At 36.6% G+C, this 70,734-nt stretch overlaps 8 protein-coding genes across 9 annotated transcripts in view; 3 read left to right on the top strand and 5 right to left on the bottom strand.

The window, feature by feature from the left end:
• The window catches only part of LOC130969794 (uncharacterized), a 5,786-nt gene extending 4,935 nt beyond the window's left edge, over positions 1-851 (bottom strand). For both annotated transcript variants that reach the window (XM_057895683.1, XM_057895684.1), the window contains exons 1-2: positions 504-851; positions 284-394 (exon numbers count right to left, since the gene is read on the bottom strand). In XM_057895683.1, the coding sequence (XP_057751666.1) occupies positions 284-371 (88 nt within the window). In that variant the 5' untranslated portion in view covers positions 372-394; positions 504-851. The remainder of the gene's footprint in view (positions 1-283; positions 395-503) is intronic.
• Positions 852-1,816: 965 nt separating this feature from the next.
• LOC130970728 (exonuclease 1) lies at positions 1,817-5,851 on the top strand. Its single transcript, XM_057896897.1, has 14 exons — positions 1,817-1,977; positions 2,064-2,183; positions 2,263-2,386; positions 2,464-2,601; positions 2,694-2,903; positions 3,072-3,247; positions 3,355-3,427; positions 3,660-3,783; positions 4,098-4,309; positions 4,429-4,483; positions 4,587-4,942; positions 5,033-5,084; positions 5,266-5,485; positions 5,563-5,851. The coding sequence occupies exons 1-14, from the start codon at positions 1,817-1,819 to the stop codon at positions 5,636-5,638; spliced, it is 2,097 nt and encodes a 698-aa protein (XP_057752880.1). The 3' UTR covers positions 5,639-5,851.
• Positions 5,852-6,264: 413 nt separating this feature from the next.
• LOC130970616 (alpha,alpha-trehalose-phosphate synthase [UDP-forming] 1-like) lies at positions 6,265-12,996 on the bottom strand. The gene is made up of 17 exons (XM_057896749.1): positions 12,624-12,996; positions 12,326-12,423; positions 11,751-12,139; positions 11,440-11,554; positions 11,170-11,271; positions 10,898-11,048; positions 10,178-10,266; positions 9,824-9,872; positions 9,085-9,185; positions 8,749-8,936; positions 8,283-8,400; positions 7,847-8,020; positions 7,645-7,767; positions 7,478-7,565; positions 7,187-7,317; positions 6,987-7,085; positions 6,265-6,675 (listed from the first exon to the last, which is right to left on the bottom strand). Exons 1-17 carry the CDS (start codon positions 12,994-12,996, stop codon positions 6,277-6,279), a joined length of 2,787 nt encoding a protein of 928 aa, XP_057752732.1. The 3' UTR covers positions 6,265-6,276.
• Positions 12,997-49,210: 36,214 nt separating this feature from the next.
• Positions 49,211-51,250, bottom strand: LOC130967332 (protein FAR1-RELATED SEQUENCE 5-like). Its single transcript, XM_057892144.1, has 5 exons — positions 51,099-51,250; positions 50,594-50,994; positions 50,330-50,449; positions 49,484-50,280; positions 49,211-49,378 (listed from the first exon to the last, which is right to left on the bottom strand). The coding sequence occupies exons 1-5, from the start codon at positions 51,248-51,250 to the stop codon at positions 49,211-49,213; spliced, it is 1,638 nt and encodes a 545-aa protein (XP_057748127.1).
• Positions 51,251-51,424: 174 nt separating this feature from the next.
• On the bottom strand, positions 51,425-52,897 carry LOC130967331 (protein FAR1-RELATED SEQUENCE 8-like). Its single transcript, XM_057892143.1, has 2 exons — positions 52,790-52,897; positions 51,425-51,841 (listed from the first exon to the last, which is right to left on the bottom strand). The coding sequence occupies exons 1-2, from the start codon at positions 52,895-52,897 to the stop codon at positions 51,425-51,427; spliced, it is 525 nt and encodes a 174-aa protein (XP_057748126.1).
• Positions 52,898-58,647: 5,750 nt separating this feature from the next.
• LOC130970676 (GDSL esterase/lipase At5g45670-like) lies at positions 58,648-60,701 on the top strand. The gene is made up of 5 exons (XM_057896834.1): positions 58,648-58,888; positions 59,398-59,522; positions 59,599-59,844; positions 59,932-60,187; positions 60,267-60,701. The coding sequence occupies exons 1-5, from the start codon at positions 58,648-58,650 to the stop codon at positions 60,488-60,490; spliced, it is 1,092 nt and encodes a 363-aa protein (XP_057752817.1). The 3' UTR covers positions 60,491-60,701.
• Positions 60,702-61,481: 780 nt separating this feature from the next.
• On the top strand, positions 61,482-63,419 carry LOC130967570 (GDSL esterase/lipase At1g29660-like). The gene is made up of 4 exons (XM_057892490.1): positions 61,482-61,716; positions 62,405-62,529; positions 62,615-63,119; positions 63,217-63,419. Exons 1-4 carry the CDS (start codon positions 61,482-61,484, stop codon positions 63,417-63,419), a joined length of 1,068 nt encoding a protein of 355 aa, XP_057748473.1.
• A 902-nt stretch (positions 63,420-64,321) lies between these two features.
• LOC130969685 (floral homeotic protein AGAMOUS-like) lies at positions 64,322-68,475 on the bottom strand. Its single transcript, XM_057895532.1, has 8 exons — positions 68,338-68,475; positions 67,987-68,261; positions 65,605-65,686; positions 65,474-65,535; positions 65,302-65,401; positions 65,154-65,195; positions 65,018-65,059; positions 64,322-64,616 (listed from the first exon to the last, which is right to left on the bottom strand). The coding sequence occupies exons 2-8, from the start codon at positions 68,238-68,240 to the stop codon at positions 64,395-64,397; spliced, it is 804 nt and encodes a 267-aa protein (XP_057751515.1). The 5' UTR covers positions 68,241-68,261; positions 68,338-68,475; the 3' UTR covers positions 64,322-64,394.
• Positions 68,476-70,734: the final 2,259 nt, after the last annotated feature.

The following is a 70,734-nucleotide window of genomic DNA, read 5'->3' as shown; positions in this document are numbered from 1 at the left end:
AAACCACTCCAGAAACCAATCTATAGATCTTAACCGGAACTAATTGCTTAATTCATGCCACCCTTCCTTTAGTTTGATTTTTTCTCCTTGTTAATTATTATAAGTCATATGATATAACACATTAATGTCGCTGCCACCAACAGCATTGAACATGCAGGGAAAAAAATGTGGAAATGTCAAATAATTATAACTAAATAGTTACTAGCTGAACCCGACATACTCAAATTGCAAGAACATGCATAATACGCCAAAACAAACCGAAAGAAAATATATATGAACTAACCATAGTCTTCATAATAATCATCATAGTCGTCATATTCATCGCCATAATCATCGTCGTAATCGAGTCCGTAGTTTACCTTACGAGGCATGGTTCCAGTATATAATACAATTACTGACCACAAAACCACACAGAACATCAATTAGAAAATAAACAAATTTGAGAAACCTTGAAATTCAAAGAAAAAAATCTTGCTTTCAACGTAACTAAGCTCGCTTTGTACCTGTATTAGTAGGTAAGAAAGGAGGGAGGGAGGGTCAATAAAGAGTTAAGAGTTCGAGGGAATAAAAAGAGCCATGAGAAAAGGCAAGGGTTTAGAGGTTATGACGGCAGCTAAGGCGGCATTAACGGAAGGGAGAAGAAATTATACGAAGGATAGAGGAATTGATGTTTCGGAAACCCTTAAGGGGGGAATGAAGATGAAGAAGAAGGGTTGTGGAGTGAAGGAAACAGAGAAGGGAAAGTGGTACAGAGAAAGCGATAGACAGAGGTTGGTGGTGTTCCGTGGATCGGAGCAACCACGCTATGCGGCGAGCGAGATGGAGCTGTTAATCTCTGCTTCCCATATCACTCTTTCTATTGCCTTATTTTTTATCTGCTTTTTCGCTTTTATACAACTCTTAAATTTACACTTAAAAAGTATATTTTGTTTAAGAAAAATATTATTTTTAGTTTTAACGGACTGAGAGTGCAAAAACGTTGTATACAGTTTAATTATGTGTTTTCTTATAATTATTTATGCAAAGATGTGACAAATAATTATTTTTATTAACGTAAAATTATATAATCAAAGACATATTTAAAATTACTTTATACAAAATTCTTATATAAGATAATTTAATTTTTTAAATTATTTAACATATTTTTATCTATTGTTTTTGTTAAAATATAATTTTATTTATACTTTGTTTGAATTAGAAAAATATAAAAAATATAAAAAAAATAGACGAAAATATAAATTTTTTATTGTTTGGATAAAATAAAAAAGAAAAAAATAATGTAAAATTCATTAAAATATTTTCTTCTCAAGAATGAGATGAAAATAAAAGAAAAATATATAAATAAATATAAAATTATTAATTAATTAAAAAAATAAAAAATAAAAATATTAATGTAATTTTTTATTATAATTTTTTTTCATCTAAACACATAAAATAATTTTTATTCCTATTTTTTTCTCATTTTTTATTTTTTATTATCTATCCAAACAAAGTGTTAAATATTATTTTGTCAGTGACCAATGAGCTCTTAAAGAAAAGAATCAAATTTGATTGCATTAGACGTCACCAAAAAAAAAATATTGATTGCATTAGGGAAAAAAATGTGTGAATTTTTTGTTCGAGATCTTTTTCTTTTAAAGAAAATAAGAAGGGCATGAGAGTAATTACAGATTTGAAAAAGAATGAAAGTTGGAGAAAATGGAGAGGCAAAAGCAAAGAACGTTCACGTTCCCGCCTAATTTGGTCCCTCAGTGTGGCTCTCGCTCTCTCTCGCATTTTCTGTTTGTGTCTCGGTGGAAGTGGAAGGTAGGGCAAAATGGGAATACAGGGTTTGTTGCCGCAGTTGAAATCGATAATGGCTCCGATTCACATAAAGGAGCTTGAGGGGTGCTCTGTTGCGGTGGACACGTATTCATGGCTCCACAAAGGCGCACTCTCTTGCAGCACCCACCTCTGCAAAAACATTCCCACAACCAGGTCGCTCACTCACTTACTTCACTTTCTGTACGGCTTCTGCCATTTATTTATTGATATGGTTTCACTCAGATTCTTATCTGTATCAGGCACATTGAGTATTGCATGCATAGAGTGAATTTGCTGCGCCATTTTGGTATTAACCCCATTCTTGTATTTGACGGTGGACTTCTACCCATGAAGGCCGAACAAGAGAATAAGCGTGCCAGGTACCTTTCATATCTCTACTACTTAGGAACCTCACATTTCCATTATCCTATTCCTAATTTGCCACTGCAACAAGCGCAGGGTAAGAAAGGAAAATTTCGCACGAGCTGTTGAACATGAGTCAAATGGAAATAACACTGCTGCTTTTGAGTGCTACCAGAAAGCTGTTGATATTTCACCTCTCATTGCGCGCGACCTAATTCAGGTAGTTGCCTGTTATATTGGGTTTGGTTAACATAACAGAAACAATTACATTCTTGTCCTGAATGTTTTATGCCATAGGTATTGAGGCAGGAGAATGTGCAATATATTGTAGCTCCTTATGAGGCTGATGCTCAGATGGCTTTCTTGGCCATTAGTGGACAGGTTGATGCAGTTATAACTGAAGATTCTGATCTTATACCATTTGGATGCCCAAGGGTCAGTATATTATCCTTTGATTTATTTAACATTATATGTGTTACTGATTTGTTTTTCTTCCTACTTTGATATGCTTACTTGTTTTTATTTAGATTATCTTCAAAATGGACAAGTTTGGACAAGGAGTTGAGTTTCAGTACTCCATGTTACAGAAGAATAAGGAGCTTTGTTTTGAAGGATTTGACAGGCAAATGCTTCTCGAAATGTGTATCTTGAGTGGCTGCGACTATCTTCAGTCCTTGCCAGGTATGGGCCTGAAAAGAGCTCATGCAATCATTAAAAGATTTAAAAGTTATGACAAGGTAAGTCCGGCTCATGCACTTGACAGCATAATTATTCATTGGGAAGGCAAAAAAAAAAAAGAACAAGGAAAAGGATGTTCTGGTTTCCCCATGTTTACAGTTTAGACCCTCCTAGCCAGTCAAGCCTAACTACTTAAATTCTACATGAATCTGATAACAATATTTCAGGTTCTTAAGCACTTGAGATACAGTGGTGTTTCTGTGCCTCCCTTATACGAAGAGTCGTTCAGGAAGGCTATATTGACTTTCCACTTTCAACGGGTGTATGATCCAATTAATGAAAACGTTATTCATTTATCGAATATACCTGATGATATTGGTGACGAGTTAGATTTTTTAGGCCCATATCCTTCAATTTTAAGGGGTTCTGTTACCATGTTATATCTGTATAGCACTGCTCTGTTATATTCAATTATCTGATACACTGAAATCATACCTTAACCCGGTATACATCACTGCCAAAAGATATAGCACAAGGCATAGCAAAAGGAGATCTCGATCCATTTACCAAAATGCCATTTGAGGTACTCCTTAGTTTCTTCCTTATCTGATGTTTCCTGACTTTATACTACAAGGGAGGCAAATCATTACCTTATATGTTTTCCATGAGAAAAAAATGATGTTACTTTCAGCCGATATTATCACTCAGCATATTCAGTCAATATACTGTGATGAACATTGTTATGGGCACAAGAAGTGTTAAATAGAAACAATTGTCTGGAGGTACTTTCGGCTGATATTTATTTCCTTTGCCAGGGGGCGATTCTTAATCCCGGATTAGCAACTGCTGGAACTTCACAATTTAAAACTATTCATTCTGAAAGTGTGAAGAAAAAGATTGATCTGCCTGTGCAAAAGAATCTCTTGACTAAGTATTTTTGTATCCTCCTATCTGAAGTATCTTTCTTTGTGGATTTCAATCAATTTAGCATATTTCAAACAGTTGGAAGCAAGGTGCCATTCCCTAGCTCACAGGCATACTGCCTGATGCTTTTGCTTCCAATTCAAAAAAAAAAAAAGATGAGATTACATAACATTCAATTCAAAGTAGTTGTGATGGGGTGACAAAGTTTATATAAACTACAAAAAACTGGTGGAATTTAAGCTTAAATTTTTTTTTACCCCAACATAATGCTAATGTTTTCTACCCTGTTTCTTTTACTCCTTAAGTCGTTGTTCCTTAACCTTGAAAAGGTTTTGCATCTGTTGAAGCAAAAAGGAATTTCAGAGCACCTCGGGTACAACCCACCGCTGCTAATCATGGTACATTTGATTCCTCTTTTATCAATTCTATGGATCACGAAACTTCAGAGGCTACAGCTAGCAAGACAAAGAACTCCGCTGCCACTTTAGTTGACTCCGAGAATTCGGACCCTGACAGTAGCCCTCCTCCTGCAAATGACTTTGTAAGTTGCCTGACTAACTATAAACCTGTGTTCATATGTAGACTGTAGTTATTTCTTTTAAATATATGTACTTATCACTTCCTTTCTTTCTTTCTTTCTTTCTTTCTTTCTTTCTTTAGATTGAAAACAGCTTAGCAACCAATTTTTCTGAGTATATGAAATCTCCATCTCATGGTATGTATATAGACTTGTTAATTTCCTTTAGATGCAAAAATGTTATCCGTTATGCCTCTCCATGTGTTAGTTGATACTCATTTCATTTTCTGGGTGTTTTAAGTTTCTATGGTGGGTGAAAGAAACAGAAGTCCTGAAAATACAGCACTACGACAAGTTAGGCAGCCAATTCATAAACCCTGTGTGGGGTTGCATAAGGAGCATGAGCATGCACTTGTTCAAGACACGATTGAGTCAAAAACCAAGGAGGTTACAAGAAAGGTAATTGTAAGGAGTGCTTATTTTCAGCACAACAAAGTAGAAAAGAATGATTATGATGATAAACAAGCTCACCCGTCTGAAGCTGGCACTTTAATTGGTGAGAAAAAAAATTCCATATCCGACGGTGATTCAAGTGGCAATCTTGTGAAGAATAAAGACTTGAAGAGGAAAACCTCCCCTAATGACAACATTCAAAATGTATAGTTTTCACATTTTGAACTTTATTTTGTTTCCTTTTATTAGAGTTTGCTATTAATATTAATATACTGGTTGTTTTAATTCATCCAGGAAAATTTGCAGCCGAGGTCTATTTGTCCTACATCACCCCCTCATGATAATGGTAACTTGCACCTTTATTTTGTCAACTATATATTCTTTACGCTGTGAATTGTTTCCTGAATTTCAATGGGATCCTGTCTTATGTGATTGTTACCATTGTATATTTATTATGAGGTAGTATTGATTATCACGCTATTTCAACAATTAATTTTTTGCCTCTATATATATATGTACCTTTTTAGGTTACTCTGATCACAATGTTGATACACCAGATGGAAAAAATAATAACGGTGAAGAGAAATTCGGTGTAAACATTTCCCATCTAGGCCATTATTCAGAAATAGCTGAGAAATCTGTAGAAAGATTTGCCTCCGTGATCTCATCCTTCAGATGCTCTTCTGGCTCTCGTGCCAGTGGTCTCCGTGCTCCTCTAAGAGATGTTCGGAACAGTTGCAATAACAGGTAACGTATGAATTAATTGTCCCTTTGACTTTTGTACTTTATGCTGATTTGTTTCCATATATACCTGCTGACCTCAGGCCAACAAATGTGGATTTCGGACAATATGCATACGTGTCAAAACAAAGGAAGACCAGCAGAACTAAACTTGATTGAAGATTATGTTATCCTTTCAACACCATCCTACCTTGCCCAGGCCCTGTATTGAGTTCATTTTCATCGGGAACTGTAAATTGTATTCCTGATTTAATCACCCGTTTTTTCTTATCTTTTGGATTGTTTGCATTGTATTCCTTCATTTAATAACCACATCTAAGATCAACTTTGTCTCAAGAATCAAGAGCATTATTGAAACAGAGGAAGCTTTAATTGTTTATGCGGTCATTTTCCTGAGTAATTGTATATGACGGAGTATATCACTGTGTCCATCATTTTCATTTATTCATACCAACAATGGAATACAAATGTTAACCTTTTCTGTTTCGTATTCATAGTCATACTCTTGATCTTATTAAGTTCACTACTCACGTACAATTGCCCATCTTAAATCTGACTGTCATCTACAATTTGTAGAATGCTGTACTTAGATTTAAATTTATTGGTCCCTTGCCTCCTTTTAATTGGGTAAACAGTTCAGGTTACAAGAGATGAAGAGATTGAAGACTTAACTGATACATCAGTAGGTATTAGCAGACAATTATGGTAGTATGGCAATCACCTGAAAAACATAATATCAAGACAAGAGCTTCCAAAACTTTCTGGCCTACAAATAAAAGGTGAGAGAAGGGTATCAGTTAAGTTGATCGTGTTGATGAATGATCTGCCATGTTACTTAAGAGATTGACAACATCATCTGAGGTTTTGAGTAAGTAGCGTGCACTTGATCTCTTGCGTGCAACAGCACAAGAGAAGTAATTATCGCCTTGAAGATCGAGCACTGAAGAGCCCTCATGTAGTGATGTTCTATCATGATAAGTTGGTATCCATGGATCGCCCCTTGCATGATCGATTTCTAACTTTTCTATGGTTGACATTGAACGTTGCTTCTTATAGCGAGCTGCCTTGGACCCATTTTTGCTGACTGGAAATTTTGGCAGAGGTGATGACCTTAAAGAATTGGAAGGCATAGCTCGTGCTAATGGTGATGATTCACAAGGAAGCTCAGGTTCAAAAAATTTATAGACATCTTCATCCTGAGAATAGTTATTTCCAGCAATAAATTTGTAAATCATCAATTTTCTTTCAAGGATTGTAATTCATGACTTTAATCTTCTAGATTAGCTATAACACATGTCATTTTATCCCTATCTCGATCTATCTCAAAACAATATTTCCCTAGAGATTCTCATTTCAAGAATAACAAACAGTTTCATGGAAAATGTTAGATTTCTGGTTATGGCAACCAATCTGCAGTCATGATTTTTCATCTTCTCAATTATTAACCCTAATAGATCCCAAAAACACAATGTCACAACTAATGACAGAAACATCAAATAACAAGCACCTTTGCTAGAAAGTGCCCGATGCATAAGACATAATCAATTGGAGCCTTCATTCCTTTGTCATGAACGATCTCTCCTAAGATGCGATCAATAGCTGCTCCCTATATCAAAGTTGGAAAGCGAAAAATGAGTGCCGAGAGAAATAAGGCCTCTGAACAGAGAAAGCTAGAAGGGAGTCCCACTAACCAACGGAATTTTGTACCTTTGAGACACCAATTGCCCTGACCTCAACAGATCGACCACCTTGGACAACGTCAAGAGATGCATTGGATATCGGTCCTGTCCAAAGATGCTGAAGCAGATCTCTTGCTTGAAGCCTTCCAAACTCAATATCTGACATTCATAGACAAAAGAAATTAGAAATTTAACCATTAGAGGCACTCAATCTCCACGGAAGGGGTAGAGAGATGATTCTTGTCAGCATAAATATATTGTTTGAAGAAAATCAGCAAGTTGAAATTGAAAAGGGAAGAAGGCCAGGTTACTGACATACCTGCATACTTGTAATTCCATACAACTGAAGTCTCACGAAGCTCAAAATGAGACCGCGGAGTTCTTTCGGTAAAATACTCAAAAACATGCTGCATTTTTTTTTATATAGTTATGAAAAATCAAACTTGGAATAAAAAATATAAAATTTAGTTTTGTGATCCAATATACCTTTACGCTATCAACCCAATCCATATGTAAATTTTCAGGCATGGTTGTCATCCATTCACCTGAAGTATGCCGTAGAAACATTCCATTTTCTGCTGCTAACCACATATTGTATTCCCTGAAATTCTGTAGAAAAATGTAGTTAGTCCACAAACAAATGTTGCTGCTGATAATCCTAAAACAGATGAAATATTCTGGAGAATACTTTGTCCAGGACAGTTCGATCACTCCCACTCAGAACAACAATTGTTGTCTTTGGATCATCAGACAACTTCTTTAAAGGCTTCTTTATATTTGGGTGCAATTTAAGTTCCATTTCTCTAATTTGACCACCCCTTCCAAGGGCATCCACTGGTTCTGTCAAAGTGGCATTGAAACCCTGCAGTAAAGCAAAATGGTATGCTGCTGAAAAGTATCTCACAAGGATATCAAAAATAACTTATCAAAAGCAAGTTTTCTCAACTTTACAAAAGACAAGTGGAAGCAGATGTGTTCTGATGTCTATATCTCTTAACATATGCAGTGCACTTATATTTGTGAATCAAGTTGATTTCTAATAGCAAATTCAAGCATAAAATATATTGCACAAAATAGGGTGAAAATTCTGGAAGTGATTAGTGTTGGGTGATCTAACAGCCTACCAGTATAATTAATCGGTTATTAGATTTTGAGTAACAATCAACTGCCACTCCCTTGGGAAGTAATGGTGGAACTTGTCTTGTCCTAAGCTGCGCTTCGACAATCGTATCATTCAGTTCACTGAGTAAAGAAAAAATGAGCTAGGATGAATAAAGATTCAATGCAAAAGAAGTGGTCTTGAACACTAGTTCAGGTCAAATACTTCCAACTTATTTGCTTCTTACATTTAATAATGCATGCATCTAAAAATAAGAAACTTTCAACTTTTGCTGTAATGCATTAGACCATTGTCCTCATCAAAACAGTATAGAATGTAGGTTATTAGCAACTTCAAGGTATCAAATGTTGGCATCTGTGACTTTTCCACTTCATTGTTTCTATTGCGGGTAGGAAAGCGGATTCAGAAGGAAAATGAAGAACAAAAGAGAATTGATTCAAGAAAATAAATGCATTGTTAAAGGTTAAAACCTCACAAAAGTTGCTGCCCATTCTTGTGAAGTGTGAGTTGTCACGTGCTTGAAGTTAACTAGATGCCGTTTTTCTCTTTCATCGGCTGGCATATCCAGTGCATAACCAATAGAAGCAGCAACCTCTGTGACATTCCATGGATTTACCAAGATAGCACCAGCACCAAGAGACTGTGCAGCACCTGCAAACTGATAGCCAATAAAGAATTCAAAATTATTCGAATGGTACTGAAGGATTAGTGACCTAATTATGTTATAATAAAAATCAAATAAACCCTTCTTTATGAGAATTCACATAGGATAAATGTGTCATGCTTCATTTAAAAACATAAATTACCTCACTTAAAATGAGAACCCCTTTCTTGGAAGCTTGACATGCAACGAATTCATAGCTGACAAGATTCATTCCATCCCTTAGAGATGTAACAAGTGCTACATCTATACGACATGTTAGTCAGAATGATACTGATACATATCATTGATGCTCAATCCTTATATTAAACTAATTAGGATAACTGTCACTACATAATAGTGATTGAAAAATGTCAAAACCATCTTTTAAGTAGAGAAACATGAATAAATTTCAAATATAACATATATACACTGAACCTGATTCAATATAGAACCCAAATTCTTAAATGCATAAATAAAGAAAAAGGAGAACCAAAAACCCTTGCATTTGTATGACAGGAAGTATATTATGTGATCCCTTTCTACAAATTTTTATTCTTTTTCCTCTTTATTTACCATGCAATTATTTCCTTAGTTTTAGAGGTCTTGTTCAAAATATTTCAAACAAATATGAACTTGTTGTGCTGAAGTTATCTTTTAATTCTTGATGAATTCAGTACAAAAAATATTAAATATTAATAGGTTCTATGTGTTAGCGACAAGATACAATATATTATGAGAAGAGAAAGATTTTCTCAAGATAATGAAATTTATTTTCAAATTTGGATCTTTTAGGTTTTAGCATCTAGATATCATACTGCTTGCTAAAATAAATAAATAAATAACTTAGAAAAAATAAGGACAACATGGGATAAATCTTGTATGTTATTGCAGAAAATGAATACCAGTAACAGCATAAAGTGCACATAATGCATAGAAGTCAAGTGATCGATCCTGTAACAACAGAAATAGATGGTTCAGAAATCTTCACATGATCTGCTAAATAACAGCAGCTTTATGTTCTCAAAAAAAGAAAATGCAAGACTTTGCTATAAATACTGTGTGCAAATAAAGAGAATAAAACAAGTCAAAATGCATGAGCAGTGTGTGCAAATAACAGATAGAATAATTGTTTGAAAATTGTCCAATAAATTATATTTGAATTTTAAGGAAGAGTGGTTTTCTAATGATGGAATTGTGAAAAGACTAATTGATCGCGTACTATAAAAGCTTGTAAGAAGAGATCTCATAAGACTAACCAGATGGTGTATTGGAACAGCCGTAAGGGTTCCAAATCTTCCATTGATGCGGCCAACAATCTCATGCACCTGACTTGTAAGCTTTTGATCTGTCAAAGCATTCAGTAAAAAATCTTAATTAATACAGATAAAGAAGATACTGGTATGCCAAGAAGAAGAAGATACAAGAGGAAAAAGAAAGGAAAACAGAAGGACTTTTTGTTCATTTCCAGTTTACATTTACTGTATCACATGTCTTCATAATTTTGTGAAGGAAAACTGATAACAGGAAACAAGAAAGGTAGAATGGAAAGAAGAATGATAAACAACAACCAAATAGGCCCAATATGTAAAAACAGGAAATAACATAATTTTAGACAGAAAAATTGTAACCAATTAAGATCACAAAAGTGACCAAAGAGAGCAATGCCTTTTAAAAATAATGAATTATTTGTTGTTAATGTTTATTAAAAATCATACGGTATGATAGGCAACATTGCCTCAGCCTACAGAAGTTGAATCCAATTCTTACTCTTTTTAGAAAATATGACAAAATGACCTAAAGAAACTCCAAATGTGAACAGTATCTGAACCATAAAATATAAGTGGCAACAAATAAAATAAGATGACAAGCAAATTAAAACAAAAATGCATGTATATATGTATCTGAAGAGTAAAAATATAAATTAATTGATAAATACGATTCAAGTAATAACTAACATGCCTAAAGAAGAAACATACAATCAGGAACATTTGTCCTAGTTGGTACAGCAATTTGCAACAAGACAACTTTATCACGCCAGCGTGGGTTCTCCTCAAGGAACTTTTCAAATGCCAATATCTTCTGCGGAATTCCTTTTATCATATCAAGACGATCAACGCCCAACATTACCTGATTATTAGATTATAACATAAAGTTATTCAAATTATGCACATTTATCAGCAAAGCAAACATGGAAATCAAGGAATGGTTGCAACAACTCCAAACTATTTTTGACATATAAAGCTCTCACCTTTCTGCCTGCAAATCTTTCTTTCAGTTCTTTCATGTGCTCCTGGACTTCAGGGAGTTCAAGGGCTCGAATAAACCGATCAGAATCAATCCCAATAGGAAACTGAATTTCCAAACTCCCAAAAAATAAAAAAGTTCATCATGAGAAGGAAATTAATGAGTACATATTCATTTGTATTTATTTAATGCAGGTGAACATTCTGCAGAATAGATGATATTCTAGCTATGCTGTGAGATGTATAGAAAAGATAGAAAACATAAGAATTTTTACCGCAGCCACACGAGTTAGCTTCCCTTGATCTTCTACTCCTTCAGGTGTCCCTTCAAGCCCAAGAATGCGAGTACAAGCACTTACAAAATGTCTGGCATAATCATAAGTATGGAATCTGGGATGCAGGCAGATGCAAATATTAAAATCACAATAGAAAGACATGGGTCTTGGAAGTCATAAGATACACAGCCTCAAGTAATAAATAGATAAGAAAGTTTAATTAATTTTGTTTTGACATTTTTGCTTCATTGCCTTCAGAAAACTAGTAAATAACAAAAATTTGACAACACTGAGATGCAAAAATAACTTACCCCACCAAGTCAGCAGCAAGTACAGATCTCAATAGCTCTGTTCTTGATGGCAGAGTCCTATGTATTTCCGAGGAAGGAAAGGGAGTATGAAGAAACCAGCCAACTTTCATTTTGTCATTGTATTCTTTTAAACATTTTGGAAGGAACATTAGATGGTAATCATGGCACCAAACAACATCTCCTTCCTTATAGTACCTATTTACTACATCAGCAAACATCTGGTTTGCCTTCTTATATGCATCAAATTGAGATTGGAAGCTGCGAGTGGTAGCAAGTCTGTCTTCTTGTGGAAGCCCAAGATAATGAAAAAGAGGCCATAAGATGTTGTTGCAGTAACCGTTATAGTATTGATTCACAATCTGCTCATCAAGAAAAACTGGAATGCATCTCTGCAGTTGACAATGCATAATTAGGAGGATGACACATTAAGATATCGAGTATTTTTTATCCTCGAGAATTATAAATTTAAGAAAATTCAATGTGTATGTGTGTGTGTGTGTTGTGTGTGTGTGTGTGTGTGTGTGTGTGTGTGTGTGTGTGTGAGAGAGAGAGAGAGAGAGAGAGAAATTCATTACCATTTCAGCTAAAGCTTTAGTCAATGCTTTCTGCCCAACACCATCAGATACATTCACACCAGCCCACCCAATCCATCTAGTTTCAAACTCCTTTACACCTTCAACAGAGAAAAAGACAAAAAGCTTCATATACAACCTTCACGTTGACAATAGAAAGTTAGAAAGATTCTTATCATTGTTATGACCTGTATGAGATCATCAACACAGGCAATAAAAGCTGTAGGAAGTAAATACATAATAGAAGAATTAATTAACCACAATAAAACAATTAACGCAGAGATGACAAACTTTTTCTTGCCTAAAAGTGCACTGACTAGGCCGCCAACACTGATCTCAAGGTGGAATGAGTCCTCACCCTCCCTAACAGCTGAGACAGGCAACCTATTAGCTACCACCAACAACCGTTGTTTGCGTGGCCGCTCCTCCGGCCTTTGACTTCTATCTGGAAATACTTTCGCAACAGCAAGTGCTTCAGAAATGTCTTCCTCATTGAGAGAATTAAAACTGTCGCTCTCTGTTAACGAGTCACTATAAACTTGTTCCGCTTCTTTGTTGCCATCTCTTGTCTCCTCAAAATACTTGTTTGACTTTCTTAGCTCTCTCTCCCTCAGTAGCCTCTCTAATCTCGATCTGGGTGTTATAGGAATGCAGTTATAATTGTTCCCCCGCATATGCTTGGCCTGGAGGTTCTTCAAATTAAGACATTTACTCAAGTGATTTCCACAAAGCAATACAGTCATTTTAAAGTAAAATAGTAATTTTCCCACACAATATATCAAACAATTGACAGTGCTCAATCACATACTCAAACAAATATGTTGCATTTTGATTTCAAACACGATGACATTCTAGTTATTTATCAAATGGGAAAGTATCACTCAAAGGAACTAACAAGCATGCTATTATAGTGTGATCCACGTATAATGCATTCAGTGAAACAAATAGCCTTTTCATTATGCAATGAAAGAAATGATAAAAGAAAAATTACTGTTCAATAACTGAATGTGTACAAACAACCGATCCAAACTCACATAAATATAGAAATTTCGGGTTCTGTATTTAAAAGTCATAACTCGTAACAAACCAATGAGGACCAAAAAATAATGCTGTTTCCAAACAACATCCATTGTCACAAGAATAAACTAGCAGAGGCATGAAATGAAATGAAATGAAATGACAAGGTAAAAAAATGGAAATTCATTGTGAAATTGAAGGGGACAAAAACGAAAGCTTTACCATGGCCCATGTATCGGGAAGGTGTAACCTGATGAAATGCAAAGTGGAGATCTCTTAAGATGATATCACATGAATATCCGTTCCACAAGTGATGGAAATACGTGATGACCATAATAACGGAACATGAAACTTATCCATAATAGTGTATGAATGTGATAAAAGGCATGCATGAGTCAAAGGAATTGAAACGAAAAAAGGAGAGCATCTAAATAAACTCCTGAGGCTTGCAAATGAAAACACTTGAGATGCATTGCCATTGACGATGCTCCTTTGTGGACTTTGAAATCAGACACCTCGCTTACACCTGTTTACGGCCAAAAAAGAATCACTGATATTGAAACAGAAGCAATGGGTTACAAGCGCTGCATAATAATTAATAAACAATGATATGGACCCCACCAAGATACGATATTCTTGTTTCTTCTTCCCCTTTTCTTGGCCCGACTTAAACAACTTCATTAATTAATTAATTAATTAACTATACAACTTTGAACAGCGTGGAAATATGCATCAATTTTTTAATTACCAAAAAAAATGTAGCGTTTCATAAAATATATATTATATAACAAATAACAATAATTATAATATATAAAGTCTATAAGAGTAGGAAAAGATTGAGAAGTTACCCAAGTTGGAGAGTTTTCAAAAGCATCAGCTATAAAGTGGAGGAAGTGACGAATCTTGATCACCGAACCAAAAGAAAAAAAAAAAAAAACGGATGAATCTTGATGATATCTTAAAATATGAATAATTAATTTATAGCTAATTAAAAGTCTGCGAGGAAACGCATTACTTGATTTCTGTTTTCTTGGCAACAGTTCTGGTTCAAGAAATTGAATAGTGGATTTTCCATGATCTTCATGACACCGTTCTGCTTATGGCTATGTTGCAGCTACCTTCTGAAGTCTGAAGCGTGAAGGAATCTACGAGCGCAATATGTGAATTGAAGTAATCGCATAATGGAAATGTAGAGAAAACGAAGAACCCTAATAGGTAATAGCATTGGTGTTGAGAATGCAACTACGCTATGCTCTGCTATGCTTTATGCTTATGCATGCAGAAAGCAGAACTATGGAGACCGAAATAGTAACTGAAATTCTCTCTCTAGCTCTCTCCCTTTTTTTTTTGTCTTAATAGAAAATAAACGTGTGCAAGGGGCAGAAATAAGAGGCCCATATATAGGTTCTGCATGTCGGTTATTGGGCTTAAAATGAATGCTAAATCTAAGCCCATTTAATGTTAGCCCAAGTCGGTAGGCCTAGATACCTTATAATTTTCTCTCTAAAATTTGACAAAAGTTTAAAAAATATTTTAAATTCTATTTTATTTTAATTTTTTTTCAAAAATTTTAGATTTGCATCAAATATACTCTTGACAGCTAAATTTTTAAAAAATTTAAGACCAATCTAACAATAATGCATGAAAATTATGCTTGATTTGTTTGTGTTGATGGATTGTTCTTATGAAAATATTGTTGAATCGGTCTTAAATTTTTTTTAAAAATTGGCCATCATGGGTATATTTGATGCAAATTGAAAACTTCTGGGATAAAATTGAAACAAAATAAAACTTAGGGGTATTTTTAAAATTTTTGTCAAACTTCAAGGACAAAAAATATACTTTATCAAAAAAAAAAAGATGTTGTTGAATCGGTCTTAAATTTTTTGAAAAATTGGTCGTTATGGGTATATTTGATGCAAATCGAAAACTTTTGGAATAAAATTGAAACAAAATAAAACTTATGAATATTTTTAAAACTTTTTTCAAACTTCAAAGACAAAAAATATATTTTATCCAAAAAAAACTTACTAATCACGCGTCCTATGCTAAATAACACAAAAATTAATTGGACCTAAAAACGAAAATTGACTGCAAAAATTATATAAATTATATATATATATATATAGCACAAATAATATCTTAAAGTTGAAAAGGGAAAAAAACTAGCAAGCTCTAGGAAAATACGTTCCACAACAATCAATGAAAAGTAGCAAGAAAATTTGACAGGGAGATTATTCATAATAGGTTTCATGTTGACTTGAGTTCAGAATGAAGTCGGCTAACCCATCAGCTATTTGATTGGCTTCCCTCGCTGCCGGCTGCTCAAGCCTAATATCACGTTATTCGAAGATTAGTGAGTAGAGATGCTACCGAGGAAGCTTATACACTTGGGGTTCAAAAGGCTGCATACCTTTAATTGCTGGTGTAGCACCAGTCAAGGCTCAATCTTATCGTTACCCTCATTGCCAAAAGACACAAATTGAGATGATGGTTCATGTTACGGCCTGGTCCGGGATTCCCGCGGGTCAACCCGACCCGGGCTCCATCCGGCCCGGTCACGCACCCTTCAACCGACCCGGACACGCGTCCCGTACGGCTCACACGCAGCCATAGGACAGCGTCCTTGAGGATATGGGCTTGTCCCTATGAGGGGGGCCCACTACTGACATGTATATAAGGGGAAGATTGGCTCTTCCCCTGAGGTACGTCATATCCTTTCACCTCACTATTCCGCCCGCCTGCACATCGCTGACTTGAGCGTCGGAGTGTCTTTGCAGGTGGCACCCCCCTCATCCTCTCTCCAGGACAAGTGCTCGTCTGCTCAACTAACCCGCAACCAGTGCGACCCAAGCTAAGGCATCCTCACCCCCTCACTTGCACACCCGACCTGTTCGAGACCCGACGACCGAACATTGGCGTCGTCTGTGGGGACTCCTGCCTAAATGGAAGTCGCGCTAGGTCCCAGCGACCGAGCTCGAGCAGCCGGAGCGGAGGGGGCAGCCTCCGTCGCCTCACAAAGGGGGGGGGGGCGGAGATCCCCCCAACAACACACGAGAACACGACCATTCGGGGGAACGGGCGGCGATAGCGCCATAATAATGCAGGAGCTACGCCACAGAGTCCAGAACCTAGAACGACAGCTAGCCGACCGGGAGCGGGATGGACGGTCTACCGATCCCAGTTATACCCCATCTCCCGGGAGCGAAAAGGAAGACTCTCACCGAAGCCGCCCGCGGCGTACATCCGCATCCCGGACGGAAGCGGAGAGCACGCGGGAGGAGTCACCCATAATGAGAAGACGAAATGACACGATCATCTACTCCCGCGGCAGACCAACCCGCCGAGCGGCAAGAGGTCACGGAGACGGGGAAGGAAGATCCGAGAGAACACGACAACCCGTGATAATGGGCGTCACCCCGTTCCACCGATCTATCCTCGAGGTCCGGTTGCCGAAACACTTCGACAAACCAACGGACATGAGGTACGACGGAACTCAAGACCCTCTAGAACACCTCACGGCCTTTGAGGCCAGGATGAATCTGGAGGGAGTGGGGGACGAAGTAAGATGCCGCGCCTTCCCGGTAACCCTAGCAGGGCCAGCGATCAGATGGTTTAACGGCCTCCCACAAGGTTCCATATACAGCTTATCAGACATCAGTCGTGCATTCCTGGCCCAATTTACAACACGGATCGCGAAGGCCAAGCACCCTATCAACCTTCTAGGGGTAACCCAGAGACAAGGAGAACCGACGAGGAGATACTTAGATCGGTTCAACGACGAATGCTTGGAAATCGACGGCTTAACCGACTCAGTGGCCAGTCTTTGCCTAACAAACGGCCTCCTCAACGAGAACTTTCGAAAACACCTTACCACGAAACCGGTTTGGACGATGCATGAGATCCAGACGGTAGCCAAGGAGTATATAAACGACGAGGAAGTCAGCCGAGTTATGGCTGCCAATAAGCGGCAGTCCGGTTACAGCCAAGCCCGGCAACCAGGCGACGGAGAGAGAGCAAAGGAAAAAGCCAGAGAGGAGGCATCAAACAGGGCGCCTCGACCGTTCCCTCGGGTCGGGAAATTCACTAACTACACTCCACTCACTCTCCCCATCGTAGAAGTCTATCAACAAATAGCGGAGAAGGGAATCCTACCGAAACCCCGACCACTTAAGGACCGTACGGGGGGAAATAAGAACCTCTATTGTGATTATCATAAGGGTTATGGCCATCAAACACAGGACTGTTTTGACCTGAAGGATGCACTAGAACAAGCGATAAGGGAAGGAAAGCTAGCCGCGTTCTCCCACCTTATCAGGGAGCCGAGAAGACGCTATCGCGATCAAGACGAAGAAGGCAAAACCCGTTCGGCCAAACGGCGACAAGAACCCGAAGACAGAGACCACGGCCTCACTGTGATAAACGTGGTAACAGCCAAAAACGCCGCGCCAAGATCCCGGTCGGCACAGAGGAAAGACGTTAAAGTTTTGACGGTCTCATCCCCGCCGGTGCAAAGCTCTAAGAAGCCTCCCTCCATCTCTTTCGGCCCGGAAGACCAATGGTTCAACGACGCCCCGGAAAACCCCCCCATGGTCATTACGGCCAGAGTGGGAACCGGCCTCGTCAAACGGATCCTCGTCGACACAGGAGCTGATTCAAATATCATGTTCCGCAACGTGTTCGATGCACTAGGGCTAAAAGATGCCGACCTGACGACGCACCAGCACGGGGTTATCGGGTTGGGCGACCACTTCATCAAACCGGACGGAGTAATATCCCTGCCAATCTCGGTGGGGCAAGCCCAAGGCCGAAGATCGGCGATGGCCAAGTTCGTAATCCTCCGAGACTCCACTGCCTACAACATCATCTTGGGAAGAAAAACAATCAACGATTTCGAAGTCATAATCAACACAAAGCTGCTAGTCATGAAGTTCGTTACCGATGACGGATCCATAGGGACCATAAGGGGAGACCTCGAGACGGCGGTCGCTTGTGACAACGCCAGCCTCTCCCTTAGAAAGAAGTCCAAGGAAGCATCCGGTGTGTTTCTAGCCGACCTTGATGCCAGAGTGGACGACAAGCCGAGGCCAGAACCAGAAGGGGATTTGGAGAAGTTCAGAATTGGTGACGAAGTGGAAAAGTTCACATTCGTTAACAAGAACCTCCCACATGAGTTGAAGGAGCCCTTGATCGAAATGATAAGAGCCAACAGTGACTTGTTCGCCTGGACTCCAGCCGACATGCCGGGCATAGACCCAAAAATCATCTCACATCATCTAGCCGTCAAGACGGAAGCACGCCCGGTGGCCCAACGGAGGAGGAAGATGTCGGCGGAGAGAGCAGAGGAGGTGGCCAGGCAGACGGCCAGCCTCCTAGAAGCAGGCTTCATACGGGAAGTGGACTACTCGACATGGCTCTCGAATGTGGTATTGGTGAGAAAACACAACGGCAAGTGGAGAATGTGCGTGGACTATTCTGACCTTAACAAAGCATGCCCCAAAGATTGCTTCCCCCTCCCCAACATAGATGCACTCGTCGATGCTGCGGCGGGATATCGGTATCTAAGTTTCATGGACGCCTACTCGGGTTACAATCAGATACCGATGCACCGTCCTGACGAAGACAAGACGGCGTTCATAACGCCAGGAGGAACTTTCTGCTACAAGGTAATGCCATTCGGCCTGAAAAATGCGGGAGCAACATATCAAAGACTGATGAACAGGATATTCCACGACCTCATAGGGAAAACAGTCGAAGTCTACGTGGACGACATCCTGGCAAAAACAACACGACCTGACGACCTCTTGAACGACCTGGCAAGGGTATTCGCGTCCCTCCGTCAACACGGTATGCGGTTGAACCCTCTCAAGTGCGCCTTCGCCATGGAAGCTGGCAAGTTCCTGGGATTCATGATAACTCAGAGAGGGGTAGAAGCCAACCCGGAGAAATGCCAGGCAATACTCCAGATGAAGAGCCCGGGTTGTATCAAGGACGTCCAAAGGTTGGCAGGGCGGTTGACCTCATTATCCCGATTCCTCGGAGCTTCGGCAACAAAGGCCCTGCCATTCTTTAACCTCATGAAGAAAGGGATGGCGTTTGAATGGACGCCCGCATGCGAAGAGGCCTTTCGGCACTTCAAGGAAATCCTGGCGGCGCCACCCGTCCTCGGGAAGCCAAAGGACGGGGAACCACTATACCTATTGGTGCACGAAATTGCAATAACACTTTTGCAATCTCGCACAACTAACCAGCAAGTGCACTGGGTCGTCCAAGTAATACCTTGCGTGAGCAAGGGTCGATCCCACGGAGATTGTCGGCTTGAAGCAAGCTATGGTTATCTTGTAAATCTTAGTCAGGATATCAGAAATTATCGAGATTGATTGTAGAAAGCAAAAGAACATGTAATGGTTACTTGTATTGCAGTAATGGAGAATGGGTTGAGGTTTGGAGATGCTCCATCTTCTGAATCTCTGCTTTCCTACTGTCTTCTTCATCAAACACGCAAGTCTCCTTCCATGGCAAGCTCGTGTAGGGTTTCACCGTTGTCAATGGCTACCTCCCATCCTCGCAGTGAAAGCTAATGCACGCACTCTGTCACAGTACTGCCAATCACCGGTTTGGTTTCCTCCCCTACCGGAATAGAATCCCTCTTTTGCGTCTGTCACTAACGCCCAGTAGGTTACAGGTTTGAAGCACGTCACAGTCATTCAATCATTGAATCCTACTCAGAATACCACAGACAAGGTTTAGACCTTCCGGATTCTCTTGAATGCTGCCATCAGGTCCTGCCTATACCACGAAGATTCCGATTAAAGAACCCAAGAGATAACTACTCAATCTAAGATAGAACAGAGGTGGTTGTCAGGCACGTGTTCATAGTTGAGAATGATGATGATTGTCACGGATCATCACATTCATCGGATTAAGAACAAGTATTATCTTAGAATGGAAGCAAGCATGATTGAATAAGAAACAGTAGTAATTGCATTAATCCATCAAGACACAGCAGAGCTCCTCACCCCCAACCATGGGTTTAGAGGCTCATACTGTGGAAAGAAACGTGTACAAAATGTTATGAGGTCATAAGGTACGGATACAATGTCAAAAGATCCTATAAGTGGTAAAAGCTAGTATCCTAAGGTTTACAGAAATGAGTAAAATGACAGAAAAATCCACTTCCGGGCCCACTTGGTGTGTGCTTGGGCTGAGCAATGAAGGAATTTCGTGTAGAGACCTTTTCTGGAGTTAAACGCCAGCTTTCATGCCAGTTTGGGCGTTTAACTCCAAATTTTATGCCAGTTCCGGCGTTTAACGCTGGAATTTCTGTAGGTGACTTTGAGCGCCGGTTTGGGCCATCAAATCTTGGGCAAAGTATGGACTATTATATATTGCTGGAAAGCCCAGGATGTCTACTTTCCAATGCCGTTGAGAGCGCGCCAATTGGGCTTCTGTAGCTCCAGAAAATCCACTTTGAGTGCAGGGAGGTCAGAATCCAACAGCATCTGCAGTCCTTTTCAGTCTCTGGATCAGATTTTTGCTCAGGACCCTCAATTTCAGCCAGAAAATACCTGAAATCACAGAAAAACACACAAACTCATAGTAAAGTCCAGAAAAGTGAATTTTAATTAAAAACTAATAAAAATATACTAAAAACTAACTAAAAGATACTAAAAACATACTAAAAACAATGCCAAAAAGCATACAAATTATCCGCTCATCACCTATACCTCGCCATAACGGGTGAAGCCCTAGCCGCAGTTCTGGTACGGGAGGACGGAAAAGCTCAACAGCCAGTCTATTTCATAAGCAGGGCCTTACAAGGGGCAGAATTAAGGTATAGCAAGTTGGAAAAGTTAGCCCTAGCACTTCTAACCTCCTCACGAAGGTTAAAGCAGTACTTCCAGAGTCACCAAGTTGTCGTCAGAACGGACCAAGGGATCCGACAAGTACTCCAAAAACCCGATCTGGCAGGAAGAATGATGACTTGGTCTATCGAACTCTCCCAGTATGACATACGATACGAACCCCGGCAAGCCATCAAGGCGCAGGCGATGGCGGATTTTCTAGTAGAAGTAACGGGGGATCCAAGCGAAGAAGTGGGTACACGGTGGAAGCTCCACGTGGACGGAGCCTCCAACCAGACCTTCGGAGGTGCCGGGATCATCCTGGAAAGCCCGATTGGGGTTGTATACGAACAGTCGGTCAGGTTCGAGTTTCCCATCTCGAACAACCAAGCAGAATATGAAGCCCTTATAGGAGGCCTAACCCTAGCAGCAGAAGTCGGCGCAAGAAGACTAGAAATATGCAGCGATTCCCAAGTCGTCACCTCCCAAGTAAACGGTAGCTACCAAGCCAGAGACCCTTTGCTACAGAAATACTTGGAAAAGGTTAAAAGCTTGAGCCAAAAGTTCGAAGAGGTCACGGTCCACCACGTACCTAGAGAAAGGAACACACGGGCAGACCTCCTATCAAAGTTAGCCAGCACAAAGCCGGGAGAGGGGAACCGGTCTCTCATCCAAGGCATGACGAGAGAACCAGCGATCACACTGCACATGACAAGCCTAGGTTCTTCATGGCTAGACCCCATCACCGACTTCTTAGAACACGGCAAACTCCCTAGTGATGAAAAGGACGCGGCGAAATTGAGAAGGGAAGCGGCCAAATACGCCGTCATCCAAGGACAGCTGTTCAGAAAAGGGCTCAACCAACCCCTACTGAAGTGCCTACACCCCGACCAGACGGACTACGTCCTCAGGGAAGTCCATGAGGGCTGCTGTGGACACCACATCGGAGGCAAGGCCCTAGCGAGGAAACTAATCCGAGCCGGATACTATTGGCTGTCGATGATGGCGGACTCCAAAGAGTTTGTCAAAAAATGCGTAAAGTGCCAACAAAACGCCAACTTTGCCAGGGCGCCGGCCTCCGAGTTAAGCTTGCTAACGACCTCCCGGCCATTCTCTCAATGGGGAGTCGACCTCTTAGGGCCCTTCCCAGTCGGCCCTGGGCAAGTCAAATACCTCAAAGTCGCAATTGATTACTACACCAAATGGATAGAAGCCGAACCGCTAGCTAGCATATCCTCGTCCAATTGCAGGAAATTCATGTGGAGGCAGGTGATAACGCGATTCGGGATACCGGAAGTCATCATCTCGGACAACGGCACCCAATTTACTGACAAAAAGTTCACGGAATTCCTCAATGGCCTGGGTATAAGGCAAAGGTTTTCTTCGGTAGAACACCCTCAGACAAACGGACAAGTGGAGTCCGCCAACAAGGTTATCCTTTCAGGGCTAAAAAAGAGGTTGGACAGTAAAAAGGGTGCTTGGGCCGACGAACTAGCAGCGGTTCTCTGGTCCTACCGAACAACTGAACAATCCTCCACCAGGGAAACTCTCTTCCGACTAACGTACGGGGTGGACGCAGTAATACCCGTAGAGATCGGTGAGCCGAGCCCGCGGTTACTTTTGAAAGGAGTGGAGGAAACCGTAGAAAAAGACCTGATAGATGAAGCCAGGGAAATGGCCCATTTGACAGAAACGGCGCTAAAACAAAGAATGGCTCTGCGCTACAACACCAAAGTGCTCAAGAGAGAATTCGAGCCAAACGACCTCGTCCTGAGGCGAAATGATATCGGCCCGCCGACTCCTGGAGAAGGCAAGCTAGCGGCAAACTGGGAAGGCCCTTACAGAGTCAAAAAAGTGATGGGAAAAGGAGCCTTCAAGTTAGAAAGGCTTGACGGCAAGGAAGTCCCGAGAACATGGAACGCGAACAATCTAAGAAGATTCTACTCCTAGAGGATGGCACGACGAGCCGACCAGCCTAGCTAAGTAGTTAATTTGCAAATTTAACTTTTGAACTTATCAAAGCGACTTACGAGTCCTTAATACGATTACCGAATAAGATATACTTGTGCAAAATTTTCTCTTCTGTTTTGTCACTCAATTCTCCAGATAAACTATCTCGTCACAACCAGCGACGACGTGCGACCCCGGGACTGATCACCCCGGGAACCCGTCAACCCCGCCATAACGACTACGCGAAAGGCCATGGGCCATTAACATAAACGACGACAATAAACCAAAAATGGTTAATAGAAACGATAACACGACCAGACGAATAAGAAAAAGATTGTCACGACAACACAAGCAAACGACTAAAAATGTCATTGTTCACAAGCCAAAATAAAACGGCCAAAATCAAAATTGTTCGTAAGCCAAAACAAAACGGCTAAACAAAAAACTCCAAACAGGGATTCATTTCTTGGGGGCGTCGACGACTTTGCCATCCTGAATGACTTTGAGAACACCAATCGCCGACGTATCAAATTCGGGAGCAATGACTTTGACCTGAGCCTTAAGAGCCTCCTCGGTCGCCAAAATCACACCCTTCCCCTGCTTCAAGACATCTTTGTACTTGGCCTTCCACGTTGCTAATTCAACCTCCACGGCCTGCTTTTCCTTCTCCATCTCGGCCACCCGTTTCTGCGCTGCGCCGACCTGGCTCTCCAAAGTCATCTCACGCTCGACAAGACGAGAAACCGTGGCGCCCGACTCTTTCAACTTCTCCTCAGCAGTGGTGGCTTTCTTCTCGGCGGCAGTAGCCTTTTTCTCGGCGGCAGTAGCCTTTTTCTCGGCGGCATCGAGTTTCTCATTTGACTGGGTCAACTGCTCCCGGAGAGTTTCAACTTCACTTTTTAGCTCATTGTTAGCCTTCCCAGTAGATTCCAACCTTCTGCGGAGGGACTCCATCCCGGATAGCTCAAACTCGGCCTTCCGGGCTATCACGGCGCCACGCAAAAGGGTACGGTACATCCACCTCGCCTGACCGGCAAGGGAAGACTCATGGAAGTGCTCCTCAGTACCAGGGATCAGCTGGGAATCTATAAAGTTCCCGGCATCAAAATTCCTCTCCATAACGGTAAGAACCCCCTCAGGGCTGGAGGACGTCTTCCTCTTCTTCCTCTTGAGGCTAGGGACCTCTTCCACTTCGTCATCAACATCCGGGTTAGACGTCGAACCCCCGGTGCCTATCACCTCGCGAAAGGGGGAAGTGCGAGCCGTTGTGTCGCCCTCGACCTGGGGACCTTGGGACGAGGCCCCGGTTCCGTCAACCGCAGCTTCTTGCTCGGAAGTAGCCTTGTCCTCCGGGGGAACTGCAGGCTTCTCGGCACCAGATTTTTCTTTATCCCCTTCGTCGTCACTGGCGCAGAGGAAAGTTTGAAATAAGTCGGGAAGGCCCGTCACCGACGCAGACATCTCCACTGCAGGAAAGCAAAGAAGGTCGGTTAATCGCTGCAAAATATCAGTAAGAGCAAAAAGATAAAGGGTAAGGTAAAAGTTTCTCACAAATATAATTACGACCGGACTCCCGGTCACCCATAAGGAGGTGGGGATTTACTTGATTCTTCCCAAAGACTGCCATCAACACCTCGGCAATCTGCCTATCCACCGACGACATGCCCCCATAGGTTACCTTAATAAAGGTATTGGACCCTGCCCCGAAGCTCCAATAGGTCGGATGAGCCGTACCCCTCCAACGACAACCAAAAGGGATGACGACCTTTGACAGGGCGGACCTTGAAATATTTGTCCTTAAACCCATGGTAAGAATCTTCAAACAAACCAAAATCCTCCGACCCTGGGCAGACCGGAAGGACATGAACCCCTTTTTGTGCTTCCCTCCTTTGAAGGGTTCGTGAGGGTGAAAAAGAAGAGAAAAACATCTACGGACACCGGCAGCTCGAGGTATTCACAACCATCTCGAAACAGCGGATCGAGGCCCAACTGTTCGGATGCAACTGCGACGGTGCCACGGAAATTCGACTTAAAAGCGCCATTTGAAAGGCTGAGAACGGAATACGAACTCCGACTTGGGTGAACATGGCCTTGTAGAACCAAATCCAGTCGGCGACTTGGCGGGGTTGGAAGTTGATTTCATACAAGCGCTCATGAGGGGCCGGGACAAAAACGTCATAATTGGCTTCCTCGTCAGTCCCTCCACACAACTATTCGGCTTGTCGGAACTCGGTGAGCTCCTCCTCGCCCATTTGGTTGGGTGAATCCTTCACGTCGGAAACAACCCAGGCATAAGGATCATACGCCGCGGGGTTAACGGAAGCCCGGGAGACCGTGCGAGCCATACCTACACGGGGGGATCATCCAGTCAGTCTAAGAGATCGGTAGATCGGCTGCTCAGTTCAAGCACACCACTACTCCCCAACTAAGGATAAAACACTAGAGGTGGACAGGGAAAAGCCTACCCTGGAATGACTCCCCCCTAACACGTATAACCGCCATTGGAAGGCCACACAACAGCAACAAAACCAGACAACAAACATGCAAAAACGAAGCAAAAAAGAAAATGAGTTAGGAAAATTACCTAAATTGATGGAAAGAAGATGAAGTTGCAAGTCTGGGAAAATGCAAGAAGGATGAACGAAGGCACCGCAGCAACACTCCGAAATCTTGTAACAGAGAAGAAGAAGGAGAGAAATGGAGAGTGTGGAAAAGTACAGAAGCATAAAACCGATCGTTTAAAAAACTGCTTCCCCAAAAGCGCGAAACACCTGGGGGCAGAATAGTCTTTTCGAACAGGGTTTTTCCACCCCATTATGAGCATTCAATGCTCGGCGCAAGAAACGATGCGACGAAACGGTTGCTTATGCAACCAAGGGACACGTGCGTTGGGGGCATATTCTTCCTACGAGCGGCCGACCTGATGAGAACAAACGAGATGCGAGACGACACGCCATTGATAGCTCCCACGACTACCACTGGCGCGTGGGGGCACTGTTACGGCCTGGTCTGGGATTCCCGCGGGTCAACCCGACCCGGGCTCCACCCGGCCCGGTCACGCACCCTTCAACCGACCCGGACACGCGTCCCGTACGGCTCACACGCAGCCATAGGACAGCGTCCTTGAGGATATGGGCCTGTCCCCAAGAGGGGGGCCCACTACTGACATGTATATAAGGGGAAGATTGGCTCTTCCCCCGAGGTACGTCATATCCTTTCACCTCACTATTCCGCCCGCCTGCACATCGCTGACTTGAGCGTCGGAGTGTCTTTGCAGGTGGCACCCCCCTCATCCTCTCTCCAGGACAAGTGCTCGTCTGCTCAACTAACCCGCAACCAGTGCGACCCAAGCTAAGGCATCCTCACCCCCTCACTTGCACACCCGACCTGTTCGAGACCCGACGACCGAACAGTTCAGAACATGCTAAAGGAGGGCATCATTCATCCTAGAAAGAATTTTTTCTCTTCTCCTATTCTTTTGGTTAAGAAAAAGGATGGAACATGGCATTTCTACACGGACTATCGTGCACTGAACAACATCATAGTAAAGGACAATTTTCCTATTCCCACAGTGTATGAGCTCTTAGATGAGTTTCTTGGAATGAGAGTATTTTCTAAGCTTGATCGTAGGTCGGGTTATCACCAGATTTTGGTGCAGTCAGAAGACCGTTGCAAGACAGCCTTTCGAACACATCAAGAACTCTACGAGTGGTTGATGATACCATTTGATTTAACGAATGCTCCAGCTACTTTTTAGAGCCTCGAGAATGATGTTTCCAAACCTTACTTGCGAAAATTCGTCTTGGTGTTTTTTTATGACATCCTAGTTTATAGCACTTCTTGGACACTTCACTTGGAGCATCTTGAAGTTGTTCTGCAGATTTTGCTGTAGGAACAACTATTCACTAAGCTCTCTAAATGCTTGTTTGGGACCCATGAAATTGATTATTTGGGAAACATAATTAGTGAGAATGGAGTGCACATGGAGACCGATAAGGTGCATGTTGTGCAAGAATGGTAGCAACCCCAAAATTTTAAGCAGCTTCGCGACTTTCTTAGCTTAATCAGTTATTACAAACGGTTTATCAAAGGCTATGCTTCCTTGGCTACGCCTCTCACCGATTTACTCGGGAAAGACGCCTTTGTTTGGGCCTTCAAGCTAACTCTGCATTCTAGCAACTTAAGGATGCCATTTTGTCCAAACCAGTTCTAGCGATGCCAAATTTTTCACTGCCGTTTGAAGTGAAAACTATCGCTTTGGGTTCATCCATTGGTGTGGTTTTGTCACAAGCCAAACATCCTATTTCCTACTTCTCAAAAAAAATTTCCCTCACCATGCAAAAGCAATTAGCTTACACTCGTGAATTTTATACGATCACAAATGCAATTGCCAAATTTTAGCACTACTTATTAGGTAAAAAGTTCATTCTCCGTAGCGATCAGCAAAGTTTGAAAGCTTTACTTGAGCAGAATCTGCATACTCCGGAGCAACATAAATGGTTGCACAAGCTTTTGGGCTATGATTTTGAGATCCGCTATAAGCTTAGCCCTGAGAATGTTCCTGCAGATGCACTATCCTTAATTTCATAGCTTGGTCCTCCCAGAAATTGGATTGGTTTGTTACTCTTAGGGAGGATATAGAGAAAGATGCCTCACTTAGGAATATAGTTCAGCAACGCCGCAACAATGGTGCAGCAGACCCGAATTATTCTTTTAGGAGCGGACTCCTACTCTGGCGTGACAGGATCATTATTCCTCAACAAAGCGGTCTCATTCAATTAATTTTTAAAGAATTTTATGACACTATTGTGGGGGGTAATACGGGTATTACAAAGATAGTTCAGCGAATTTGCTCAACTTTTTATTGGTCTAATATGTAGAAGCAAATTAGAAGTTACGTTTTGTCATGTTGCACTTGCTAGCAAGCAAAGATAGAAACCAAGCTACCTGTAGGTTTATTACAACCACTTCCAATTCCTGCAAAGGACTTTAGTAGCAAGAGTGTGGCTAAGGCTTCTGTAAGAGATGTGGTGAAGTTGCACGGATTTTTGAGGTCCATTATATCAGATCGAGACAAGGTTTTTGTCAGCAAGTTTTGACAGTACCACTTCAAGTTTCAAGGTACTACGTTAGCCATGAGCTCAGCTTACCACCCATAAACAGATGGCCAGAGTGAAGTCTTTAACAAGACTTTACAGATGTACTTGCACTATTTCTATTTTGATAGTCCAAGAAAGTGTTTTAAGATGCTTCCGTCAGCAGAATTTTGGTACAACACATCGTGGCATAACATTATAAAAATGTCCCCTTTTAAGGCTTTGTATAGCATGGATCCTCCAGTTTTATTGAAATATGAAGTCTTCCAAAAGGATGAGTCATTCTTACAAGAGATGTTATTGTCCAATGATCACTTTCTTGAACAACTACAGCACAATTTGCAGCATTCTCAGGAAACTATGAAGCATTTTGTGGATAAGCACATACACCACGTTGAATTTGAAGAAGGTGATTTGGTTTTGGTGAAATTTCAACCCTATCACCAACTCTTGGTTGCCTTGAAAAAAGATTAGAAGCTAAAAGTGCACTATTTTGGACCGTTTCGAATCAGCCGCAAACTCAACGATGTTGCTTACAAGCTAGCTCTTCCACTGGAGGCCAAAATCCATGATTTATTTCATATATCTGCCTTGAAGAAATTTCGTGATGAGCATGTTGATCACTATTTATCTCTGTCATTCCGCATTATTAAGTTTGGGCCAATTTTAGAACCACACAAGATCATTCATGACCGTACCATTCTCAAAGATGGAAGGGAGATCCACCAGCAGCAAATTCAATGGGACCAGGGGCGGAGCTAGATAAAATATTAGAGGGGGGCAAAAAATATTTACACAATAAAATAAGACTAAAATAAAAATTTAAGGGGGGGCTAAACTGAAATTTATATATAATTTACATGTAAAAAATTAAAATTAGGGGGGCCGTTGCCCCCCTTTTCTTATACTTGGCTCCGCCCCTGAATGGGACCACAGAAAACATGCTGAGACTACATGGGAGGTAGCCGATCATTTTCGATGAGTTTATCCCCATTTCAACTTTGAGGACAAGATTATAGCTGAAAAGAAGGGTAATGTAATGACTAATTGTGAGCTTAGGTAAATTGAATTGTTCATGAAGAGAGTAATGGGAATGAACATGAACTGGCTCCTCAATTGAAAGGGCAGAATTAGTTATAAAAGTTGAACCTGTGACAAATGATCTGTATAATCAGGGACTAAGGTGCGGCGTAATAATAATAAAGAGAGGATTACAAATAAGAGATCGGAGGACTATATTCACAAACTTTGAGTGGTATGTTCTTCTTTTTATTTCTCTGAAATTCCTATCTCCTCTTTCTTGCGTCTCAATTCTTTTCTTCCGTCTTTCTCAACCTTTTACTTTTTTTTCTCAAGTGTTTATAGCAAATTGGATGACTCAGCTGAGTTATCAATTCTTCATATATTCCTAACCTATTTTTATTCCTTATACCATTTTGTGTTTACTAAACTCGTATTTTACAATTTTTACAGTTTCATTTTATTTGGTTGTTCTTTTTATATAATATTGTACCGCAATTTATCATATATATAAATGGGAAGTGCTACGTAGCCAAAAAAAAAGTATAGTATAGATATAGTAGAAACTAAATACCAGTCTCATGATAAGAGAGTGTACTCCACTTGCTTATCGATAACATACATATCACCCTTCCTCCTTCTTCATTCATATAGTAATTAATTCTATTTCCAAAATTAATTTCTGTTTTATCTCAATCAAATCCCTAAAAATCTCTATCAACATTTAATTCAAATAAAATGCAATTTCAATCCAGTGAGTTAACATCCGAAGACAAGAAAAAATGACAGAGAGTGAGATATCAAGATTTTTCTCCCCCATTTCATTCCATCCACTATCCCAGGAACCAGGAAAATGAAAAGATGCAGAAAGAAGAAACCCAACTTGATCGTCGGAGCATGCCATAGCATTGCATCTGATTCATGTTGGTATGTTATTTAGTTTCGTTTTTCATTTTATTGGCATATGGAGAGTACATTATATGTTGTTGCATGTGGTTGGAGTTATTACTAAGGATGAAAGCTTTGATTTTTATCTTGTTTTCATGGGTTTTAAAAAAAAAAATAGCTGCAAAAAGATTACGTTTTTTTTATTTTACAAGAGAAAGTTTTGATTTTTATCTTATTTTCATGGGTTTGGGTATAGGGAAAAAGGAATAGCTGCTGAAAGATTACGTTTTTTTTATCTTACAAGAGAAAGTTTTGATTTTTATCTTATTTTCATGGGTTTGGGCATAGGGATGAAGGGAAGGTAGCAGAAAAGGGGCGTTTTTTGGTTGTTTTCCGGCACTTCTCTTCTTCAATAACACGCTAATACACGTTTCCCTCTAATCCTTATTTCTTCCGCGCGATTCTGACACCCAGCGGCTTCAACGCAATTCCCAGTTCTCACTTTCACACTCTCAGCTTCATCATATTTGCATTCACTCACGTTTTCCACGGTAAGCAAAGCCCTTTTCTCGTGTTTAGACTTTGATTATTTGAATGCTTTTCCTTTCTATTGCAACTTACTGAATCTTTGTTGGTCGAACTATTCTGCCCGTTAGAAATGCTACATGATAATGCTTTTGACAACTGTCTTCTTCGTTGTGTTTGTGGTAATGTGTCTTGTCTCTACTAGCATTATGAATACTTTCATACGATAATGATTCTTATTTTCCTCACTTAAATATTTGTTAGTTGGGATTGTGGAGTCACTCATTAATTATCCAATAATATACTCGTTTTGCAATGAGAGTGATATGTTCTGATTATATGTTACGGTATATATTGTTCTTGATTCTTGATACTGTGTGTTAGGTTGAGTGTTGTATTTTTTGGTTTTTATTTTGGGAGAAAGTATTTCCTCTTAATTCATTATGGATATAGCAAGAGACCATATAAAATTTCTGTCGTAAAATGGAATTTGGTGTGTTCTTCATCGATGTTATCCAATATGACAATCTATTTATTAAAAGTCTTTCTATTAGTATTTCAATTTCCCATTTTCTATGAATATTTTTTCTTAGACAAATGAAAAAAAATGCTATGAACTTGTTTGGGTGCGTTGTGATAAGTATACATTAATTTTCTAATGTGTTATGGCTCCCTGATTGGTTTTTTATATGTTATGTAGTTTGAATTGCTATTTTTCATACTTGGTGTTGTGCTTTATCTCAAGTAATTAATAATGTGAGAAATATGAAACAACCATTTCGTTCAAATTGGTTCCAGATTTCGAAAGTGTCCACTTGAAAAGTCGAGCATCGCATATCGTTGTCTCCGAGTTCTATAGGTATGTTGTATAGATTTATCTCTCTATTAATTGTGTTTCGAATAATTGGCATGTTGGAACTCCATTATCAGTTGTTGCTTGTGGTTGGACTCGTTGTTAATGATGAATTTTTGTTCTTTATCTCACTTTGCTCGGTTTGGAAAAAGGAAAAAAAACTTGCAAATATGCCATTTTGGGCTGGAGTGAGAGTACGTTAGGAGTATTTAAAGTTATTGGCAAATTTTTTTTTGTACTCCTTGTGAAGAAAAAAAAATCCTTTTAGATATGGTTCAATTGAGATATTATGCCTTGATTTTTTTAGTGTGAATTGCTTTAATTTTATAAGAGGTTGAGTTGGAATTTTGCATGAATTTTTTTAGTGTGAAATGCTTTATCTTTATTAGTGTATGTAGTTAAACAAATTAATTCACTGAATTTTGAGAGTAGTTACTTTAGAGAAGTGATAACGACAATCATAGACACATAGTAAGTAATCATGATTTTTATATTAAACTAAGCAAAGTTATTAGTGTATTGATGAGCGGATAATTTGTATGCTTTTTGGCATTGTTTTTAGTATGTTTTTAGTATCTTTTAGTTAGTTTTTAGTATATTTTTATTAGTTTTTAATTAAAATTCACTTTTCTGGACTTTACTATGAGTTTGTGTGTTTTTCTGTGATTTCAGGTATTTTCTGACTGAAATTGAGGGTCCTGAGCAAAAATCTGATCCAGAGACTGAAAAGGACTGCAGATGCTGTTGGATTCTGACCTCCCTGCACTCAAAGTGGATTTTCTGGAGCTACAGAAGCCCAATTGGCGCGCTCTCAACGGCATTGGAAAGTAGACATCCTGGGCTTTCCAGCAATATATAATAGTCCATACTTTGCCCAAGATTTGATGGCCCAAACCGGCGCTCAAAGTCACCTACAGAAATTCCAGCGTTAAACGCCGGAACTGGCATAAAATTTGGAGTTAAACGCCCAAACTGGCATGAAAGCTGGCGTTTAACTCCAGAAAAGGTCTCTACACGAAATTCCTTCATTGCTCAGCCCAAGCACACACCAAGTGGGCCCGGAAGTGGATTTTTCTGTCATTTTACTCATTTCTGTAAACCTTAGGATACTAGCTTTTACTACTTATAGGATCTTTTGACATTGTATCCGTACCTTATGACCTCATAACATTTTTGTACACGTTTCTTTCCACAGTATGAGCCTCTAAACCCCATGGTTGGGGGTGAGGAGCTCTGCTGTGTCTTGATGGATTAATGCAATTACTACTGTTTCTTATTCAATCATGCTTGCTTCCATTCTAAGATAACACTTGTTCTTAATCCGGATGAATGTGATGATCCGTGACAATCATCATCATTCTCAACTATGAACACGTGCCTGACAACCACCTCTGTTCTATCTTAGATTGAGTAGTTATCTCTTGGGTTCTTTAATCGGAATCTTCGTGGTATAGGCAGGACCTGATGGCAGCATTCAAGAGAATCCGGAAGGTCTAAACCTTGTCTGTGGTATTCTGAGTAGGATTCAATGATTGAATGACTGTGACGTGCTTCAAACCTGTAACCTACTGGGCGTTAGTGACAGACGCAAAAGAGGGATTCTATTCCGGTAGGGGAGGGAACCAAACCGGTGATTGGCAGTACTGTGACAGAGTGCGTGCATTAGCTTTCACTGCGAGGATGGGAGGTAGCCATTGACAACGGTGAAACCCTACACGAGCTTGCCATGGAAGGAGACTTGCGTGTTTGATGAAGAAGACAGTAGGAAAGCAGAGATTCAGAAGATGGAGCATCTCCAAACCTCAACCCATTCTCCATTACTGCAATACAAGTAACCATTACATGTTCTTTTGCTTTCTACAATCAATCTCGATAATTTCTGATATCCTGACTAAGATTTACAAGATAACCATAGCTTGCTTCAAGCCGACAATCTCCGTGGGATCGACCCTTGCTCACGCAAGGTATTACTTGGACGACCCAGTGCACTTGCTGGTTAGTTGTGCGGGATTGCAAAAGTGTTATTGCAATTTTGTGCACCAAGTTTTTGGCGCCGTTGCCGGGGATTGTTAGAGTTTGGACAACTGACGGCTTATCTTGTTGCTTATATTAGGACTGTTTTCTTTTTGTTGGTTTAGAGTCTTTTAGTTGAGTCTAGTTTTATATTCTAAGTTTGGTGTCAATTGCATGCTTTTGTTTTTCTTTTAAAATTTTCGTTTTTGCATAGTCTTAGTCCCTTTTTGATTCATAAAAATTCTAAGTTTGGTGTCCTCTTTGTGTTTTTCTCTTAAAATTTTCGAAAATTTAGTGTTTGATTTTTAAAAATTTTAAGTTTGGTGTCTTTTTGTGTTTTTCTCTTTCCTCTTTTTTAAAATCAAATCTTTTTTCATAAAAATTTTTCAATCATATCTTTTTAATTGCTGTTTTCAAAATCTTTTTTTTACTAATTGATTCAGTTCTCAATTTGCTTTGATCTCATTTTCCCTTTGATTTTCGAATTTTTTTTATTTATTTTCCTTTTGTTTTATTTTATTTTATTTTAATTTTTCGTTATTTCAAAAAAAAATAAACAAAAAATAAACAAAAATTTATCTCTTTGCAATCATTATCATTTCCCTTTTGTCCATCATGGACTTAAGTGGAATTAATCAGTCCAAAAGGACTCTGGGGTCATATGCTAACCCCATTACAGCTGCATATGGGAGTAGCATCTGTATACCTCCCATCAAAGCAAGCAGCTTTGAGCTAAATCCTCAACTCATTATCATAGTGCAGCAAAATTGCCAGTATTCCGGTCTTCTACAGGAAGAACCTACTGAGTTTCTGGCACAGTTTTTACAAATTGCTGACACAGTACATGATAAAGAGGTAGATCAGGATGTCTATAGACTATTACTGTTTCCATTTGCTGTAAAAGATCAAGCTAAAAGGTGGTTAAATAACCAACCTACAGCAAGCATAAAGACATGGAAACAGTTATCAGACAAATTCCTGAATCATTTTTACCCTCCAAAAAGGATGACACAGCTAAGGCTGGACATCCAAGGCTTTAAACAAGAGGATAATGAATCCCTTTTATAATGCCTGGGAGAGGTATAGAGGTATGCTAAGAAAATGTCCCTCTGAAATGTTTTCAGAGTGGGTACAGTTAGACATTTTCTACTATGGGCTTACAGAAAAAGCTCAGATGTCTTTAGACCACTCAGCTGGTGGATCTATACACATGAGAAAAACAATTGAAGAAGCTCAAGAGCTTATAGACACTGTTGCTAGAAACCAGTATCTGTACTCTAGTAATGAGTTCCCTCCAGAAGAGGAAGTCATGACAGTAGTCACTGACTCTAATCCTCAAGAACAGATAATGGAGCTTAATCAACAACTGCTCCTGATGACAGAACAGTTAGCAGAATTTAAAGAGATGCTCCATGAAACTAAAGTTGCTAATAAGAACATAGAACTACAGTTGAATCAAGCAAAACAGCAAATATCTAAACAGATAATAGAGGAGTGCCAAGCAGTTCAACTGAGGAGTGGAAAGACCTTGAATAACACTGTTCAAAATAGCAAAAAGCCAAATAAGGAACAAATGACAGAGGACAACCAACCCACTGTTCAAAATCCCTCTGAGGACAGTAAGAGCCCAGAGAGGAATATTGGCGTTCAAACGCCAGAAAGGGAAGGAAAGCTGGCGTTAAACGCCCATTCCTTGCCCAGTTCTGGCGTTCAAACGCCAGAAAAGGGGGAAAAGTTGGCGTTAAACGCCCATTTTCCACCCATTCCTGGCGTCCAAACGCCAAGGGAAAATCAGACACCTGAGAGTGCTGACAGTAATCCCTCTAACAAGGCTTCTTCAACCACTTCTGTAAGGAATAAACCTGCAGCATCTAAAGTTGAAGAATATCAAGCCAAGATGCCTTATCCTCAGAAACTCCGCAAAGCGGAACAGGATAAGCAATTTGCCCGCTTTGCAGACTATTTAAGGACTCTTGAAATAAAGATTCCTTTTGCAGAGGCACTTGAGCAAATACCTTCTTATGCTAAGTTCATGAAAGAGATCTTAAGTCATAAGAAGGGCTGGAGAGAAACTGAAAAAGTGTTTCTCACTGAAGAATGCAGTGCAGTCATTCTAAAAAGCTTACCAGAAAAGCTTCAAGATCCTGGAAGCTTTCTGATACCATGCACATTAGAAGGCACTTGCACTAAGATAGCTTTATGTGATCTTGGAGCAAGCATCAATCTAATACCTGCATCCACTATCAGAAAGCTTGGGTTGATTGGAGAAGTCAAACCAACCAGGATATGCCTCCAACTTGCTGATGGCTCCATTAAACACCCATCAGGCATAATAGAGGACATGATTGTAAAGGTTGGGCCATTTGCCTTTCCAACTGACTTTGTGGTGCTGGAAATGGAGGAGCACAAGAGTGCAACTCTCATTCTAGGAAGACCTTTCCTAGCAACTGGACGAACTCTCATTGATGTACAAAAAGGGGAAGTAACCCTGAGAGTCAATGAGGATGAGTTCAAGTTGAATGCTGTAAAAGCTATGCAGCATCCAGACACACCAGAGGACTGTATGGACGCTGACATTATTGACTCTCTGGTAGAAGAGATCAATATGGCTGAAAGCCTAGAATCAGAGCTTGAGGACATCTTCAAAGATGCTCAAACCGATCAGGAAGAGCCAGAGGAGCCAAAGGAATTTTCGAAAATTCCTCAGGAGGAGGATAAGCCTCCTAAGCCTGAACTCAAACCACTACCACCATCCCTGAAATATGCATTTCTGGGAGAGGGTGACACTTTTCCAGTGATTATAAGCTCTGCTTTAAATCCACAGGAAGAGGAAGCACTGATTAAAGTGCTGAGGACACACAAGACAGCTCTTGGGTGGTCCATAAGTGATCTTAAGGGCATTAGCCCAGCTAGATGCATGCACAAGATCCTATTGGAGGATAATGCCAAACCAGTGGTCCAACCACAGAGGAGGCTAAATCCTGCCATGAAGGAGGTGGTGCAGAAAGAGGTCACTAAATTACTGGAGGCTGGGATTATTTATCCTATTTCTGATAGCCCCTGGGTGAGCCCTGTCCAAGTTGTTCCCAAAAAGGGAGGCATGACAGTGGTTCATAATGAAAAAAATGAACTGGTTCCTACAAGGACAGTCACAGGGTGGCGCATGTGTATTGACTACAGAAGACTCAATACAGCCACCAGAAAGGATCATTTTCCTTTACCATTCATAGACCAAATGCTAGAAAGACTAGCTGGTCATGATTACTACTGCTTTTTGGATGGATACTCAGGCTACAACCAAATTGCAGTAGATCCTCAAGACCAAGAGAAAACAGCATTCACATGCCCTTCCGGCGTGTTTGCCTACAGGAGGATGCCTTTTGGTCTGTGCAATGCACCTGCAACCTTTCAAAGGTGCATGCTCTCTATCTTCTCAGATATGGTAGAGAAATTTCTGGAAGTCTTCATGGATGACTTTTCAGTATATGGAGACTCATTTAACTCCTGTCTTAACCACCTATCACTTGTCCTGAAAAGATGCCAAGAAACTAACCTGGTTTTAAACTGGGAGAAATGTCACTTTATGGTGACTGAAGGAATTGTCCTTGGGCACAAAATTTCAAGTAGGGGGATAGAGGTGGATAAGGCAAAGGTAGAGGTAATTGAAAAATTACCACCACCTGCCAATGTTAAGGCAATCAGAAGCTTTCTGGGGCATGCAGGATTCTATAGAAGGTTTATCAAGGACTTTTCGAAAATTGCAAAACCTTTAAGTAACCTGCTAGCTGCTGACACGCCATTTGTGTTTGACACACAGTGTTTGCAGGCATTTGAGACCCTGAAAGCTAAGCTGGTCACAGCACCAGTCATCTCTGCACCAGATTGGACATTACCATTTGAATTAATGTGTGATGCCAGTGATCATGCCATTGGTGCAGTATTGGGACAGAGGCATAACAAACTTCTGCATGTCATTTATTATGCTAGCCGTGTTCTAAATGATGCACAGAAGAATTACACAACCACAGAAAAAGAGTTGCTTGCAGTGGTCTATGCCATTGACAAGTTTAGATCCTACTTAGTGGGATCAAAGGTGATTGTGTACACTGACCATGCTGCTCTTAAATACTTACTCACAAAGCAGGATTCAAAACCCAGGCTTATAAGATGGGTGTTGCTTCTGCAAGAGTTTGATATAGAAATAAGAGACAGAAAAGGGACAGAGAACCAAGTAGCTGATCATCTGTCCAGAATAGAACCAGTAGCTGGGGCGTCCCTCCCTTCTACTGAGATCTCTGAGACTTTCCCAGATGAGCAACTCTTTGCCATTCAGGAAGCTCCATGGTTTGCAGACATTGCAAATTATAAAGCTGTAAGGTTCATACCCAAGGAGTACAGCAGTGTGCAAAGAAAGAAATTAATTTCAGATGCCAAGTACTACCTTTGGGATGAACCATATCTCTTTAAGAGATGTGCTGACGGAGTGATCCGCAGGTGTATACCCAGAGAAGAAGCACGAAGGATCCTATGGCACTGCCATGGATCACAGTATGGAGGACATTTTGGAAGTGAGCGAACAGCCACTAAAGTTCTCCAGTGCGGCTTCTACTGGCCTACTCTATATAAAGATTCCCGAGAGTTTGTGCGTAACTGTGACAGTTGCCAAAGAGCTGGTAACCTGCCTCACGGATATGCCATGCCTCAACAAGGAATATTAGAGATAGAATTGTTTGATGTATGGGGAATTGACTTCATGGGGCCATTCCCACCATCATACTCAAACACTTACATTCTGGTGGCAGTAGACTACGTATCTAAGTGGGTAGAAGCAATTGCTACACCCACTAATGATACCAAAACCGTGCTGAAATTCCTCTAGAAAAACATTTTCAGCAGGTTTGGTGTCCCCAGAGTGCTAATCAGTGATGGGGGCACTCATTTCTGCAATAAACAGCTATACTCTGCTATGGTTAGATATGGAATCAGCCATAAAGTGGCAACTCCGTATCATCCACAGACAAATGGGCAAGCTGAAGTCTCTAACAGAGAGCTAAAAAGAATCCTGGAACGGACTGTGATGGCCCGAAGAAAGGATTGGGCAAAGAGCTTGGATGATGCTCTGTGGGCATACAGAACAGCATTCAAGACCCCTATAGGCACCTCTCCATACCAACTGGTGTATGGGAAGGCCTGTCATTTGCCTGTGGAACTGGAACATAAAGCCTACTGGGCAACCAGATTCCTAAACATGGATGCACAGTTAGCTGGTGAGAAAAGACTGCTCCAGCTAAATGAGCTAGAGGAGTTCAGACTCAATGCCTTTGAAAATGCAAAAATTTATAAGGAAAAGGCAAAGAAGTGGCATGACAAGAGATTGTCAACCAGAGTCTTTGAGCCAGGACAAAAAGTTCTGCTCTTCAACTCCAGGCTCAAATTGTTTCCAGGAAAACTCAAATCCCGGTGGAGGGGTCCGTATGTGATTACAGGAGTATCACCATACGGATATGTTGAGCTTCAGGATATTGATTCTGACAAGAAGTTCATTGTTAATGGACAGAGGATCAAGCACTATCTTGAAGGAAATTTTGAGCAGGAATGCTCAAAACTGAGACTTGAGTGATTCTCAGTGAAAGTCCAGCTAAAGACAGTAAAGAAGCGCTTGCTGGGAGGCAACCCAGTCATTAGGAAGGTGTATGATTAGTTCTTACAGAGGCAAGTATCAAAAATGAAGGAATTCACAGAGTTACAGAAGGATTCAGCTTAAAAAGCAGAAAAAATGAGCTTACTGGCGAAAAAACGCCAGTAAGGGGCATTTTGGGCGTTAAACGCCAGAATGGGCACCATTCTGGGCGTTTAACGCCAGTAATGGTACCATTTTGGGCGTTAAACGCCAGAATGGGCACCATTCTGGGCGTTTAACGCCAGGTGTGCAGCATCCTGGGCGTTTTGGAAAAACGCCCAGTGAGGAAGAATTTCTGGCGTTTAACGCCAGCCAGGGTACCTGGCTGGGCGTTAAACGCCCAAGTGGGGCAACAGATGGGCGTTAAACGCCAGAATGGGTGCCATTCTGGGCGTTTAACGCCAGCTTGGTGGGGGGACCATAATTTTGTTTTCAAATCAGATTTTTTCAAACTTTCCTTTTCTCACCCATACTTTTCTACACAATCACACTTCAATCATTCATCATTCACTTTCAAATCTTCAAAAATCAAAACTTTTTTTCAAATTTATTTCAAATCAATTACAAACATTGTTCAAAAATTTCACCCTTTTCTCAATTTCTTTTCATATCTTCTCAAATCTCCTTTCAAATTCCTCTTTTTTTTCGAACACTCCCCTCCCCACCTTATAAATACACGTTTGTTCCCCTCTTCCAACCACACCATTCGAATTTTCTCTTCCTCCCCCTCTCTTCTCTCTTCTCTTTTGCTTGAGGACAAGCAAACCTCTAAGTTTGGTGTGCTTTTCCGTGATCACTAAGCCAAAGTTCATCAATATCATGGCTCCTAAGGGAAAACAAACCAATTTAAGAGGCAAGAAAGAGAATAATCCAAAGAATCTTTGGAATGAAGAGAAGTTCTTAACCAAAGAACATGAAGACCATTATCATAAAATAATGGGTCTGAGGTCAGTGATCCCGGAAGTTAAATTTGATCTGAAAGAAGATGAATATCCGGGGATCCAAGAGCAAATTCGAAACAGAGGATGGGAAGTTCTAACCAATCCTGAAACAAAGGTTGGAAGGAACATGGTTCAGGAATTCTACTCAAATCTGTGGCTAACAGATAAGCAGAGAATGACTGGAACTGCTTACCATACCTATAGAACCATGGTCAGAGGAAAGTTATATACTTCCATCTGGACAAAATAAGAGAAATCTTCAAGTTGCCTCAACTGCAAGATGATCCTGATTCCTTTAATAGGAGGATGGTGAGAGTAGATAAGGGGTTGGATCAAGTTCTAGAGGACATATGCCTCCCTGGAACTAAGTGGATAACCAATTCTAAGGGTGTCCCAAACCAACTCAAGAGGGGAGACCTCAAACCAATTGCAAGAGGTTGGCTAGACTTTATTGGGCGTTCCATATTGCCCACTAGCAACCGTTCTGAGGTCACCATCAAGAGAGCAGTGATGATCCATTGCATCATGCTTGGAAAAGAAGTGGAGGTGCATCATGTGATTGCTTGTGAGATCTACACAATTGCAAATAGGAATTCCACTGTAACCAAATTGGCTTACCCAAGCTTGATCTCCTTGCTCTGTAAAGAGGCTGGGGTGAAGATAGAAGAAGATGAACTCATACCCATAGAACATCCAATCACCAAGAAGACAATGGAAGGAACAAGAGAAGCAAGGGCGTGAAATTCAAGAGATGAAACGCCAAAAGCCCTCCTCTCAAGCTGAGGGAGCATCCACTTCTCAAAATCAAGGTTGTTGAGTTCTAACTCTGTGAACACCTCTATCATTAGGAGCCTATTTTTTCGTTTTTGTTCTTGTTTTTCTATTTCTAGTCTCATCTTATATCTATATTTGAGTCTTGTTCTTAATTAATAAAATTAATAAAGTTTATGCCTTAAAGCTATGAATGTCCTATGAATCCATCACCTCTCTTAAAGGAAAAATGCTTTAATCACAAAAGAACAAGAAGTACAGGGTTTCGAAATTTATCTCTGAAACTAGTTGAATTAGTTTGATGTGGTGACAATACTTTTTGTTTTCTGAATGAATGCTTGAACAGTGCATATGTCTTTTGAATTTGTTGTTTTAAGAATGTTAAAATTGTTGGCTCTTGAAAGAATGAGGAGAAAGAGAACTGTTATTGAGGATCTGAAAAATCATCAAATTGATTCTTGAAGCAAGAAAAGCAGTGAAAAAAAAAAGGAAAGAAAGAGAAAAAAAGAAAGAAATAAAGTGGTGATCCAAAGCAATAAGAGTGTGCTTAAGAACCCTGGACACCTCTAATTGGGGACTTTAGCAAAGCTGAGTCACAATCTAAAAAGGTTCACCCAATTATGTGTCTGTGGCATGTATGTATCCGGTGGTAATACTGGAAGACAGAGTGCTTTGGGCCACAGCCAAGACTCATACACTAGCTATGTTCAAGAATCATCATACTTAACTAGGAGAATCAATAACACTATCTGAGTTCTGAGTTCTTATAGATGCCAATCATTCTGAACTTCAAAGGATAGAGTGAGATGCCAAAACTGTTCGGAGGCAAAAAGCTACTAGTCCCGCTCATCTAATTGGAGCTATGTTTCCTTGATATTTTGGAGTCTATAGTATGTTCTCTTCTTTTTATCCTATTTTGATTTTCAGTTGCTTGGGGACAAGCAACAATTTAAGTTTGGTGTTGTGATGAGCGGATAATTTGTATGCTTTTTGGCATTGTTTTTAGTATGTTTTTAGTATCTTTTAGTTAGTTTTTAGTATATTTTTATTAGTTTTTAATTAAAATTCACTTTTCTGGACTTTACTATGAGTTTGTGTGTTTTTCTGTGATTTCAGGTATTTTCTGACTGAAATTGAGGGTCCTGAGCAAAAATCTGATCCAGAGACTGAAAAGGACTGCAGATGCTGTTGGATTCTGACCTCCCTGCACTCAAAGTGGATTTTCTGGAGCTACAGAAGCCCAATTAGCGCGCTCTCAACGGCATTGGAAAGTAGACATCCTGGGCTTTCCAGCAATATATAATAGTCCATACTTTGCCCAAGATTTGATGGCCCAAACCGGCGCTCAAAGTCACCTACAGAAATTCCAGCGTTAAACGCCGGAACTGGCATAAAATTTGGAGTTAAACGCCCAAACTGGCATGAAAGCTGTCGTTTAACTCCAGAAAAGGTCTCTACACGAAATTCCTTCATTGCTCAGCCCAAGCACACACCAAGTGGGCCCGGAAGTGGATTTTTCTGTCATTTTACTCATTTCTGTAAACCTTAGGATACTAGCTTTTACTACTTATAGGATCTTTTGACATTGTATCCGTACCTTATGACCTCATAACATTTTTGTACACGTTTCTTTCCACAGTATGAGCCTCTAAACCCCATGGTTGGGGGTGAGGAGCTCTGCTGTGTCTTGATGGATTAATGCAATTACTACTGTTTCTTATTCAATCATGCTTGCTTCCATTCTAAGATAACACTTGTTCTTAATCCGGATGAATGTGATGATCCGTGACAATCATCATCATTCTCAACTATGAACACGTGCCTGACAACCACCTCTGTTCTATCTTAGATTGAGTAGTTATCTCTTGGGTTCTTTAATCGGAATCTTCGTGGTATAGGCAGGACCTGATGGCAGCATTCAAGAGAATCCGGAAGGTCTAAACCTTGTCTGTGGTATTCTGAGTAGGATTCAATGATTGAATGACTGTGACGTGCTTCAAACCTGTAACCTACTGGGCGTTAGTGACAGACGCAAAAGAGGGATTCTATTCCGGTAGGGGAGGGAACCAAACCGGTGATTGGCAGTACTGTGACAGAGTGCGTGCATTAGCTTTCACTGCGAGGATGGGAGGTAGCCATTGACAACGGTGAAACCCTACACGAGCTTGCCATGGAAGGAGACTTGCGTGTTTGATGAAGAAGACAGTAGGAAAGCAGAGATTCAGAAGATGGAGCATCTCCAAACCTCAACCCATTCTCCATTACTGCAATACAAGTAACCATTACATGTTCTTTTGCTTTCTACAATCAATCTCGATAATTTCTGATATCCTGACTAAGATTTACAAGATAACCATAGCTTGCTTCAAGCCGACAATCTCCGTGGGATCGACCCTTGCTCACGCAAGGTATTACTTGGACGACCCAGTGCACTTGCTGGTTAGTTGTGCGGGATTGCAAAAGTGTTATTGCAATTTCGTGCACCATGTATCTATGCTATTGATAAACATGTTGGTATGTTAATTAGTTTCATTTAATTAGTTTCATTCATATAGCGCTTTCGTAAAACCAACTTGACTTTCCATAGCAAATATTTCATAAACATAAATCAAAAATTAAAAATAAATAAATTAGACTTCACTAAATTCCTTGTAAAGTTCCATTCAGTTGCCTTTGAGAGAGATATATGCTTTATCTTTTTTTTTTGGTATGAAAACGATTGCATTATTATTTCCTCTTCTTATTACTATATATATATATATATATATATATATATATATATATATTAATGACTTGGAAATTTTTATTTGGAATTTTGCTTTTAGAAGCTTTATTTATTTAATGTAATGATATAAATATACTCTCTTGAAATTCTTTGTTAACAATAATCAACACATAACATGAATAATTGTCACAATTCCACACTTTTTTTTATAATAACAACAATTTACAGACATGAACATGGTTGTTGCATGTGCTAGTTACTACGTACGAGAGTGACCCAATGCAGAGTCTTTGAGATTTGAAGACACTCAATTTAATGCAATCACTTGTGGCATTTTGTTCACCCATGTAAATAAAAGAAATCATAAATGAATAATAACATTGTCTATGCAATTTTCGTATTTGGTATGTTAGCGTATCTATGCTATTGATAAACATGTTGGTATGTTAATGATTAATTTAAGTGAGTTATTTGAGTATATATAGCAGTTGTTTGTGAACAGGTGTTCAAAAAATAAGAAGTAGGTATGGCTCGTACCAGGAGCAAAAAAGATATCCATAGGGAGAAAGGAAAAAAAATATCCATAGTACTTTCGTTGAGTGTATGTTTTCGGTTAAATTGGTCATTAAAGATTTGGATTGCATTGACTCAATTTTGTGCTTGGTAAGGAATAGTTTCAAAAGTGCAGAAACAGCAGCAGAGCACCGACTTGTTAACAGCTTCACAGGAAAGACACAAGCAGATTTGAAAAGGGATGTTATCACATGCTCGATGCAGTCCGATGTCGATAGAATGAACTTCCGGAGACAGTTCATCATGTTGATAGCGAAGTGTTTCTTCTTTCCCTCGCCAAAGACTACTGTTTCAGACATACATATACGGGCTGCCATTGATGTATCGAACCCAAGAAAAATATATTGGGCAAGGTACATTTATGATTTTTTAATTGAGGGAGTTCTGAGGTTTCAGGATGTAGGTAAGAAGACAGTGGATGGATGGATGTTCGCATTACTGGTGAGCCGTATATCCCAAACCTTTAATTTGTTGTTTGTTATTTTATAGTATATCCTGTTTATAGCAATTACTATAACTTTCAGATTATATATCTCCATGCTAACAAGCATGGAGATTTAGGAAGATATAATGGGAGAGAACCGTGGATCAGAGACTGGTTGCTTGTTGATCTGAAGAAGAAGGATGAAGAGGAGAGCACATCTCACTCGGTAATGCATAATATATATATATATATATATATATATATATATATATATATATATATATATATATATATATATCTTTTAATAGTGATAAGTGTGAAAGATATGTTAATCGGATCACTGCTTTTAATCTCTTACTTAAATAAAACTTATATGTTGTCCACTATAGGGGCTTCTAAATTTAATTGGGAAGATGTCCGGGTTACCGAACAAGCCCAACCGTGTATCAAAGAGAGGAAGCATTAGGAAAAAAAGAAAGTCTAATAGAAAGACTCGTAGAGAAGCTACCACGGTAGATGAAAACGAGACCGACATATTGGCTGGTCATGCATCATCTGCTGAATTTGATCAACAACCTTCCAAAAAAAGGCAATTCCATGATTTTAGTTTTGTTATAAACTTTTATAGCTCTAACCTGCGTATTTTCAATATTATTATAGTATAAAAATCTTTTACCATGTATAGAGTAATTAATTATTTATCTAATTCTAGAAGTGTGATGTTGATGCTGTAGCTAGTAAATCTATCTCTTAAAAACTGTTGGAGATACTTATTTTGAGCATGACAATAGACCTTACACATGTAAATACATCTTCTTGTATTTTAGAATTTATTCCATAATATAATAAATTTGATGACTTTGTGTCCTCTCCCGTTAAGTAATGCCAATACTAGTTACTTTAAATAGTATTTTGAAGAGCTAATTCTTGTCTTATTAATTTGGGTGTTATGTATATTTGATACCTAATGTTATCCGTGTGGCCTTACGGATGTTAGTTGATTGGAATAACGGATGTTATTGTCCATTCTATACTATATATTGTGGATGTTACTATTCATTATTTACATTATTCTACACGAATAAGCTTTGGGTGGACTTTAGAATTAACCTCATTTATGCATTTAAGCAGATTAGATTGACTTGATTACATCAGATTTGTATCATGTGTCTTTTGTTATTATCATTTATAGGTGTCAACTTCTAATTTATTTAAGAGTCCAAAAACAGGTTCATTAGGGGGAATAATGTGAGTATGAGGAAGACATGTGCTGAAATGTCCAAAGGGAATGAGACAATGCCTGACACACCTGTTGGAAATGGAACAGATGATAATGTCGATGAAGGACATGCAAAGCAAAGGCAAGTTTGATGAATTTAACAATAATATGAATTATTGAAAATTATATTAGGTGCATGAATCTTTTATCTCTGAATCTTTCATTCTTATGAGGTGGAATGTTTAATCAATAATAGATGTTATCCATATAATCTTATACTGGTTACACAACTTTCTTTACTTTATTTTAGGCTCAGATAAGAGCACTTAATTGTTAAGAGCACTCGGTTAAAAGCACTTAATTGTTAATGACTGTGCAGGGAACCCGGAGAACTTGCAATGGTAGTGTATGTTGCACCAGAGAACCCACCTCAAATTGACTTTCCAATCCCGCCATTCTCGCTTGGCATCACTCAGTTGCACATACCGGACTCACCGCCCGGATCCCCGGAAACAAATGATCGAAACGCGACTCCAGAAGCTGAAGTACCAGAAAACATAAGAAAAATAAAAGCTGTGGTAGACACACTAATGTCATCTGGGGGTGCTGCAATGTCTACAGGTGATGACATGAACAGGATATACAAGTGGGTGACAGATCGGAGGGGTGCAAAGAATCTCACGCTGGCATGGATTCGCAATGGGAGTGATGATGTTCAGCTGCAGTGAGCGGACCTTCAATCACTGGGATGGCGTAGAAGAGTAAGCGATACGGTAAGAGCAAACAAAAAAATTGTAATCAATTGCTGTGTATGTGTTCTGCATTAAAGTGCCATGAAATGTAATATGTTTACTCTATATAGGTGGTTGATTGTTGTGCCATGTTCAATGCTTCGAGCAACGTAAGGTTTTGCACGGATTTTTACTGTATTCCACCGAGACTAATGGTTAGTGCAATCTGTCCTTACCCACTTAAAATTAATTAATACAATAATTGCCTTGGTGAAGGATACTCTAAATTATTATGTTAGGTGTTTAACTAATGCAAAATGGGTTTACAGGCCATAATATTGACTGATGATAACATTGAACGATGTGCCGGGACGAACACTGGTTTTGTCCCTGTTCTTAGCAGCTTCATGGGCCGCGGGCAGCACTGGTTCGATGTAGGGAAGACAAAAAAAGTTGATTATGTTAGTAATTTACTTACTTACTTATCCATACACAAAATCTATTTTTTATTACAAGAATATGAAAAAATAACTATATGCTAACATGCTGTATTCAACGATGAAGTGGTTTGTTCAAGTGTGTAGAGATGATCACTAGTGGCTATATGTACTCCATCGAAAGACTGATAACCTATGGGTGTTAGACTCCATGCACAGTGGCCCACACTCGGAGTGCCGAGAGAAAATAGATAAATATGTAGTAATTGAGAATAGATTTGATGATGCATATTTTTTCGGGTGTTAGGTGTGGCCTTCCATGTTTTTTTTTCTTTTTAATATTTTCCTCCCTAATTTTTTTTGTCTGGCTTGTCGAAGGACTTTCTTCTCCAAGAGTTGGCAGCTACTGTAAACCCGAATATAGTATTCACAGCTGAGGGCTATGAGTGTTGCTATGAAACAAGGCTCAAAAAACAGCCAAATGGGTAAGTATCGAGATGAAAACGAAGAAAGGTTTAAAAAATTAACCCACACAAATTTTAATATGTTGACACGACTTTTTGTCATTTGTGTTGCATAGGTGGGATTGTAGCATATATGTCATTAAATGGATGGAAATGTGGGATCCAAAGAGCTTGGCGGAGGATGAATTGAACATGCCTATTTGGAATACGGTTAGTGAAGTCCAAAATATATACTGATGCTTATTTGCATATTTAATAACTGATAAAGAACTCTTCTTGGATGAATTCTACTTATGATGGCTGGATTTATAGTTGCATCTTTAGAGTGTTTTATACCAAACACAAATACATCTGTTTGTGACCACAGGCCCAGTTGCAACAAATTCAGAAAGAAATTGTAACTGACATTCTAATTTGCAAAGACAACATCTCTAGGAGTGAGATAAATGGTGTACTCAATGTACCATATCGACATGTGGATGATAGGGGAAAGAAGAAAAATCTTGAAGATCCTTGGACGAACCCACGGACAAGATCACTGGTTCGAAGGGCAGAACAGGCCAAGAAAGCTAAAAGGAACTATAAGCCATAAATTGAGATTGGAGTTGGTCGGTGTGTGTTTTTTGTTAATTTGTTTTCAAAATTTAATGGATGTTATCATGGAATACAGATGGATGTTATCGGATATAAACCAAAACCGGGTGCATCTTTATTAAAGGATTACCTATATTGGACAGCAGGGTAAATATATACATAAATAATTAATTAGGACTAGAGTTGGTGTGTGTATTTACGGTTGATATGGTTGTAGGATTTACGTGCTTTTTATCATGAAATTTTTGCAAATGGATTTGGATTTGGACTGAACAAAAAAAAAAGGATTCAGTATCCCAGTTAATAATTATGTAATAAAGAAATTGTTTTTAAATTGTTAGATTATTTTTTTATATGTTTTTGGCTTTTTTTTGCTCAAATCGAGATCACATTGTTTGAAGTTTGGACTTTCTTTCGAATATCTGCTAAAAAATTTATGGACTATACAGTTATCCATGCTTAACAGCCACCATATAATATCTATGCCCAAGCAATAAATATTCAATCGTGGTTGTTATTCTAATAAAATAAAGGATGTTATTGGAGGTAAGTGGTTGTTATTCTAATAAATTAAAGGATGTTATTGGAGGTAAATAGAATACATGTCTGGATATGCCTTTTTGATGTCTAATTTTTTAAATAATGGAAAAAAGACCTTATTGTATACGGATACTTTTGATATTCAATTTTAAAATTCATGTATTGCACCACATTATCATAATGATCAAATTATCAACTTAACATTTATTAAGATAAAATATTAGTAACAAATAATAACGGTAAGAAAGAGTAAAAGAATAAAAAAGTTGTAATTTAGTTGCCCATGTCTGTTATTATATTTTATTTAATAATGTTAGATGAAGCTGTAGCAAGGTAAAATAAAAGTTGAGTATATTAAAATACAAAAAATAAACCCAATAAACCACCAAAATCATGATAACTTAAAATAACATTGAAGCATGGGCTAAGTACAAAGTAGTTGCTAAACTCTAATGCTTATGATTTCTAATGTTGTTAAACTTCGAATCCTCCAAAAATGCTTCCTGTGGAAAAAAATTTAAAAACAAAACAAAAGAGGAAACAATAAGTAAATGGATATGACATGAATGCTACGAAAAATACACTAGGTACACATACACAATTGTTCGGTGTTATGGAATGGATTCAATAGTGATATGAAGGAGTCAGAATGCGTAGCCAAATTCTCTGTCATTTCTGAACAAGCCCATTGCGTATCTTTGTAGGAAGATGCCACATTGGTAGGAGATGGTTGTGCAGTACCATTAGGTCCCTAAACACACAAATCATATTGAAAAATAACATCATCACTTATCATCCATTCAACCCACTTAAAATAAACAAATGACGTGAAAAAGGGAGTAGATCTCATATTTACCTTGTTACGATTGTGAGTGTTCTTGTGTTTGCGTGCCCTCTTTTTAATAGAATTTTCTAGTTCTGCCCCAAGTCTGGTGGACATTGGATGACCTCGCGTAGGAACACGACGTGGGCCATGTAGCTCATCCATACTAACGGGACACTCATCACGGGTATGTGAGTAAACCGCACTTGGTACATGTGCAGCTTGATACTCGGATTCCTTATGTTCTTTGAGCTTCTGCCGAGCATTGTCCATGGCATCATGCAATATAGCAGCAACCTCCTGAGTAGCCACGAAATCCTGAGCAACGTTGTAAAAATCAGAACACAATTCCCTAAAAATGGTCATGCTTTCATCAAAACGGTCCATGTCAATGCTACTCCTGATGTATGTGTGTCTCCGACTAACATTCTTACTCCATCGGGATAGAATGTATTGTGAGGACACTGCTGTCACACGAAAATGTAGGAGAACTGCAAGACTGTGGCAGCATAGAATACCATTCGATTGGAACATAAAGCAATCACATTGAACGTCTGATGACTGCGAGCAATACACGACTTGGTATCTGCTATACACTGACATGTCAAACACCATCTTTTGTTCGTCAACTTCACAAACTATACTTGTACCATGATGGTTGACTGAGGAGATGTCACAATCGGTCTTTTTTATAAATTGATCATGAACGTCTCGAAACATGGAGTTTGTATATTCTCTCTGGAATTGCTTTTCTATTGGTGAGCTAGAAACACAGGGGATAATACTCCTTAAATCAGCAGCGTCACACTCAAGCTCCTTTTGCTCTTTGTCTATAACACATTTTTGGTATTGGCGAACAAATTGCAACAAAGATCTTACTGTTTAAGTACTTATCAAAAACTGAATGCATGCTCTCACTACGTTGTGTGCTCCTCATGCCAGCCCAGAATTCGTCCTTGAAAAATACTGGCACCCACATGTGTCGGTTAGTAAATATATCTGCAAATGAATAGAAAACAAAATACAAATAAAAAAAAACAAATAGCATAAGTTAACCCATAAGTGCAACATCCATATTGACTATAAAATAACATCTATAAAAAAGCCACACATGGATAGTAATGAGCCGGAAGATTATACTACCATTTAGCCACCGAGAATTGTGGAGGTCATACTCTTCAATGAAACCGTGCCAATCTCTCTCAAATGAGTCCTTAGATTTGGATTCAAACACAATCCTCTTCATGCATGTGATAAGCTTATCGAAACGACGGTAACCTACCAGCTTGTTTGGTATCTTGTTTAGGATATGCCATATGCACCATCTATGGCGTGTGTGTGGTAATGTTGTCTCTAATGCAGAACGCATCTGCAGCGACTGATCTGTTATAACACATATAGGGGCCTTACCCATGCACTTCAACCAAGTACGAAAAAGCCATTCGAATGTATGAGTGTCCTCATTCTGCAATAATGCGCACCCAAGAAGCGTAGACATCCCATGGTGGTTGACACCTACGAAAGACCTAAATGGCATGTCGTACCTAAACAATGGAAATATAAGAACATGTAATGTAGGTGGAAACTATAAATGCCTTTCATGGAAAAAAGTCTAATTAAGTCCAACAGAAAAATAATAATTCCGTACCTATTAGTCTTGTAAGTAGTGTCAAACGTCACAACATCACCAAAATATTCCCATGCAGCTCTACACCGAGCAACGGCCCAAAACACATTTCTAATGCTATGGTTTTCATCCACATCTATTTCAAAGAAAAAGTTTGGATTGAGCTCCTTCATCCATGAGAATTGCCTAAGTAACTCTTTTGGATCTGTCTCATCTCCGGAAATGCGTAAGTGACGACTGATGTAATTTCTAACATCCTTCTCTGTAAAGGTGAGGTTGGCAGGGCCACCAACGGCATTGGCTAGTGCCTAGTACGTCTTACTCGGTCTAATGCCAGCTTGGTCATTTTACTGTATCAGGTCCTTCACATGCATACTTAGCTGACGGTTTGCTGAGAACATTCCAGATAGCTTCGGATTAAACGGGTGTGAGTGGGATAACTCTACTCGAGAAATCTTCCACTGTCCTGTCATTTTATCTAATGCCAAATAGCAACAGGCTTTACAGTTTGTTGAGGCCACTGTTTTCCTTCTCTTGGGTGCCTTTACACGGGATGTGCGGTATCCATCTCTATTACAATGCAAAGCCTGATTAACAACCACCCTCTGATCGCTTCTAGTCTCCCAACCGGTGGTTCTTATTTTGACGACAAATCCAGTCCTAGCTGCATATCGGTAATAATATGCACGCGCATCTTCTAATGTGCCGAAGCACATTCCCTCCTCGGGATCTAGCTCCTCTTCACCAATGGCTTGGTTTATGACCTGAAAAAAAAACAAAGAAAGAAAAAAAAATAAATGAAACTCTACCCAATAGTTAACTATATAAAAGTAGATAATTTCACTATCGAGTATAACAAAATAAAACACAATACTGTAATTTTAGGTGCTAATTTCGTTTTATTATGTATGTTAACGTGGATGTTAATTTCTATTTTTTTATTTATATATATTTTTTATTTTTTTATTTACATTCTCTATTGTATTTTAAGTAATTTAGAATTAAATATTATAAAAAAATTATTGGTCATCAAAATATTTATTTATATGATTTATCTCTCATTTAACTTAAAACACAAACAAGAGGATGAAAACACCCATGTCCTGACGTTTCTTTTTCAGAACAGGCACAATGGTTGTTTATATGTTCCAATAATAATAATAATAATAATAATAATAATAATAATAATGATAATAATAATAATTATCAAAGGCATATAGTAGGACCATAGCTCCTATTTTCCTATATTTTTTTTAAATCTTCCAAATATTTTTATACATTAATAATATTTTATCTGCATAAATTTAAATATAAAAAAGTAAATGAAAAAATAAAAAAATACCGATTTAATGAAATACTTATTATAGATTAGTTATTAAGAGCGGGCTAATGGAAAGAAATTTGAGTAGGTATATGAAGTTTTGGTGTAACCAATAGAACCCATGTGTCCAGTTTATATATAAAGTACAAACTTGCACGGTTCTATTTAAAAAGTAAAAAATTCAGTTTATTCATAACGATTTATTTTTGTTTGTGATGATGCTAAAGTGAAGGGGGATATATATATAACATGAGTGATCATGTATCATTTGTCGGTGGCAAATTTATTTTTTCTTTGACGTAAATAACAAACAAATAATGATAAAAGATGTTACGTATATAATTAAAATGCTAAAAAATACAAAAAAAAATAATCCGGGTAATTATCATACCTCATCAGAGCTAGTGTAGTTTTCTATATTTTCAGAACTTGATTGACTGGCAATAATTTCATTGGGTAAGTCCGTCTGTTGTTCAAATTCTTCAGCACCTTCTACCATAGGTACTGTATTAAGGTCGAAATCAATTGCCATATAAATTACAATGATAAAAAAAATGTTTTGTAAAATTTTTTGGCTTATACACTATTGTGCTTGCAATGGTGTTATTCTTGTGATTTTTGAATGAGTATGAGTGAATTAACATACAGTATATATTAGGATAGGTTTCATGTTTCATATCTCCCATAATTGATGATAAATACCATAACGGATAAAGAATCAATTGCAATTATTTAATGTAATTGATATTATAATTACCGTTTTTAAAGATAATCATTATTAATCTTTATTGTATTCTTATATATAAAAATCAAATTATAAAACAGAATATTAAATATTGATTACAATAGTGTCTAATAAAAAGGGATATGATTTTATAATTAATATCACTAATAAACAGATTTGATAAGAACAGTAATAAGTAGAATGATAAGAGAGTGGAATAAAAAATAAAACTGTTATTAAGAGATATAAATGAAGTAAATTATGAAAAGTTTTGGCTGATTATGGCTGAAAAACTTTGGTTACCAAACTTTTTCCTTATTACGAGAGATCACCCTTCCATATATATTTGCCTTGTTTGCTTAAACTGTGAAGCTGAAATCTTAACATTTGCGTTGATATTCAACATTATTTAAATTGAACCACTTTAGAGTATTATCTAGAATGTAGGTGAAACTTATCAAGTATGAATTAGAGTAGGACCTGAAAAGCATTTACAGGTTACAAGACAAAATTCGAAGGTAACAGGCTAGCATGGTGGAAGAACACACTTCTCAAGTTGCAACAAATTTTCCCTCATAAATACCACCATGTGGTGGGTGTTGAAATCAGATTCAATTCTTTCATTTGTTCTTTTATATATTTATTTTATTCTTTTCCGATAATAATTCGTTCACTTGTTTTTTTTTATATATAAATTTTATTCTTTCTGTATAACATTAATAATTCCTTCACAAAATTAAAACGACGGCCTAACTTTTTTTCACCCTTTTTTTTAAGAATCTCCTTATATATATGAGCAATGCTAGGGGGCCAGCAATTTTTGTGATTGTTAGCCATCAACTAGCCATCAATGATGATTTGATAGTATGAGATTGGTGTGAGATTTCATCCAATAACTCATCTTTCTCTGTTGCTGGTTACATGCTAGCCAAAATTCAATAAAACTGTTGTCCCTAAATTTTTCCTAAATATATATCAGCATTATTCACTGCCTTTTACATGGATCGGATATTTGCATTGACAAAGTAGAGTTTAACAAGAATAATAATCAAATTTAATATATAAAAATTTTCTCAAACGAAAAAAAATAATGATATTTAAGTTTCTTAGGGTATTTTTTGTTGGTAAATTAAGAATTAGTCTATTGTAAATTTAAACTCTATTTAAATATTTATTATTAACTAATAATAAATTACTGTACATAAAAAATAAAATTTAAATTTTCGACATTTATTTAACTGACCTAGCAATTTTACACTAAATCAACTTAAGTTGGCTAAAAAGATATAGTGATATTAGTAGTTGTTAATTGTGAAGCCATATATATGTTATTATTGGTAACATCATTTTCAGTATCTACTACTACTTTGATAGAACAAACAAACTTTAAGTTTTATTTTTCTTTGATGTTGACCAGTATATCCTAGCTTCCATATTCAGTTATAGTTCGATCCAGAATGAGTAATCAAAATACAAATTGTCAACGACAACTTGACAAGAAAACTAATCTTGTATACCATCCATTAATACTAATTAATTAGTACTAACCCAACTACTATTAATAAATGTAAGGATTTATCTATTTTATTTCCTAAAGATACATGTTTAGATTATAAAATTTGACAAAAAAAATTATTAAAAATATAAAATATTTAAAATATTTTACTAATAATAAATTTATTATGTGTCGAACACATATTAGCTAAACGCTAAATGTAAAACTACCGTTTTAGTAGAATTTTGTTAATCGGATTGTTTTAAGAACAGTACTATATATAAAAGAGTTTAGCTAATTTATGTCCTAAGTATATATATTAAAATTACAAATTGAAGATTTTTTTATTGAAAATACAAAAAAAATATTTTTAATATATTTATTTTGTATTTGTTAAGAGAAAATATTTAAAAATTTTATTAATAGTAGTCTTATCATATCTTTTTAGGACATATATTAGTTAAACTTTTATAAAAATGAATTTTTCCGTAAAACACTTGTTAAGAATTTAAAGCTAGAAATATTTTAAAAAAGTGAATTTGAATGCATTTGAATACCACTATAGAAACTTTGAAATCTAGTATTTTTTTTTCTAAAAACGTTTTAGAAATTTGTTCAAAACCCCTTTAAAAATATAAATTTAAGATTCCCATGCATTCATCGATCAATTATCAATGTTTTTCATTTAAACTTTCATTACTATAATAATTTGTGGGTATTATATTGTAAATATTACAGTAGACAACATACATTACAAAATATTTGAATTAAAAAGTTATTACGACTTTCTACCCTAATAAATCGTTATGGACAACATTTTAAGAAGGTTTTAAAAGCACTAGATAGCGGTTAGGAAGTTAATGAGTTTTTATGAAGATTGAGGAGAGTGAGAAGTGTGGACTTTATGCTTTAAATGCACAACAATGGAGTGCTCAAAACCAAGCATGTTACTCGGTTACCATTTGGGCAAAAGCATTGAATTTTTCTACCAACTCACATTAATGATCTTGCATGGCTTCATCAAAAATAATAAAAATTTTAATCAAAATAATCAAAATTTATCTTATTTAATTTTTATTAATTACTTATCGTTATAATTAATAAATATTAAATAAAATAAATTTTGACGAATTTTTTTTTTCAAACATTACCAATATTATTAAGCCTGCTATATAGGCTATATATGGAGCACTTGTCTTACTCTTAGGCTTGCTAGTTAGCTTCAAATTATGTTGTCCATCGCTGGAATCATAAAATGTTTTCGTGTCAAACCAGCTGTTTGCATGCCATGATGCCTACGTTTTGTTTTGTCAATTTTGTTATCCAAATCAAAGTATTTGTAATAATAATTAAAACACATTTAGTTGTTAGAAATTAGAAATACAAAACATTAGCCTATAATTTAAAAATTTTGTTAGATAAATAATAATTTTTGTGAACGATGTGATTTTAGAATTGGTCTAATAAAATAAAAAAAAATTATTCTATTTTCAAATTATTTTTCAAATTCTAACATTAAGATAACTATTTGCACGCCTAATAATAAATTGAACATCCACCTATTATTAATTATGCATGAGTAAATCGAATCAAAAAAAAATAATCATCCAATTAAAAATAATAAACATAATCATCCGACATATCTATTCACATCGTTTAATATTCTCATTCTTTACCTATACTTTTCCATAATTTAATCGATTGAACCAAAAGGTAATCTCCACATAAGGAATTGAAGTTGCGAGTTATTAGTATTAGTATATCTGTATAGAAGTCAACTAAGTTTTCTTTTCTTTTATTTATTCTTTTGGTTCTGACAGTTAGCTATGTTTGACGTGAACATGTATTTATTAAGAGGACAGTGATATGAACTATGAAGATAGCATCATTAACAATGTGCTAATGAAGTAATTAAATGCTACCTACCAACGAAGTTCCCCCCTCTGCGATATATGCTTAGAGAGTAACACTGTAATTAACGAACTTGTATGATGAAAATGATAACCAAAGATAGATAAAATTAAGTTAAGAGCCTTAATTACATTACATTGTTATATAATATATGCTATTTGAATTCCACATAACAGCATAGTAACATACTTAGCTTGATGCTATTGTTAGCAAGTAAAGTGGATTTAAAAAAAAAAAAGAATATTTCCACCGCCCTTAATTAGAATATCACATCTAAAACATGAACTTTGGGCGTACATTGAATGCCATCACGTAAGTTATATAAAATCTACTGACTCATCATCACTACTTACTACAATTCCTTGGCATTTTGCATAGAAAAAATGAAGGATGTTACGTACACTCATGAATATATATATATAAGCATGCAGTTCTGAATTCTGATCATAACGAAGACCAACAATCCTACATGCATAGGTACAGGAATTTATTATTAGTCACTTCATTCTTTAATTCCCATGGATGATGCTTATTATCAAGGGAAATAAAGAAATGATCATAAACTCTAATCTTATAACTCTTGAGTTGCTCCTGCATGACCCATTAATGTGATGTTATACCATGCGGTCCTATGTGCGCTGTATATGTACCCAATTATACCAGAAATTTTTGGTGTAGCAATTTTTTATATTTTTTATTATTATTTGACTAATATAAATATTATTATTTTTAATAAATAAATTTTATTATCTATACGTGTAAATTTTAAAATAATATAGGTATAAATTATATTAATTTATATATGTAAAATTTTAGTAAATATAAGTGTAAATTATATATTTTTGTATGCAAAATTTCTATGACAAATTATTGCTAGTTAAAAATAATAATATTTTATGGCTATATAGCATTGTTTAAAACTTTAAATTATATATGCAACTCAAATTAAAGCAAACTAACTTCAAATATTTAAAATTAATATTTAAATTTGTTTATCAAAAATAGATTTTGAAAATGAAAAGTTTTGTACTGAAAAATTAAATATTTAAAAATTTTAATATTTATTATTAATAAAATCATTTGAAAAATAAGTACGTGATTCAAACTGAAATATCATTTGTATTATATTTAGTTCGTTAAACTGCTACATTTATTTAAGTGCTACATATACGTAATATCCCCCTTTTTTGTGTTTGTGGTATATATATATTATTTCTAGTTAGACTTTATTCTAATAAATTTAGGTTGCTCCAATAGTTATTTGATCACTCTTTTGTATGTTTAAATGAATTTGAATGAATTAATTTTGACCTGATAAATTTAAAAATATCGTGAGAAATAAAAAATAAAAATAAAACTCATTCTTTAGCCATTTTTTAGGAAAATATATAGGATCTTAAGTATGTTTTTATAATTTAGAATACTTGATACACACAAGAATATAATACTCCTATTATAAGTTTGCTTCATCATAATAAAATACATTGTTTAGGATTTTTTGTGCATATAATTAATTATAATAATGAATTTTTAACAGAGTTATATACATATAGTTATGTAGATTTTATTCTTTATGTTACTACAAAATTATTTTGGTGCTTACGTAGTAAATTTAAAGAAAAAAACTTAATAAAATTATTTTCTATTTTTACTTTTTTTTCTCTTTTTTATTTATAAAAATTTAAAAATAAAAAATAAAAATAAAAAAATAGAAAATAAAAATATAAATTAAACGTAGCCTAAGATATTTTTAGTTTATTAAAAATATTAAATATAAATACATACATAATTTAATTCATTTATAATTTTTTATATTATAAAAATAGACATAGACTAGACTTACAGGCGAGGAGGGGGGATTTGAAGTTTGAATAAAAGAATTTGTAAAGAGATAGAAGTAGCGATGAGTGCATGGTAGTGTTGTGAAATGTGAATAGTTGGTCTGGGTCCATTTCATTGAATTTCACATTATATCCGCGTCAATTTAATGCACCCAACAAACACTCCCAACCGTAGAAAAGTTAAATAAAAGCATTACTCTATTCTATTATATATACTATATACTATTAAACAAAGTGCTCATTCATTCACACTCACACACACTTCATTTCTTGCTTCAATGGCTGCTTTGGATCTCTTGCTTCTTCTTGTGGTGCTTCTTGGCCTGTGGAGCAATAATGGGGTTAGAGGTGCACCACAAGTACCTTGCTACTTCATATTTGGAGACTCTTTGGTTGACAATGGCAACAACAACCAGCTCCAATCTCTTGCTAGAGCTGATTACTTGCCTTATGGCATTGATTTCCCTACTGGTCCTTCTGGAAGATTCTCCAATGGCAAAACCACTGTTGATGTCATTGGTAATATACATCTTTAATTTGTGTTTATTACTCATTTGATATATACTACATTGCTTGCTATTCAATGTGCATGCATCGGTTTGATTATTTCTATTGTGTAACACATCAAAGAGAGGACCTTTAATGTTTTTCACCTTTAAGAAGCATCAAGCATTTGTATTTTCTATAACACAGAATGCAGTGAATAACAAAGTTACAGAACAGAACAAGAACACTGTTTTGGTGGCACACTTAGTACTACTTGCTATAATAACTCTACATATATATATGAGAGTTACACCTTTTGAGGTGTGTTGCTAGCACTTAAATTCCATTCACATGGGATTGTTACATAGCATTCAATGTGGAATTTATGATAGTCTTGTGGTAGTGGTACTTCTTTGACTAATAGTTACAAATGCAACTAAAGAAAGAAATAAACATTTACTGTGTTTAGCAAATAACAAATAATTAAGAAGAGGGTGCATGCAAGTCTTATCTAATATTGATTTTGTTTTGAAATGTGACAGCTGAGCTTTTGGGATTCGATGATTACATACCACCCTTTGCAACAGCCAGTGGTGATGACATTCTCAAAGGTGTCAATTATGCTTCTGCTGCTGCTGGAATCAGAGAGGAGACTGGCCAGCAACTGGTTCGTAGTACCCTTCATTATTATTAGTTTGATGAAAGAAGAGTGTTGTGTTTGAAAATTGTTGATATGAATGCAGGGAGGGCGTATTAGTTTTAGTGGACAGGTGCAGAATTACCAAAACACAGTGTCCCAGGTGGTAAATATACTAGGAAATGAGGACTCAGCTGCAAATTACTTGAGCAAGTGCATATACTCAATTGGGTTGGGGAGCAATGATTACCTTAACAACTATTTCATGCCTCAGTTCTATTCTAGCAGCAGGCAGTACTCTACAGAAGAGTATGCTGATGTTCTTCTTCAAGATTATACCAAACAACTTCAAGTTAGTCTCTCTTTATATCCTTTTTCATTAAAGTATAAACATAATTAACCACAATAATTAATATGATGATTTAATTCATTTATTCAGAGTCTGTATAACTATGGAGCAAGGAAAATGGTGCTGTTTGGGGTTGGTCAAATAGGGTGCAGCCCAAATGAGTTGGCCCAAAACAGCCCAGATGGTGTTACATGTATTGAAAGAATCAATGATGCAAACCAAATATTCAACAACAAATTGAAATCTCTTGTTGATCAACTCAACACCCAACTCCCTGATGCAAGATTCATCTACATAAACTCCTATGGTATCTTCCAAGATATTATAAGCAACCCTTCAGCCTATGGTAAATTCTTATTCCAAATTAAACATGCTATATATGATATGGTTCATGATATATGAATGAATTTGATTGAATGATCCAGGGTTCAGTGTTACAAATGCTGGATGTTGTGGTGTGGGAAGGAACAATGGTCAAATAACATGTTTGCCAATGCAAACACCATGTGAGAACAGAAGGGAGCATCTGTTTTGGGATGCATTTCATCCAACTGAGGCTGGGAATGCCGTTGTTGCTCAAAGAGCTTATAGTGCTCAATCTCCATCTGATGCTTACCCTACTGATATCAAGGGCTTAGCTCTGATCTGATCTGATCTGATCTCTCGCTATAAATGCATATATATAAATGTATGTGCCACAATTAATGTTCTAGAAATATGTTATTTCTTTCTTTCTTTGCAAGGCATAAGAATATGGAAATTTCCTTCTAGTTTGTTAGTACATATATAGTACTAGGGGAATGCTAGGGGGACAATGAATTTGGTGAACAATATGAACAACCACCAATCAAATAAAAACACACTATACTTTTAAATTAACCCTCTAAATTTTAATATTAAAATAACCATCCGTATACTAGTAAAATGAACATCCAATTTACATTGTTTAATATTTTCATTGTTCACCTATACTTTTCCATAGTACTAATATGCTGTAACTTCTCATAAGGTTTTGGAAGATTGCATATTGCATAGTGAATACTATTACTAAGTTATTGGATTATTGATTATTGATGCCCATTATAAAATTTACTCCAATTATTGATGTCTCTTGTGGAATTGACACACAATTATAATGGGTAAAAAAGATGTTTCCAATAAGCATTATCAACATGGCAATAGGTGGCCCAATAAGATAGCTACACCTAAGACCAAGCCTATACTTTTTTCTTTTTCTTTTTCTTGGTCAACAGAATTGAAGTTGATTGAATATATAAAAATGAAGTTGGGTAATTCCTAATTCTTATTTTAGATGTAAATATAGTTATGAGTAATGGTAGGCCTGGTTATAGGAGGTTGTTACGGTTGACTTGTGTTTGGTTTTATTGGATTACCGATAATAACTGCCACAGAGTTAGTTAACCTTTGTTTCAATGTGTAGGTGGTTAATTACATGCACTAGAGTATACTAGTGTGTCCATGAAATGTCCCAAATCAAATACACCACAAAAATGTATCAACATTTCCAAAAAACTAGGTCATACCTCGTGATGCTTCTTTTTCTCTCTTGCCTCTTTTTCTCTCTGTATATATTTTGTGTTGCTCAAATAGTAACATTTTTTTCACACAAATCAGAAAACATGGGTTGTGAGAGTAAATTATGGTTGGTATTTGTGTTGATGAGTGGTGTAACAATTGTTGTTGGGGAGCCCCAGGTGCCTTGTCTATTCATATTTGGGGACTCTCTAAGTGACAGTGGAAACAACAACAAGTTATCCACCGATTGCAAAGCTAATTACTTCCCTTATGGCATTGATTTCCCTGATGGCCCAACTGGAAGATACACTAATGGCCTCACTATTGCTGACTTTATCAGTAATACTACTACTTAATTTATCCACAAATTTATCATGTCACATGTTCTTGTCTTCATGGCTAAATTCTTATAAAAGTTATGACTTTTATCATTTTAATTCTTATGATTCAAAATTTACGGTATTAGTTCTCAAGATTCAATTCTAAAAATCATACTAGTCCTTAGATTTTTTTCGGTATTGAGTTAATGAGTGAAATGTTAAGTTGTTTTGACTTGTCATGCTAGTTAGATACCAAATAAAATAATATTATTTTTTTGTGCTTAAACAAAGTAAAAATGAGATAGTTTTAGAAAATAAAAAAATAAAACGCTTTATACATCATATAAATTCTTTTTTTTCCTCATTTTTACTTTGTTTAAACGCAAAAACGAAATAACATTATTTAGTCTTGTGTCTAACATAGCATGTCAAAATCAATTTAGTATTTTAATCGCTCATTCAATGTTAAAAAGAGTAAAAAAAATCAATATATATAGTATCCAAAATTTAATTTTGAGAATCAGTATAATAATAATAAATTTTAGATTGAAACATTAAAATAATAAAAAAAATCATAAATACGAGAGACCACTCTAAGAATTTAGCCCGTCTTCGTTCAATAATTGAGTATTATGTATGCATGTGATGTATATATTAACAAAATTGAAATGAGTAGCTAGGTAGCTGAATATGATTGATTATTGCAGCACAACTATTGGGATTTGACCATCTTATCCCTCCCTATGCTAATTATGGTGGTTACGATATCAAGGAGGGTGTCAATTATGCATCCGGCTCTGCGGGAATTCGCTATGACACCGGAAAACATTTGGTATATTATATATCAACAAACTTATATCAATGAATTAGTAGTGTGTTATATAAGCATGATTTGTGATGATTAATTATTAACTCAGGGTGATAATGTGGAGTTGGAGAAGCAGCTACAAAATCACAAGGTAATAATATCAGAAATCACTAAGCAAGTTGGAGGAAGAGTTGAGAATGTGGAAGAAAGACTAAAAAAATGCTTATATTATGTGAACGTAGGAAGCAACGATTTCATAAACAATTATTTCCTGCCCCAACATTACCGTTCTAGTGCAAAGTATTCCCCTGAAGAATTCGGTGCGGAACTTGTGAAACAATATTCACAGCATTTAAAGGCATTGCACCAACTTGGAGCAAGCAAGTTTGTTTTGGTTGGATTGCACCTTCTAGGCTGCATTCCACATGAAATTATTACTCATGGCAAAAACCACTCCCTATGTGCCACTGAAGTGAATAACGCATCACGTATGTTTAACAACAAGCTTGAAGCATTGTCTCAGCAACTCAACAAACAATTCTCTGATTCCAATTTCATCTATGTCAACACTCCTCTTATGGCATCTCATATCCCTCAATTAAACCACCCCCGGGGTAATCAAATCGTCACCTATTATATTAAGCAGTTTTATTAATTAATTAATTAATTAATTATATATATATTTGATTTGGATTATTTCAGGTCATGGAGGTATTTTTAGATGCTGCGAGGTAGGATCCAATGGACAGTGTAAAGAGGAGCATGAACCATGTCGGGACAGGAGCCTTCATGCATTCTTTGATGACTTTCATCCAACTGAAATTGTCAACCGTTTCTTTGCACGTTATTCTTATCACTCTCCTTCTAAATCCTACACCCTCCCAATGGATATTAGTCAACTTGTTCGATTGTAATCTGTTGTTCGTGTATAATTAGATTAATTAATATTAATGAATATTTATTATAAAATATTATCTCTCTTATCTTTTTTTTATCCTCTCTCTTATCCTTTTTAACATAATCAACGTTTTATGATTCTCACAAGATCATTTTTTACCTTTTTTATGATCCTCACACTATCATTTTCATATGATACCATCACAGAAATGGTTGAAATCGCAATATTAATAAAAATAGTTTTATATAATTGCCATCATTAATGTGAACCTAGCTATATTCTGCGTGCATATATATAATATGATGTAGTCTTAGTAGAAATTAAATATATACTTATAGGTGATGATCATACATTAAATTAAATGTCATATGGGGTTTTTCATTTTAAATAATTAATTATTTCCAAGCATATGAAAATCACGAGTCTGATACCTTAAACTGCATTTCGCACGAGAGAGTTGCAAAATCAACATGCTTAATTCATGCAATTGACTTGAAAAAATTGAGTTCATTTTTTATGCACTTGTATGTTCCACTCATTTAACACGAGGATGGTTGAAAATGTCTTTATTTTTATTTTAATTAAAACTCTATGCATGGAGAACATGTGGAATTCAACTCATGTAAGACATGAGAAATGAGTAGAACAAATGTGAAAAAAATTAATTCAATTTTCTGTTTTTTTGTGCAAAATGTGAAAAACATGTTGATTTCACAATTGGTTGGTGTGAAACGCAATTTATTTTTTCAAAGCAATATCCTATTGCAAAATGATATAATATAAGTTGCATATATATACTTGCAACTTCTTTCTACAACTTTTGAGTATGTTTGGAAATAATTTTTTTATTTATTTAAATAAAAAACCTTCATATGCTAAGACCAAGATCACATACTAAATCGGATAATTCCGAAAAAAAAAAAAAAACACACCACATAGAAGAAGGAAATAAATTATTGGTAGGTATGTAGATAGATAGATATATAGAGGCTTAGACTAATTGAAGGGACATGTGATCTTGCCTAGCAGCAGTAGCAGCATAGTGGTTTTCATTGTTATTGGGTTGTAATGCAGTGACTTGGAAGTAGCCACGAGACTCAAATTGATGCTGCTCATTGTGATGAGATTCATTATTGTTATAGTTTGTTCCTCCTCCACTCAACACATTATTGTTGTTGTTATTGCTATGTTGGTTCCTCTCACTTTCTGCTATCTACATACACAAAATAATTAAGCAACACCCATGAATGTTAATCATATTATATTAGGAAAAATTATATTTTTTTTTATAAAATTTGTCAAAAATTTTAAAATTTTTATTTATATTAAATATACTAGTGACAGTTAAATTTTTAAAAAATTTAGGATTAATTCAATAATAATACATAACCATTATTTCTGATTTGTTTGTATTGATAATTGTTCTTGTAAAATTATTATTGAATTGATTCTAATTTTTTTAAAAAGTTAGCTGTTTTAAATATATTTAATATAAATTAAAAAATTTTAAAATAAAATTTAAGAATATTTTTAAAATTTTTAACAAATTAAAGAACAAAAAATATTCTTTACCCATGATATTACACATGTTATGTGAAATATGCAGATGCATACCTTAGCTCTAAGAAACTGGTTGTTGTTATGCAAGTCTACCTCCTGTAAATTAAAGTAGTTTAGTACATTTAACATTTGAAAGCCATATAATCTAAAGAAATAATAATAATAATCAATGTTACAAATAAACATTTACCCTCTTCTGCATGTAATCTATCTCTGCAAACAGCAGCTCGTTCTGATGTAGAACAAACATGAAGTAATTAATTAATTTGAAAGCAATAATATATATATATACTCTTAGTTTCTAAAATAATAAAAGAAAGATATATGTATATAAATACCTTCTTGGAACGAATTTTGCTAATCCCTTTTTCCAATTTGGTCTCAAGGTTTTTGAGATCCTTGACAGCCATATTGCTCAAAGCCTCACCCAAGATTTGCCTGCATCATGCAATAATTGTTAAATTTTTCTGTGATTCAATTATTTAGTAATAATTGATTCATTGAACTTGCCTGTTGTGGTTCTGAAGGTTACTGATTTGCACACGCAGTTTTGCAGATTCTTGCTGGTAATGCTGAAACAATATATATATTTAGTGAAGTATGATGCTGATGAGATTAATAATGAATTAATAAGTAATAACCTGAGCATTAATCTCAGAAGTGGAACCACCATTAGAAGAATCTGAACTGGCTTTCTTGTACCTCTCAATAGATGCTTTGACACTGTTAAAACGTTGAAGAATTGAAGGTCAAATCATCCAACTCAATGAGTTAACTCAACCTTAAACGCAACTATTCAAATGCCTCAACGTCAAACTCTGATTGGATTTGATCAAAAATAAAATGTTAAAATAGTACCCTACTCTTACAAATACCTTAATTCCCTCGACCCACTCATTGGCTGCACCTGCCACCGTGGCACACCTTCCCACAATATCATTGCTTCAACCATTTCTAGACCTATGTTTTCTCTCTCCCACTTCCACCAAAACCATTACACACCGGATTTTTCGTTTCATTAATTACTCTGCAACTCCATTAATCTTAACTAGTCATTTTATCATTTATAAAATGTGATAAATTAAGAATTTACATGTTTAAAAAATGTCATTTTATTATAATAAAATAAATGGCTTATTAAGTAAGTGTGCTCTTTTATGGGTTTTCATTTTTCAATCAAGTAAACGGTTCAAAATTGCTTTTTTTTTTTTTTAATAAAAACTTTAACCACTGTGCTGTACTAATTTGGATCTTTGCTTGTTCCTTCTTTTGACTTTTTTTTTTTAAAAAAGGGAAAAACCCCACATGATTTAACTTTGTTCGGAAAAATGTTCTCTAACAACAAATTGTTTTGTGCAATAATGGATCAACACTTACTTTACCATTCTAAATTTCAAGATCATTTCCATATTAATAAAACAATGGTTTATTATGCAAGTGTGCTCTTGAGAATTTCAAGAGCAAAAATTTAAAAAAAAAAGTTCAGAACTTTCAATACATCTTTTGCGGTAAATATTTAAACTTTCAATCAAGTAAAGGGTTCAAATTTTTTTTTTTAAGAAAAAAAAAAACTTTATCCACCGTCTTGTACTAATTTGGATGTTTGCTTGTTCCTTCTTTGAATTTTTTTTAAAGAAACAACCCCACATGACAAAATAAACTTTGTTTGGAAAAATGTTTTCTAACAACAAAATATGTTCTGCAATAATGGATCAACACTTACTTTACCATTCTAAATTTCAACATGATTTCCATATTAATATTCAATTTTTTTTCCCTTAACTTATATTGAATTATTGTAATACTTTACTTGATAATCATTTTTAAATGGAACTCAGAAGTGTCCCATTGGATCCATCACTCACATTATCGTACCTTGTCTCTTCCACACTCATCCGTTCACTCACTCACTTCACCCTCTTTCCCTTTAATCATATTAAAGAGAACCATTAATTTTCATTGATGTATATTTCTGCAAGTTCCTGAGCAAATAAATTGCAAAACCTCAGTCACAGTGATGAAATGAAATGTTCAGGAATCAGGCCTCTCGTTCTCTCATTGGCTCATGAATCATATCAATCTCTTTCAGTCTTTTCATCTTTTCAATCTTTGCAATATATATATAAAAAAAATATTTTCCAAGGGGAATGGGAAATTAAGGAAGAAACTAACATAATTTCACACATAACTAGAGGATGTTAGAAGTTAGAAGCATAGTTACTTTTTAGGGTTCAGATGCAAGATTTAAATAGAGATCCAAGTATGGGAATCATGACATAAACACACTTGTCAGAACTGAAAAATCATGTGTGACGTGACCAAAGATTCTTTGAACCAAAGACAACAAATTAAAGTCATTCGTAACTCTCTCCAACTAGATCACTTTAATTTGTTGAAGCCCTAACCACAATTAACCAACTTGAAAATTAGTCTTTCCTTAAACGGCGTTTAAATAAACGAAAAAACTTCAACTTTTGACACCCTTCTTGGCCATTTTCAAGTCGGAAGAAAAAAGACATCTTTTTTTATCCCTTGTTTGGTAGTGGATACCCAAGTTGTGTATTATTTCCTAATAAAACCCTAATTTCTAGGGTTACTCTTCACCTTCCCACGTGGAGTGTGCGGCAAGGTGAGATTTTTGAGATGGAAAAAAACTGTTTCAAGTTTGGAATGGAAAATCTTTATCTAGTCTCAGTATTTCTGTGCAGATTTTGTTGTGATGGGTTAAAAAAGAGAAATTTTCTCTATAATCTGAGACAACTAAGTTTTAGACTTTTTACAAACCCTAAAGAACCTTTCCTTTCTCTTTTCTTGTCTATTTATAGCTCGATTTAACTTATTAAGAATAATTTCTTGTAGCCCAACCTTACTTTAGTGTCAAAGGGTTTGAGGGATTAGACTAAAGGAAGCCATATTATAGATGATTAAGAGAGAGAGAAGGAAAAAAAATGGAACTTTAAGCTGAGAAGAATGAAAAAGGAGTTAGGGATTTGGGTGATTCACAGATCTATATGTATATGTACCTGTTATTAGCATATTCATAGAGGCGACCACGGCTTGAGAAGACAATAAGAGCAACCTCAGCATCACAAAGAACAGATAACTCATATGCCTTCTTGAGCAAGCCATTCCTTCTCTTGCAGAATGTTACTTGCCTGTTTGTTGTGTTCTCTATCCTCTTTATCTCTATCTTCCCTCTTCCCATGTTGTTGTTCTTTTTCTGTTGAGAACAACTGTCTGACATCGATTCCTGATGATGATGGTTTGGGAAATCCATCCTTTCTTAGCTTGCAACAACCTGAAACAACATCATCAATCATCACTCTCAACAAATATCAAAATACAGGCTAGGATCGGAGAGCTTTAATTTCAACCTCTTATACTTAGTGCCTCAATATATATATAATTTAGCTAGCTTCTTCTTTTGCACTTTGCAGAAGACGACTTTGTTTTATCAGAAAAATGAAAGCCTATAACCAAAGATGGGGTATTTATAAAAGTGAAAAAACAGGTCTTTCATCCAACAAGGTCGTTTTTTGCATCTGAAACTATATATATTAATGTACTCAGATATATCTATCTATATCAGTATTTTATATTGGTGGATTCTAGTATAATTAAATTAGCTATAGTAATTATATAAATGTTGATCAAATTAAAGTTATATTTTATTTTATATTTTGATAATATTTTTTTAAATAATATTTTTAAAATATTATTTTAATTTTAATAATATTTTTTAATATATTATAATTACCGTAACATAATTATATTAAAATAATTTTTTATATATTTTATTTTACTTTATCTTTTGTCTTTGTTGCCTTTCCTTTTCTCTTTTCTTTGCCCTATAGTGATATGTGATTGAGATGGATCAAAAGGGAGGGATAAAGCTGGAACAAAAGCCTTTAAAATTAAGCTTCGTTTACAATTTTATTTATTTGCTTATTTTATTAAACAATAAATCAATTGAATGAAGTAGGACATGAGAGAGAAGTTTTTTTTTTTCACTTATTAAAACAACATATATATATATAAATCAATTTAGATGGATCAAATAGTTAATTTATCCGTCTACTTAATTAAGTATTAAAATTTTAAATTTTATTTATATATATATTTATTAGTCAATAATAAATACTTAAATAAAATTCAAATATACTATAAATTAATTTTTATTGTGTCAAATTGGTTAAATACCGTTAAAATACTATATATATATATATATATATATATATATATATATATATATATATATATATATATATTAAAATTAGCTATCAATATAAAATATATATTAAAAATAATTAAACTATATATATTATATTTGTATATAAATATATAATAATTAATTTTAATGTATAAATAATATTTTTATATTAAAAATATTATTTATACATTAAAATTAGTCACTAAAATTAACTACCAATATATTTATGTATAAATATGTGTATAATTTAATTTATTTTTAATATGTATTTATATTTTAATATATATTTTATACTAATAACTGATTTTGATAACTAATTTTAGTATACATATAGCATTACGTTTTTGATATATGTAAAAAGTCTTATAAAAAGGCATAGAGATTATCGTCTGTTAAGAAAAAAATCTCATTACATCTACGAAAAATAAATATATATTCTTCTAAAATACTATTCGAAATTATAACTTATAAAAATCCCTTATTTTGATCGGCACGTGATTTTCCTTCCATTACTGTGTAGCAGTATAGCACAGAATAACTAGTTTCTTTCTTTCTTTGACTTTAGTAGTATTTTCGATACAAATTTCATTATCATAATATTCTTTATATAAGATATATAATTGCTATTAATTAATTGTATATTTAGATTATTTTGTTAATTGATAATATATATATATTAAGTACTTGTGTCACAATAATTTTTAGTATAAAAAATATATATGTAACGAAATATATTCTAAATTAGTTATCATATATTTATATATAAGTATGTATTGGTGTTTAACTTATTTTTAATATATATATATATATATATATATATATTAATAATATTTTACATAAATTATTGATTTATTAATTGATTTTTTTAGTACAAATACCATGATTAATTTGAATTATAGTTTATTGTTTGTGAAGTTTATTTTGTATTATAGATAGTTTACCCCTATTGACAAAGAAAGAGAACAGACGAAGAAGAAGTTCTCCTTTTAACTTGTATGTATATTTAATTCATACCATGTTCTTCATTTTCCATTTTGGGATGCCGCTAATACCTAATAATGCCCTAGAGAATTCGCTTTCTTCAGAGCATTATTATGTTAATTAAACTATTCTTATTCTAACAAACTGACAATCATAGACATTACATACACTTTTATACTTTTATTCTTCTTTTTGCACTTTTTCAAGGTTGCACATATTCTAACATTATATTACAATAAAAATAAAATAAAATACTAGACGGGAAAAATAGTTGTCCTAGTTAAATCTATGAAACCTAGGAACTAGGCTTCATTGCATAAATTCAAGAAGAGAATAAAATCCAATTCCTTTTTCAAATCAGTCATTACAAATTAATCACTAATAATTTATTTTTATAAAATATGTATTAAAAATATAAAAAAATAATATATATAAAAATAAATAGATATATAATATTATTATTTTTATTTTTTAATACGCACTCAGATATTTTTTTTCTTTATTCTTTCATTCATTCATTTAGCATACACATCATTTTTTACGGAATGGAAACTACTCTCATATTAAGGTGGCTGCAATT

This window comes from Arachis stenosperma, chromosome 3, assembly GCF_014773155.1.
Source record: "Arachis stenosperma cultivar V10309 chromosome 3, arast.V10309.gnm1.PFL2, whole genome shotgun sequence".
NCBI classification, from domain to species: Eukaryota; Viridiplantae; Streptophyta; class Magnoliopsida; order Fabales; family Fabaceae; genus Arachis; species Arachis stenosperma.
This window is presented reverse-complemented; position numbering and strand designations above follow the sequence as displayed.

Bases quoted from the DNA above. Each gene is read 5' to 3' on its own strand.
- LOC130970616 (XM_057896749.1), bottom strand. From the start codon at position 12,996: ATGCGGGGGAACAATTATAACTGCATTCCTATAACACCCAGATCGAGA. The intron at 9,186-9,823 runs GTATTCATTTTC...CATGTCGTATAG, and splicing joins TGCACTTTATGCTGTTACTG to ATGTAGCACTTGTTACATCT. The intron at 7,566-7,644 runs GTATATTGGATC...AAAAAAATGCAG, and splicing joins ATTGGGTTGATAGCGTAAAG to CATGTTTTTGAGTATTTTAC.
- LOC130970676 (XM_057896834.1), top strand. From the start codon at position 58,648: ATGGCTGCTTTGGATCTCTTGCTTCTTCTTGTGGTGCTTCTTGGCCTG. The intron at 58,889-59,397 runs GTAATATACATC...GAAATGTGACAG, and splicing joins AACCACTGTTGATGTCATTG to CTGAGCTTTTGGGATTCGAT. The intron at 60,188-60,266 runs GTAAATTCTTAT...TGAATGATCCAG, and splicing joins AAGCAACCCTTCAGCCTATG to GGTTCAGTGTTACAAATGCT.
- LOC130969685 (XM_057895532.1), bottom strand. From the start codon at position 68,240: ATGGATTTCCCAAACCATCATCATCAGGAATCGATGTCAGACAGTTGT. The intron at 65,196-65,301 runs GTATTTATATAC...GTTCTACATCAG, and splicing joins GCAAAATTCGTTCCAAGAAG to AACGAGCTGCTGTTTGCAGA. The intron at 64,617-65,017 runs GTATGCATCTGC...TTGTGTATGTAG, and splicing joins ACCAGTTTCTTAGAGCTAAG to ATAGCAGAAAGTGAGAGGAA.
- LOC130967332 (XM_057892144.1), bottom strand. From the start codon at position 51,250: ATGAAGGAGCTCAATCCAAACTTTTTCTTTGAAATAGATGTGGATGAA. The intron at 50,450-50,593 runs GTAGTATAATCT...ATTCATTTGCAG, and splicing joins CAATTCTCGGTGGCTAAATG to ATATATTTACTAACCGACAC. The intron at 50,281-50,329 runs GTAAGATCTTTG...AATGTGTTATAG, and splicing joins TTTTGATAAGTACTTAAACA to ACAAAGAGCAAAAGGAGCTT.
- LOC130970728 (XM_057896897.1), top strand. From the start codon at position 1,817: ATGGGAATACAGGGTTTGTTGCCGCAGTTGAAATCGATAATGGCTCCG. The intron at 4,310-4,428 runs GTAAGTTGCCTG...TTCTTTCTTTAG, and splicing joins CTCCTCCTGCAAATGACTTT to ATTGAAAACAGCTTAGCAAC. The intron at 5,486-5,562 runs GTAACGTATGAA...TGCTGACCTCAG, and splicing joins CGGAACAGTTGCAATAACAG to GCCAACAAATGTGGATTTCG.
- LOC130967570 (XM_057892490.1), top strand. From the start codon at position 61,482: ATGGGTTGTGAGAGTAAATTATGGTTGGTATTTGTGTTGATGAGTGGT. The intron at 62,530-62,614 runs GTATATTATATA...TTATTAACTCAG, and splicing joins ATGACACCGGAAAACATTTG to GGTGATAATGTGGAGTTGGA. The intron at 63,120-63,216 runs GTAATCAAATCG...CAGGTCATGGAG, and splicing joins TCAATTAAACCACCCCCGGG to GTATTTTTAGATGCTGCGAG.
- LOC130967331 (XM_057892143.1), bottom strand. From the start codon at position 52,897: ATGGTAGAAGGTGCTGAAGAATTTGAACAACAGACGGACTTACCCAAT. The intron at 51,842-52,789 runs GTATGATAATTA...TTTTTTTTTCAG, and splicing joins ACTACACTAGCTCTGATGAG to GTCATAAACCAAGCCATTGG.